This window comes from Emys orbicularis, chromosome 13, assembly GCF_028017835.1.
Source record: "Emys orbicularis isolate rEmyOrb1 chromosome 13, rEmyOrb1.hap1, whole genome shotgun sequence".
Taxonomy (NCBI): domain Eukaryota; kingdom Metazoa; phylum Chordata; order Testudines; family Emydidae; genus Emys; species Emys orbicularis.
The window spans coordinates 35,815,337-35,887,425 of NC_088695.1; the positions used below are offsets into that span (position 1 = coordinate 35,815,337).

Sequence of the window (72,089 nt, forward strand, 5' to 3'; positions counted from 1 at the left end):
CTTGGACGCTACATGGTTGAACCCAGAGGGAAGCGAGGTTTGGGTGCAGGAGACTGCCGTGATCCTACGAAAGGAGGTCTGGGCGACCGGGTAGCAATCAGAGGCCAGCTACTGCCAGGTCCAGCAGCGTGCTGAACCAATGTTGGCGTGGCCACGCTGGGACGATCATGACGACTCGCGTTCTCTCTCTTGACCTTTGACAAGACCCTGCTGATCAGAGGAATCGTCGGGAATGCGTACATCAGATCCCCCGACTAGGACAGGAGAAAGGTGTCAGAGAGGGTGCCCTTGCCGAGACCCTGCAGGGAGCAGAACTGATGACACTTCCTGTTCCATCTGGTGGCGAACAAGTCCACTCGGGGAGTTCCCCACCTCTGGAAGAGCATCTGGACCATCCCTGGATGGAGCGACCACTCATGGTGAGAGAAAAAGGACTTGCTGAGGTGATCCGCCAGTGTATTCCTCACGCGGGGGAGGTGGGCAGCCTCCAGGTGGACCGAATGATGGATGCAGAAGTCCCACAGATGGAGCACTTCTTGACAGAGCCGACGAGCATGCTCCCCCTTGCCTGTTGATGTAGAACATCGAGGCCGTGTTGTTCACCAGCACCCGCACCACTCTGCCAGTCAGATGTGGCAGGAAGACTAATCAGACTGCCCTGAGCTCCTTGACATTTATGTGCAACCCCAGCTCCTCTGGGGACCACGTCCCTTGGGTCTGCATCTTGCCGAGGTGCTCCCCGCAGCCCAGGTCGGAGGCATCCAAAATCAGAGGCTGAGGGGCAGGGATTGTCGAGCGTTACTCTAAGACTGACCTCGGGTCAGTCCACCACTGCAGAGAGGCAAGTACCCTTGGTGGAATCGTGATGACTGTGTTCAGGTGATCTCTGGACAGGGAAATCAACTGTCCCTAGCCACTGTTGGAGAGGCTGCAGCCTGAGCCTCATGTGGTAGACGACCTAAGTACACACTGCCATGTGGCCTAGCAGCCGAAGGCAGACCCGGGCTGTGGTGAGAGGGAATGCGGAGAGTCCGGCAATGAGATCCACCATCTTCTGGAATCTGTCTTGTGGCAGGAAGGCTCTGGCACAGGTGGAGTTGTGCACAGCTCTGATGAACTCTATACTCTGCAACAGAACTAACGTTGATTTTTCCTCGTTTATCAACAGGCCCAAGGTGTGGCATGCGGCTTGGAGTACTGCAACATCACACTGGACCTGGGACCTGGAGTGGCCCTTGACCAGCCAGTTGCCAAGGTATGGATAAATCTGAATACACCTCTACCCAGATATAACACGACCTGAATTCAGATATAACACGGTAAAGCAGTGCTCTGGGGGGGGGTTGGGCTGCGCACTCCAGCGGATCAAAGCAAGTTCGATATAATGCAGTTTCACCTATAACGCAGTAAGATTTTTTGGCTCCCGAGGACAGCGTTATATTGGGGTAGAGATGTACCGTGACACCTGAGGTAAGCTGCTACTACTGACATGCACTTGGTAAACACCCTCAGTGCTATTGCCAGCCCAAACTGGAGCACCGCAAACTGGTAGCCCACCATGGAACGGAGAAAGCATCTGCGTCCATGAAATATCGCTATGTGGAAATATACGTCCTTCAAGTCAAGGGCGGCATACCAGTCTCCCGGGTCCAGGGACAGAATGATGGAGGCCAGGGAGACCATGCGAAACTTCAACTTCTTGAGATATTTGTTTAGGCCTCACAGGTCCAGGATGGGTCTTAGACCCTGTGACGAAGTGGGAATGTTCTTAATGTTTTCTCTGAATACGGTGTGGGTGTTGCAGTTTCCCCTATGCATTTCTTAGGTATCTAGGTGGGGGGATCAGGGTGTGAGATTGTTGCAGAGCCCAAGATGGCCCCTGTGATACTGTCTGCACAGAGAATGGCCAACACTCGGTCTCCTAGCAACTAATGGCCTGGGCCCCTCCTCTACAAAGGTGCCAACTGAATGTGTTGGAGAACAAAGATCAGGTGACTCCTGGCTCGGGAAAGGGACAAAGGCAGAGGAGGGGCTGGAGAGTTTCAGTTTGGAGCTGGCTGGGAAAATGGAGGGGAGGCCAGACAGACCACCTGGCCTCGCAAGATGGACCTGACTGAGGGGGTCCTGTTGTCTGTACCTGCAAGACCTGTCTTGGACTGTGTTCCTGTCATCTAAATAAACCTTATTTTACTGGCTGGCTGAGAGTCATGGTGAATTGCAGGAAGCCAGGGGTGCAGGGCCTTGTCTCCCCCAACTCCGTGACAGACCCCCTTTGGGATCAGAAAGTAACGGGAGTAAAACCCCTAGCCCCTGTGGTGTAGAGGGACTTCCTCCACGGCTCCCGCCTGCAGAAGGCCCTGCACCTGCTGCCAAAACAGGATCTTGTGAGGGGGTCCCTGAAGAGGGACGGGGAGGGAGGAAGCAGAAAAACTGGAGGATATAATCCTGAGCCACAGTACTGAGGATCCATTGGTCTGCAGTTATAGAGGTCCAGGCAGGGAGGAAAGAGGACAAGTGGTCCAACTAGCTAACACACTAAGGGAACTAGCTAATAACTTTAATAACTATTTACAGGAGAAAAGTTCACAACGAACAGTTCTGGACAGGGAGGTTTGCCAAAGCAAAGGACGTTCCAGCACATTCACTGTTGGTAAGAAGGAACTGAGGGTGGGGGGAGCCGGCAGTGCCCCTTATAATGTGGCATACACACACCACTCCAGAGGGTGCCAGAGGTGGTCCTCTACAGATACCACTGAGGAAAAAACTTCCGGCACTGGTGCATGTGGCGGGCACACAAACCTAACGTGAATGGACATGAGCAAGCACTTGAAAAAGCTGAGTTACTGCTTCAAACACAGGTGCTATGCAGCCCCCAGTACCAGGAAGTCTAAACAAGTCCAACTTCTTCTTCATAAGTCTTTTGAGTAGATTTGGAACAGTAGATCAACACATTCACCTCTTCCTTACCAACATCCATCCTCCAACAGAAGTGGAGTGGGGAAGAGATTAACGGCCTAGTAATGAAAACAAGAGATCAATTTTAGCTTGATAACACATGATTTGGGATGGAGAGGGAGGGAAAGATTTCTTACAAAAGGGTTTCTCCTACTCAAAGCTTCTCCACAAGGCTCACAGCTGGTTGGATGTACTGTACAGCCTCCCCTCTCCCGCCCCGTGCCCAAGCTAGTTTTCAGTACCAGCACAGGAGAGTCCCCAGGATTTTCTAATTATGTTATGAATTACTATGGGATAGAGTTAGAAGTGCTTCTAGATCAGATTTCTAGGGGTGGAGGATTTCTGTGGGTGAAGGAGGCAAGTGTGAAGGTGAAGGCTAACAGCTCCTCCCTCTAAGCAGACACATGCACTGATTAGAATTGGTTCGTCAGCAACACTGGCCTTTCATGTCAGTTTCTGAGCAGATGCTGGTGAGAGTCCCAACCCCCTGCTTTTGTCGAAGTGACAGATACTGGAGCAGACCATGACCACAAGGGTAATTGAGGGTTTTCATTTATTTCACAAAGAGCAACGTAGTGTTGAGAGACAAATCAAGTTCGATTAAATTTCCTCCAATCTGAACAGCTACAAAAATAGATTCTACCCAAATCCGTAAAACCAGTTAACAGTACCGTCAAACAAAACCTAACCAGAATGCCTCATTCAAATACCAGTTACAGCAGCCACAGGGATCTAAAATGACAGATATATTATTTCATTTGCTTTGTTTTTTAAAAAAAAGTACATTATTAAAATACGGTTCCATTAAAACAAACACCCATACGATTTAAAAAATTGTACAAAAAATAATCTTAAACCACTCAGCGGTAACAGTGTGTTTATTAAAACTCTGCACCCAGGGCAGTAACATTTATAATTTAAAACCCAGCCCAGTAGAAAAGAGATAATTGTGCAAACATTAAAAATAGTTACAAAGACGTACACAGAGGCTTGTGGTGCATCAGAGCAGGCAGTCTGCTTCTGGCCTCCGTGCAAGGCAGACTCCAGGAGGAGGAGGTGGTTTCTGGTGAGGCACGAGGGGGAGAGGAAGAGGAGAGGCTGAGTCGCAGCTTTATCTCCTGCTGTGCAGGGAGAAGTAGAGGCCTCCTCTCCATGGGACGGCTTTCCCAGTCAGTAGTGTTATGGCACTCAATCCAATGCCAGGAAGTCACAGCGGCTTTGCTGAGGTCTGATCATTCCGCTTAGGGAAAGAATATGCAGCACCATATTAGGATCATTCTGGACAGATAACTCCCCCTCACCACCAACCCCGTCCCGATTCAAGAACATATTGGGTATAAGGTTTCATGCCAGTCTGATCTTTAATCTGGGGTTCACATCAATGCTCACAAGATCAACTCACATCCCTATGCAAATCCCAATAACAGGCCTTATGCCCTGGCTGGCAGACACTCCCTTAGAGAAGACAGGCAGCCTGCACATCCACGTCAGACAAGTTGGTTTATCCCTCTGGCTATCATACATACCCTGTAAGGGTTTTTCCCCCCCATGGCCGTGCTGAATGCAGCACAAGCAGCGATGCTGCAGTGTTGGCCTGCCATAGCTTAGCCTGCTCATGGTTTCTTGCAAAGAGATGGAGAGGGTAGTGGCATGCAAAGGAGTTCTACATGCCCCAATGCTCCCAGCTAGAGAGCCCCTCTCTACCAGCAGGTCTCCCCAAAAGAGCCCACAGCAAATTTCAACAGCTTAAAATGCAAGACAGGGTTTTAGGAGGAACTTGTGTCACTCCATCCAGGACTGGGGCAGCACTTGTTTGTTCAGGTGGCACCCAGGCTGCTCAAACACTGACAGACATATCAGGCAGCCACCAGGCTCCCATCCAGTCAGATGAGGTGATCTGTAGAGCAGTGGCTCTCAACCTTTCCAGACTACTGTACCCCTTTCAGGAGTCTGATTTGTCACGTGTACCCCAAGTTTCACCTCACTTTATTTGCTTACAAAATCAGACAAATATACAAAAAAGTGTCACAGCACAATGCTATTGAAAAATGGCTGACTTTCTCATTGCTACCATAGAATTATAAAATAAATCAACTGGAATATAAATCTTGGACTTACATTTCAGTGTATAGTATACAGAGCAGTACAAACAAGTCAGTGTCTGTATGAAGTTTTAGTTTGTACTGACTTTGCTAAGTGCTTTTTATGTACCGGTTATAAACTAGGCCAATATCTAGAGGAGCTGATGTACTCCCTGTAAGATCTCTGCATACCCCCGGGTACACATACTCCTGGTTGAGAACCACTGCTGTAGAGCGCCGCACTCCGGAGTGCCATGTAAACGTAAAGCACCAGATTGTTAGGAATGCCGACCCTTTGCTTCTTGCCTCATGTTGCTGCACCAGAGCCTGGAAATACCCTTGGCTTCACTTACCTCCTCCATTACTTAGTCCATGTCCTACGTGAATTCTTCTTGAATTTCTCTCTCCATAGCTCCTGCAATGACAAGGGAGCGAAGTCCATCAGTGCAATGCAATCACCCTATCTGGATAGCTACATGCAGGTGTGTCAGGCAGTCACTCATCCTCTCCGCAGATCGTTGGAAACCCTGGGTTTCCTACCCCACCAAGCGCTAAAGTATTTTGCATCAATTATAATGCCAGTCATTCATCTGCACTTCTGTAGCCCGTCACCTGAACAGCTCAAAGTGTTCTGTGGACAGGAGTTAAAGCCCAGCACCCATGAGGTAACTTATTGCCTATGTGTAGAGATAGGGAATTGGAGCAGAGAGATACATGTCCAAGTTACAGTCAATGCAGAGCCAGGATTAGATCCCTAGAGTTCCTGTCCCAAGTCCCATCTTCAGCCACCTAAGCCCATGTGGCCTGCCCATAGAGTAATGTGGGTTGATTTGAACCTGTATGCGAGTACTCAGAGTCCTGCTCCTTTGGGATATGGAAATGTGATCGCTTCTGTTTCTCCAAGAGAAAGAGACAAAGGATTATTCATAAAAACCTCAAGGGAGTTGTTCTTGTGTAGAACAAGTTTCTCTTTGGACTAGTTTGCGACACACACATATGAGCAGTTGCTAGTGCTTCACTGCAACAATATCTGCCATCGTGCTGGATATTCTCCCCGTTTTCCCACCTTTACCAGCTCACCAGGGAGAAAGGAAGGTTGGTCACAGGGTACTCACCTTCTCTCCCCCTCCAGGGTACTTTGGATCTCCTTCAGAACTTCTGGAAAGCAAACAGTTAAAGAGCAGTGAGAAGTGGGAGCAGATGTGCAAGGTCCTCTGCTTGAATCAGTAAACATTTACAGTGAGGTGGTTTTAAGAGCTTGATTGCACATGCTACTTCTACTGCACCTCATTTCAGAATGGCCTTTAAAATCGGTCTTCCTGCCTCCTCCATGACTGTCAGACCTTTAAATATCACTGCCTCTTCTGCAGTACTAGTCTCGGACATAACAAAACTCTGAATAAGGGGCTGGCACACAGAAGTGAGGCAGTGTCTCCAGAAGAAATGCTGCCAGCACCAGCATGCTAGCAGTCCAGGAAGCTAGCCAGTTCCAGCTGGCCCTTCATTCTTGGAACTTCACTTTCCAGCAGTACCCTTGTGTATATTAGGGCTAGGCAACAATGGAAGCAGGTAGGCAGCGATGTGGAGCTCTCTTATCTCTTTTCCTTAGGACCCTCCCATCCTCACCAATCCATGAAATAAAGCGGATATGGATCTTTGGGGAGAGGGACTATCTTTCTGCTGTGCTTGTCCAGCACCTAGCCCAATGGGGTCCTGGGCCATTATTGGGGCTCCTAGGGGCTACAGTAATGCAAATAAATAATTCTATTCTGGCATTATGTACTTTCTGGAGCTGTAACAGTCTATTGTAACCAGGAGGATGAACAGTCCATGCCTCCACCAGAGACAGCTACACGTCACCCCCACCAACCAATGCAGCTGCCCCTCCAGCAGCTCCAATTTTGTCTCACTCACTTTCATCATTGAGTAAGGCATGTTCCATCAACCTCCCAGATTTCCTCTCTGAAAGGCAGAAAACAAGGTGACGTCCAGCAACTTTTCATGGGGGATAAAGGCAATATGCACTTAGAACACTACAGTGATAGGCACTATGGGAAACACCACAAATACAAACAAAGAGGTGGAAACTTATTAAGCCCAGCTTGGCTTGTTCTAGAGACAGCATCACAGCAAAGTGCTCGTTAAATGGGAAAAGACTCCACACTCACACCCACAATCCCTTCTTCATAGCACGACTGGGCTTCCCTTTCTAAAAACAATCCAAGATCGGCCTGCTGTAGAACCTGACACGTCCAGGTCACCTGAAGGTTCTGAGATGACTACTTCTCATGAAGAGAGAACAATCTCAAATTTATCTTCATATCTCCCTCTTCCCAACACTACAGCTCCTCACCCCTTTTCTTTGAAGAAAATATGACCACCAATCGCAAAGGCTTAAAAAAAAAAAGTTTATACATGTCACTAAGTTAAATAAATACATTTGTTGCCTGCTTACCATCATCTTCTCCGGGGTCACCAGAACTCCTGCCAGATTCCCTGGGGAAGAAGGTTTAAAAAAAAAAAAAAAAAAAAAAAAAAAAAAAAGTGTATCAGAGAGGCAAGTAGATTCTTGTACATACCTGGCAGATCAGACAAGGAAAGATTCCTCTGGGTCAGTCAGAGCATGCATGCTAATGCAGAGGGGTGTCCTGAGCAAGCAGCTGAGAGAAGCATTAGGATGGCTGGTGACAGGGAAGTTCCCCAGTGGCTAGAACTCCTCAATTTTTCTTAAACACCCCTCCTAGGGGACTTGCATCAAAACACACCACCTCTAGGGAAGATCTGCTTCCACAAGGAAGAACATCAGGGTTTAAACTACAAAGCAACAGTCCAGTCTGCTACATAATAGACTGCAAACAAGTAATATGACAAAGTGCAAATGGGTGGAGAGGTGGGAAGTTGCATGCAATGTCCTCAAAAGATGTCACTCATAGAAAGTTGGTAGTGGGAAATGTAAGACAGCTGGTAGGGAAAGGACCAGGGAGAAAGTTACATTGCCTTATGGTAGAGCCCTGCAGCGGGACTGGAATCCTCCGAGTCCTGCAGGACCTGCTGCCATAATAGCGGAGCAGGATTGAAGAATAGCCCCGCACAGGGCTCTACCTCATGGCAATCAGTTTGGAGTGATGTTAACGGTCTTCAAAGGAAGCCCTGTCCAGTCCTTTTTGGAAAGAAAGGGTTCTCTGGCTCCACAAGATAATAATATATGGAGATATCCTATCTCCTAGAACTGGAAGGAACCCCGAAAGGTCATCGAGTCCAGCCCCCTGCCTTCACTAGCAGGACCAAGTACTGATTTTGCCCCAGATCCCTAAGTGGCCCCCTGAAGGATTGAACTCACAACCCTGGCTTTAGCACGCCAATGCTCAAACCACTGAGCTATCCCTCCCTCATGTATCACAGTGAGCTTGGAGCGGGAGAAGGGCAGACGACAAGAACATTTAGAACTCACAGTAGCATGGTCCTGTCTGGATCAAGCCAGGGAGACTAGATTTAGAAGTAGACCACCCTTCAAACACAAGCCATAATGGAAAAGCTAACGAGAGGTAAGGTGCTCCTACAGAGAGTTTTTTAGCTAGTCCTACCTGGATTTCCTTGTAGCCTTCTCCATGCCAGATCTGTTGTGCAAGTAGTTGTTGCCTGTAATTTCTGGTGTATCCACAACACACCGGGGCTCAACCAACCATTTGGTGGACAGGGAGAACCTCTCAAACTCTGATGGTGAAATCAGATAAAAACCTAGAGGGGAAAATGTAAAGGGCATTTGCTTCATGAGAACGCATGCTCAGGAGCCAGAATCCAGAATCCCAGTCTAAAAGGAAATGAGATCTATATGTACTCTACTCTCCACAGAAAAGGCATCTTGTTTATATTTCCTCCAAACCAGTGCACTGGGGCTTTGGAGAAGCGCATTGCACCTGCCTCATTAAGGGGTCAAGCCAGCAATTGACCAACTGAGGATTGCTTTGTGCTCTTTTTAAAGCTGTGTGCCACGTGTCCGAGACCCTGCAGTTTGAGAGTTCTTTCAGCTACAACCCCCAGGACAAGAGCCTGAGCAGCACCCACTCTTCCCACAGTTACACTATGGGTTTGTTCCCTGCCTTTTAGAGATGTGAAAGGGGAAAGCGAGTGGCCTGGGAGGAGCTCTTCCACAGATGCCAATTTGAAATGACAGTGTTGTGGAGCAGTAACTCAGGAAGAGCTATCCAGCAGCCCAGGAAGATGCCAAAATACAGACGTCTTATTTTGGGGCCTGACAAGAAATATGGAACACAACGGACACCACCCTCTACTGCGAGGTGAGTTAGCACCTGATGTCTGTTGGATCTGAATGGCTACAAAGAGGATTCAACATGCTCATTATGGAAGCAAAACCAATGCTAAGTTTAAAGAACAGTGAAACAAGGGTTCCAAAAATATGGCAGAGGCGAGTGATCTAGGGGAGCTTACGCTGTTTGTGCCATTACCTTGGCCATATTTGGTGAAGACACAGGAAGCAATGCCACTCACGTCTTCCTTACGGATACAGGGGTAGCGGATCTGCAACTTGAGGAAGGGCAGAGAGATGATCTGAATGTCTCCCAGGTTAGTGAGGATGGCCAGGTCATTTTCACTATAATCATCAGTCTTGCAGCTGCCAAAGTTAGCGACTGTCACCTTTCGTACCCTACAGCCTTCCAGAGCTGTCAGCTTGAGCTTCAGTTTGGAGCTAACCTTGGGCAGCGTGAATACCTGCCAGGAGGAAAAAAGCCACATAATACACCTCCATGCTGTACACTGCCAACAACCCCTGCTCAGGAATGGTGCTGCTCCCTCCTGCTTAAACAAAGCCTTGATTCATAGGGAACCTTTGCCCAACAGCATGCACAGAAATGAAGGTCTGAATCTGCCTTCCTGCTTAAAATGAGGCCTGGATATCATGGGATACTGAACAGGCATAAGTGTAGCCAGCCGTGGTCTCAACTTCAGGGCCTATTCCTGCTCTCACTCAAGTCAATGGGATCTTTGCCACTGACTTCACTGGGAGAAAATGTAAGGCTGCAAATCGCAGACCCTCATTACGACTTATCTCCTGTCCTCTCAAACCCTTTCCCCTCCAGCCACAAAGTATATCCACAGGGAAAAACTGAGATTAACCCAACAGCCCACTCTACCACATTAAAATGACAAGGAGATCCCTGATAAATTATTCCTAGAGACTCCTTCCTTAAACTAACCAATTACTGGTTACATAGCTATTCTGCAAAAACAGTGAGAACAATTTTTGAACACTTGCCAATTCTCAGTGTCCTTTTTAAAGAGTCATGTCCCCTAAACTCTAATCTGCAGAATCTAAAGCTTCTCCCAATGGCCAATTACTGCAGCTGTCAAAGAGTTTTAAATAAATCTACAAACATTCCTATATTCTCCATCTGCATTATGCTAAACTCGCACTTCCACTTGTCCATTTCATGCACTAGTTCTGCCCTGAAACCAAGTCTATGTTCTGTGGGGCAGGGAGTGTCTTCATTTGTCTGTATGGTGCCAAGCACAAGGGGGCCTAATCCTACGCTGCAGTTCCTAGGAGCTACTGTAATCCATCCCTAGGAGTACAGATCAATACCTTAAAAAAGGGAATTTATATCAGATGAGATGCACATGGACTGTATTTACCTTAAACTGCTCTTCAGACACCACAAGAAGTTGATGGCTGCCTTGCATATCAGGACTTTTAGAAAGGTCATGTGCTACTTCTAGCGGCTCTGGGAGGGGAGTGCCGTGCCCATCCAAGACAAGTATCCCCACAACAGGAGCCCTGTGCATCAGCTGAATTTCCTTGGCTAGACAGACGAGATGTGGAGAAGGGTGAGGGAAAAAAAGACAGGTATGATACCAGCTGAGAGGATGTGACAAGCATACAGTGTTAGAACTCACACACATCCTCTTGAAATGAGACAATGGTGCATTTCTACACCCAATTAGAGTCTTCCATCTAGCAATTTTTTTTATTATTAATTATTATTAAAGGAGAGACCTATGTGGCTCTCTGTGTTTGCTTCCTTTGCTTATGCACCAGCACCTGTATCTGTAGAAAATGTTAGTTAACTGCTTGCCCTAAAGCCATGATTCTAGAAATGACACTTTACCAAGAGTAGTTTCTAAAGCATTTTGATCAGTCATGTTAAAGCCATCCTAGGCTAGAACGTGCATCTAATAATTCAACTCCTTTCATGCTGCGAGGTCAAACAGCTTTAGAACCCAGTTTAACTAGAATGGGCATTTAAACTGAATTCAAACATTGTTTCCAAATTCCAACTGACAAGGGTTTAAGAAATGCATAAACGGATTAAGCTGTTATTGGAGGTTTCCCCAAAAGTGCCCATTAACATGTCGTCTGAGACTACTACTGATACGCACCGTCCAAGCAAGTGTCGTTGCAAAAACTGGTATTTGAAGCAGGAATAATTAAATGATGATGGTCACCTAATGTACTTTTGCTCTGAACTAACACCTCCTGGATTAGCGTCACAGGCAAAAGCACACAATGGTGATACAGTCGTTTTCAAAACAGTCACATTTAGGCCTGGTCTACACTGGAAGGGGGGGAGGGGAGGGAAAGAGAGATTGATCTAAGATACGCAACTTCAGCTACGAGAATAGTGTAGCTGAAGTCGACGTATCTTAGATCGACTTAGAATTACTTACTTTGTGTCCTCGCAGCGCGGGATCAACGGCTGCGGCTCCCCCGTCGACTTTGCTTCCGCCTCTCGCTGAGCTGGAGTTCAGCAGTCGACGGGAGAGCGATCAGGGATCTACACTACACGCGATAAATCGATCCCCGATAGATAGATTGCTACCCACCGATCCGGTGGGTAGTGTAGACGTACCCTTAGTGTATGGAGGTTTATATGGAGATATATACCTCTCTCATAGAACTGGAAGGGACCTTGAAAGGTCATCGAGTCCAGTCCCCTGCCTTCACTAGCAGGACCAATTTTTTGCCCCAGATCCCTAAATGGCCCCCTCAAGGATTGAACTCACAACCCTGGGTTTAGCGGGCCAATGCTCAAACCACTGAGCTATCCCTCCCCACAAAGAGTCACCTTTTAATGATAATTTTAGGCAAGGTCCATGGACTCCACTGGCTCATAAATTAGAGCCTTTGCCTCCTAACTAAGTGCACAAGGTCAAATGAGTTTTAAACGAGCAAGACAGCAGATTCCCACTTTTACCATGTTTGATAGAACTGGCTCATTTTAACCTATACACACGTACTATTAACGGTGGAATGAAAGGATATAATGGGGCCCCCCAGCAGAATGAGAAACTAGAAAGTGCGGGACGGAGGTGGGAAAATGTCTTGTTGGGAGAGTTCAATGGCTGAGTATAGGGGTAGTGCCTTCAGCAGCAGCCTAATTGGAATTAAAACTAAAGCGGTTCAGGGGATAGTAGAACCGATTTACAGTAGAACCTCAGAGTTATGAACACCAGAGTTATGAACTGATCAGTCAACCACACACCTCATTTGGAATCAGAAGTACACAATCAGGCAGAAGAGACCAAAATATAAAAAAAGCAAATACAGTACAGTACTGTGTTAAATGTAAACTACTAAAATAAAGGGAAAGCAGCATTTCTCTTCTGCATTGTAAAGTTTCAAAGTTGTATTAAGTCAATGTTCAGTTGTAAACTTTTGAATGAACCACCATAATGTTTTGGTCAGTGTTACAAACAACCTCCATTCCCCAAGTGTTCGTAACCCTGAGGTACTACTGTATAAGCAAAAGCTGAACTCCGAGCTACTATTGCTCAAAACTGCTCTCTCCTCCTGGCCAACCATCATGTTTCCAAGTCATCTTGCTCTTCATTTATAACTAACAGCTTTGCACCTTTCTAGCAGTACATAGCAGCCCCTCTGATCCCATTAGAACCATTTCACATGTTCCCACTACTGAGTGATACTCACCCTGCTCTGCTCTGACAGGCTCATCCATCCTTCTCTCCGCTGGCGGAACACGCAAACAGAATGCATAGACTGTGCCTCCATTGGTGCCTGCCCACAAGGAGGGGCAGTGGCGAGAACCTGGAGCAGGGATAAAGCCCATGAGCAGGATGTCTCTCCAGGAACTTTTAAACGTGATGGAGTGGTTCTACTGTCTGTATGCAAATGTGTATGCTCACACTAACCCAAGCGCATACGTGATTAGAGGGAAATTCAGATGTAGTATCAGTTTGGTATCTGATGCATCCCCAGCAGGATTAAGGGGAACCACATCCTCTCCTTGTCAGGGGATTGTCTTTTGGCAGTCAGAGGTGAAGAGACTATGAATGGCATTTAAGACCAAAGAAGCTTCATCCTATTTGAAAGCCACATACTTCAAATTCTCCCCCAAGGTGAACTCATTTAGTCATGGGTCAATCAGCAGCTGGCAGTGATCATACAGAGCAGCTCTGCTCTCACTCATTTACTTTGGCTTTAGACTGAATAGTTTCAGTGCTGCAGGGAGTACAACAAGGGAGGTGCTGGGTCTATGATCTAGTGCTTTCTTTTCACTTAGTGCAGAGTGTGGCCGGGGGGAAAGCTCATTCTACTCACTGTCTCTCAAAAAGGTGTCTGCGAAGTACAAGGTGCGCACAAAGCCAGTGAAGGAATCTTCTGCGGACCGCGCTTCGATCTTCCTCTGGATTGGAGCCAGTTCCATCTCCTGTAATGCATCATGGTCAAACTTGGAATTCGCCTCTTGCACCTTCACATGAAGAACAGAGGGGAAGTGAGGTAAGTTCGCTCAGACATAACATTTCTCTTTCCTCCTCCTCCTCAACAATCCCTTCTAGCACTGGAGAGGCAGCACGTAGGGATTAACAGATGCTGGTAAATTAAGGTTACTTGTAACCCAGGTTCTTCAAAATGGACTCTGCATCTTCACACTAGCAGGATGTTCCAGCCCAGGCCTGTGCATCCCATAAGAGTGAATGTGCAGAAGCTATTCAGTTTACCTGAATAGGAACAGGGCTATTCAGTTTGTCTGAATCCTACAGAAAGATGAGAATTAGATTTTCATTTCCTTAACTTCCTCCTGCATATTGCAAGAAAACTGCATTTCTCCAACACTGGCCACTTTTGCTAGTGCAATAGGCTGAACTGAGGGAGCACTGGACTCAAAGACATCTTCCATTTTTGCTTGTGTTGTTGTAGCCGTATTGGTCCCAGGATACGAAAGAAACAAGCTGGGGGAGGTAATATCTCATTAGATCAACTTCCATTGGTGAACTTTTATTGGGCCAACCTCTGTTGAGAAGACAGCTATACAGCCCCTGAAATCCAACCAACAAATAGTGACCAAGCCAGCAGACAAAAGGGGGTGACATAGTTCTCAACCATGACGACTACATAAACAAGGCCAACTGACAACCCTGACACCACTTCCCATAAAGAACTCAAAGACAACCCCATATCACAATTCACATAGGAATTTAAGGATTTCATCAAATCCTTCCACAGACAACTCCAAGAGAAACTCTACCATCTCATCCCCCATGAACACACACCAGGGATCTTCTACATGCCTCCCAAGAAAACACAAACAAGGGAACACAGGCAGACCCAACATATCTGGCCATGGCGCTCTTACTCAGGAAATATCAGGACTCTCAGAAACCATCCTCAAACCACTCACCACACAAAGGGCCAGCTTCCTCCAGAACATAACCTACTTCCTCCACAAACACCACAAAACCAACAAACTCTCTCAGAACACCATATTGGCCAATGGATCTCACTTCTCTATACACCAACAACCCTCATGATGACGGCATCACTGTCTGCCTCAAATATCTACAAGAAAATGGACAACACTCAGATATCCACCCCAAACACATTCCCAAATTCATCCTCACCCATAACAACTTTATATTCAACAACAAACAATTTGTCCAAACCATGGAAACAGCCATGGGTACTAAGATGTTTCCCCAATATGCCAACCTCTTCATAGGCCACCTTGAGGAAGAATTTCTGGACCATGCTCCACAAAACCAATGACATACTTGAGATACATCAATTATATTTTCATTTGCTGGACAGATGACCTAAACTCCCTCAGATTTCCACCACAACTTGAACTACCACCACCCATCCATCAAACACTCTACAATGCTCCTGCACCACCATCAAGTTCCCGAACACCACAATCAGCTTCAACAATAGAACCCTCTCACAGATCCAGCAACCAATCCAGATAAGCCAAGAAATCAGTTATCTACAGCCAGGCACTCAGATACCACAGAATATGCTCTGAGGAGAAAATCCAGGATATACATGTGTAACACACTTAAAATGACCTTCACCAAACTTCTCCATCAGAGAAGTAGACCGCACCATAGAACAGGGTACCCTAATTCCCTGAGAGCACCTGCTTCAAGTCAGAAAAAAAAGCGCCACTGACCGCACATCCCTAGTTATCACATACCACCCCAAACTGGAACTCATATGGGGTATCAAATAATTGCAACTCATACTTGATGGGGACCACATCCTGAAAAATCTTTCCCAAATCCCCTTTTCTGGCCTTCAAACAACTCATCAGAAGCAAGCTCCCCACAGACCAGGATACACCGACTCAAACCAGTACCAGACACTGCCCTAACAGATGCAAAACCTGCAGTCTCATCTTCGCTGCTATAATGATCAATACCCCACAACACATACCTTTCAAGATCCACGGCGCCTACACATGGCTATCACACGTGGTGCACCTTATCTGGTGAATCAAATGCCCCAACAACTATGAGGGTGAAACAAGATAATCACTATGCTCTCGAATGAAGTCAGAGAAAAAGGATAAAAGACAGAAATCAACATAATCACCTGGGGGGTGAATACTTTTCACAAAATGAACACTCCATATCTGATTTCGCAGTCCAATTTGTCAAAGGAAACCTGCACAACACCTTAAAAGACAAGCCTGGGAGTTTAAATTCATAACTCTGCTGGACACCAAAAATCATGGACTCAGTAGCAACACTGGCTTTCTATCTCATTAGAGCAATCTGTAACCCACTAACTCTCCTTTGTCCTAGGACTGCAGAAGTATAAATTGTACACTTCATTTTGAATGGTTTCTTGCAACATTAACTCCTTATGCTTAACAATCTGTTCCATCTTGTGTTAGCTGTGACACTGATGATCTTTCCCAGACCTGAAGAAGAGCTCTGTGGAGCTTGAAAGCTTGTCCCTCTCACCAACAGAAACTGGTCCAATAAAGGCTATTACCTCAGTTACCTTGTCTCTCAAAGACATCAAGTAGTTACCTTTATAGAGAGTCTTCCTCTCTAGAGGGGAATTTAACTTTGGATATAAAACCTCCCTCAATCTTCCCTGGAACCTCTTTATAGTGTAGGGGAGGAGAAGGGTATTTTCCTTCACTTGCTTGCCATTGCCTAACTTTGGTCCTTGACGAATTTCTGCATTTTATTAATATTTTTATTTCACCCCATAGGTTCAACTCCGGACAGCGGGTTTTGCCAGAGAAAGACCTGTATTGTTACAGACATACTTTCTGACCGGTATTTTGAAATAAATGAGCAAAAATAACCAAAACTGGTTTGATTATATTGTGTTATTTTGACAAAATATGCAGAATTTGAAAATATTGTGTGCAGAATTTTTAATTTTTTGGCACAGAATTCCCCTAGGAGTAAATAGTTACCAATGTTAGGAGTGACAAGTCTGAGGCCTGGTACATTACAGAGTTAGCTTACATCGACCTAACTATGTAAGGGTTTACACTAAAATTTAGCTCCCACCGATGTAACTGCCCTGCTATGCCAACTTATCTTCACCTTCATGAGAGGCATAGAGTCAATGCCGATGTAGTTAGGGTGACTCAGTATCAGTATAGACACTGCGTTGATTACATAGACTGTTACCAGCTTTCAACAGCTATCCCACAATACCCAGCAGTGACAGTACAATTGATACAAGCACTCCTGTTGAGGATGCACACTGCCGACACAAGGAACAAAGTGTAGAATGCACAATTACTGTGGCGGCTATATGCTGACCTAAGTTAGGTCAACTTAATTCTGTAGGCATGCCCTGAGTGCAGGCCATTATGCCAAGCTGCAATTGGTACAGTAAAGGCAAGTCTACACTACAAAATTAAATTGACCTAAGTTACGTTGAGGTACAGCCACCGCAGTAATTGAATTGGTTTTACACATCCACACTATGCTCCTTCTGATCATAGTGCATGTCCTCACCAGGAGCGAGTGCGTCAATTTAACTGCCAATGTGGGACATTGTGAGATGGTATCTGAAAGGCAGCAACAGTCGACGTAAGCAACGCAGTGTCTACACTGACACTGTCGACCTAACTACATTGACTTAAGCACTACGCCTCTCACGGAGATGGAGTTAAGTTGGTATAGTGGGGGGAGTTACATCGATGAGAGATGCATTTTAGTGTAGTCGCTTACAGAGTTATGTCAGAATAAGCAGTCTTACATTGACTTAACTCTGTAGTATAGGCCAGGCCTAAGATTGAAGATTAAGAACATCCGCATTATCCTGCTCCTTCCACCGTGTGGTCCAAGTAGGACTTACAGGGCTCAGGCTTAGGGCTTGTCTACACGGGGAAGTTAGTGCACTTTAAATTCACACTCTAGCTTACTGCACACTGTCTCCCCCACAAGTGCACACACTTACTGTGCACAAAGGGTGCCCTGAGGCAGTTTAGCTTAATATGACTCCAAAGTGTATTAAGTAAACACATACAAAGGCATGTCAACGTGCAGCAAGAGTGTCTACATGGAGTTAATGCAGAATAGCTAGTGTGCACCAGCTACTGTGAGCTTACCCACCACATAGACAAGCCCTTAGGGCAGGTCTACACTTACTTCCTGGTCCGGCTGTAAGCAATCGATCTTCTGGGATCGATTTATTGAGTCTTGTCTAGACGCGATAAATCGATCCCGGAAGTGCTCGCCGTCGACGCCGGTACTCCAGCTCGGCGAGAGGAGTACGCGGCATCGACAGGGGAGCCTGCCTGCCGCATCTGGACCCGCGGTAAGTTCGAACTAAGGTACTTCGATTTCAGCTACGTTATTAACGTAGCTGAATTTGCGTACCTTAGTTTGAAGTGGGGGGTTAGTGTGGACCAGGCCTTAGAGACAGGCTGACTCACCTCCGCAGTGATCCCACCACCAGCTCGCCGCTTCCTGCTAGACACCCTGCTTCTCCGGATCCGCCTGAACGACTGCCGGAGGGATTTCTTCAAGGACTTCACCCGAGACAAAGGGCCTTCCAAGGCCAGTTGGTCACTGGGATGCAACGTACATCTAAGACAAAAAAGAGTTGGCAGGCGTGCTCAGTTGCTTTTCTGAACAGCTGGCAGTCACTATGGGAGCAACTGGTAGCTAGGCACGTGAACTCTTACTAAGCAGCACAGGAGAGACACTCACCCCAGCAGGAGAAGACTTTTCTCTATACCCATTGCTCTCCATAAACCAAGAAATACCAACTCTTACTAGGACTACCTGGAAGTGCTAGCCAGCCAGCTCCCATACCTAGGGAAGTACCCATATCATGCCAGAAAGGAAGAGACTTACTTGACAAAGACCAGTCGTTTCTGCTGGTGATCAAAGAGCCCAAAGCCATGGCTGGTACCAAAGGCCACGAGCTTCCATTCAGAGTGAAGGGCCAGTGATGTGACCACAGCAGGTGGTTGACACTGAACCAGGACAAATGGTTGGAAGCCAGGTTCAAATCGGACAGGCTCATCTCGGGCCTTTAGCCTCTCGTGACCTTTCCACTTATAGCCTTCTTGGTCCTGTAGTAAGTCTGCTTCAGCATGGTCCACAACATGCTCTGACTCTTCATCATTCAGTTCCATCACCAGTATCTGAGGAAACAGGAATAAGCTCAGAGGCCTCGTGCGATCCTCAGAGCTTTTAGACTCCACCTGATCTCTCTATGGCTTCAACATGCATACTCGTTTCCAACATGACCAGATGCCTCCCCCCGACAAAGTTTCCGTGAGAACTTTTGCCTCCCATTTTTAAATTTCTTCATTTGATTAATTACGTTGGCAGCATGAAGTTCTAGCTACCAAATTTGGTTACTCCAAGTCAGACCATCCTAACTCATTCAGTGCTCCCTAAAGAGAGGAGAGGGCTTGGGGGACAAAGCAAAGCACAGATGCTCATGGTCAGTTTACATGAGAGGAGACCTCTTATGTCTTCACGGAAGGAGGATTGTAGCACAGGCTGACGGACACATTATACAGACCCCGAAATGGGGTCTTCTATCAAAGCAATAACACAGGCTCTTGCAAGGGACAGAAACAAGGGAGACAGCAGAGGTAGTTTCACCTTTTTGGGCTGAAATACATAAGGATCAAGTGTGCCAGTCACAGAAAAGGGTTATAGCATCAAGCTCTGAGAACAGGGAGGGCAAAGAACCATCAGCCCCCCTGCTGCAGCCCCCTCACTAGATAGCGAGAAAGCCTCAGGCTGGTTGCCTCCCCAGAGGCGCCTTGCGGCATGTGCTTGGATAGCAATCAGCAGCACAGCAATACCTCCTCCTGTCAGCAGGACTGCGAACTGACCCAGCCACTTTAAATTGCCTCCAAGCTTCTCCATTATATGAATGTTGCAAGGTGGTGCCACTTACTGATTAGGCACTGGCAACACCAGGATCCAATTGGCTAGCTAGCAGGCAGCATGCCTGCACAAAATGCAAATAGCGGAGGTGTACAGACAAGAGGCAGAGAAAATCAGGGGAAAGTTTTAAAAAGCTGACGCATAAAAACCCAGGCAGCTGGCAACTACCTCAGGACTGATCGGTCAAATCAGACAGAAGGGGCAGAATACAGTATAGACTAGAAGGAGCTGACAGGTAGGGGGACCCTTCCACAGAATGGCTCTGTTTACAGAGTGAAGAAAACTCACCCCCAGAGGGGAATCAATTTTGTACTCCATTTCCTATGCTAGGCAAGAAGCACTCTGAAAAGCAGACCACCAAAAAAATCAGTTTTGCGGTTTCAGTACCTGCCCTGCCGTACCAGCTACGGTCAGGTAGCCGCTGTATTTACACAGGTAAATCTTCTGGATCCCGAGCCTGGGGTCATCACTGTAAGGGTCAAAGGAACCAACCTGGTGGATGTAATGTAAAGAGGTCACATCAACACAAGCTGGCCTTAGCACTGCAGCTGCAAAGTGGACAGGCAACAACAGCAGGAACGCAAACTCTCCAGCTGCAGAAAGTTTACCTGAGTGATTGCCATCTCACCTTCCGCAGCGGAGGCCATTCATCCTCACCCAGCGGATTCATGTTCTCATTGGGATCTGCGTCTGTGAGGAAGACCCTCACAGTGCTCAGCTTATAAAGGAGGCGCAAGCAAACACCTGAAGCATCCCAAAACCGCACGGTGCCATCTTCATGCCTGATGGAGAGGAGTCAGAAACAAGTCATGCACAGTCACTAGTAGCTGTGACAGCACGGGGAGAGAGCAGGAGGGAAAGAGGCAGAAAGAAAAAGCAGAATCCGCCATTCTAAGAGACCAGCTATTTTAAGACAGAAGGCACAACCTGAGACATACATGCTAAGGTGTGAAAGTAGTCCTTTTACACATCCCTGAATCCTAGGGAGAATTTTAGTTTGCACTCTGTGACAGCGTACCCCATAAGGCTTTATGGGGGGGTGTTTATAAATGTATGTATGATATAACTGAAATATGTTTTGTGCTGCCTGTGCCATGTAACATATCTCCGTAAAGGTTATGGTCTACTATATCTATTCATCCTTTGTACTTATATACCATTTTCTACTTGAGGTTAAGAATATGGGCTGTATGCTTGCTTGATTTCTAAGTAAGCTTGGTGAGGCATTTGGTCAGCTTCTTTAGGAAGAAGAAGAAGTGGGTTGTAGCCCACGAAAGCTTATGCTCTAATAAATTTGTTAGTCTCTAAGGTGCCACAAGTACTCCTGTCACTTCTTTAGGAAGGAATTTGCCAGGTTAAGTACCTGATCGGGAAACACTTGGGGAACAATGCATCTTAGAATGCTCCAATCCACATAAGAAGTCTTCCTGGAGACATGCAAGATACCATGTGGACAATGGCGACGGCCTGTAAAGACTGAGTCATGCAGGGGCATGTGACTTGCCCAGGTGTCTCCAAAACTCCATCTTGGAGCTGGACTTTGCATAGGAGGGAGGAGGGGGGTCTCCTCCCACAAGAGAAAGCCTATTTATACCTGGGGGAGACCCCTCCATTTTGTCTTCAGCTGGCTAAAGAAGGAGCCTCTCCACCCCCCCAGGATACTTGAAAGAAACTGAAAAAAAAGACAGTGACTACAGGGGTTGTGAGAGATTGCTGGACCCAGGCTAAAGGAGGATTAGCCTGTAAAAGGGAGCATTCTGGAACTGGTGAGGAACTTATCTGTATTTAGTTTGATTAGGCATAGATTTGCGCATTTTATTTTATTTTGCTTGTGACTTACTTTGTTCTGTCTGTTACTACTTTGAACCACTTAAATCCTACTGTCTGTATTTAATAAAATCACTTTTTATTTAGTAATTTACTCAGAGTGTGTATTAATACCTGAGGGAGCAAACAACTGTGCATATCTCTCTATCAGTGTTATAGAGGGCGAACAATTTATGAGTTTGCCCTGCATAAGCTTTATGCAGGGTAAAACGGATTTATCTGGGTTTAGACCCCATTGGGAGTTGGGCATCTGAGTGCTAAAGACAAGCACACTCCTGTGAGCTGTTTTTGGGTAAACTTGCAGCTTTGGGACAAGTGATTCAGACCCTGAGTCTTTGTTAGAGCAGACTGGAGTGTCTGGCTCAGCAAGACAGGGTGCTGGAATCCTGAGCTGGCAGGGAAAACAGAAGCAGGGGTAGTCTTTGCACATCGGGTGGCAGCTCCCAAGGGGGTTTCTGTGATCCAACCCGTCACACACTCCTATTGGGTTTTATGAAGCTGATGTTGTAAAATAGAGGCTTTAAGAACACTGATAGAGCCAGACACAGGAAAGGAATATTACCTTCAGTTCACCTCCACCCCCCTACTCCTAGCCTGTAGCTACTACGACATTCTGAGCCATGGATAACTGCTCTGCTGATGCAACTTTGATCTTTCCTGCAGCACCCCTGCACCTCTAGGAAGAGCTAGTTGTGTCAAGAATCTTGACACTGAAAATCCTATAGAACTACCTGGCAGGGATATTTGAAAAGGGCTATAAATTCCAGATGAAAAGCAGTAGAGGGGCAGACTTCTTGTACAATATGGACAGGGAAATTTTCATTCTAGCACCCAGTGTAACACCAGAAACTGAAATGTCTAGACCTTACGGGTCTGAGTGTGCTCATTTGCATCAATTATGTAAAACTGCTGTAACTCCAATGGAGTTATTCTTGATTTATACTGGTGAGGGTGAGAGACAGCCCTGCAGATATATTGTTCCCTCTGAACTGGCATCACTTGTCTTGACTGTTAGTCTAAATTTCAACACTGGAATTAGTCAATCTTGGGAAAGGTCAATAGTTTTTTCAGGATGATCAAAGACAGGATGATTTCCTCTCACACAAGTTATGGCTTAACTGCTCTGACATCATGTTATAGGTCACTAGCTTTAAATGTCAGCAGTCCAGCTTCAAGAAATGGTGACCACCTCTCTGCAGAAAAGAACTCAGGAGTCAAGTCTATTCATGTGACACCCTTATAACAGGAACACATGCAGTTCAAAAATGGGTAAATACTGGGCAGGAATCCTTGATTTTTATCAGTTAAAGCACCTACCCTGTAAGAAGCAGGTCCCTCTGGGGAGGATCTGGAGCCAGGTTGGTGCCACCATCAATCGGCCATGGCTAAAAAGAAAACACTCTTGAAGACCACACCATGACTTTCTGTGAAATGAGTGTGCAACAGAGCATGCCATAGAGGGGGAGGAGAACAGGAAAGCATGAGCTACAAGGAAAGTGCATCTCTGTGTGTACTCTGTTAGCCTTTGTTTGGATTAAGATTAGATGTACTAGTTCTGATCTCATCAGCTGTACTTTCTTGGTTAGGAGTTGTTATATTCAAGTTTCCTCTTTAAGAAGCCGCTGTGGCTGAGAGCTTCTGGTTTAGAAGCAGCTTTGCTTGCTAGCACTGACTGCTGGAAACAATCTGAGCTGGAGCTCACTTTTACTAAGAACTGATGAAAGCTGGAGAACTAAGTACAGTATTTTGAATTCCAAATAGTTGTCTTCACTAAGTCAATGGTGTTTTGGGAGCAGGACTTCTCAGTACTACCACTAACCACAACAGTGCGCCACTTGGCACTCTGCAGCCAACCGGGCAGAAAAGATACCTACTGAGTACATTATAATGTTATGTGCATGTGAATGGGTGCATGCTTACAACTGCCATACCATATCTGAGTAATGAGAGTTCTGCTTGCTCCCAGCGCTGATCACCCTCTCCCACAGTTTCAGTGGGATATTGGAGACGTGGTGTGAACAGGTGATGGCTGAGCAGTGGAGAGATGCCAGGTACGGAGGATGGACTGCTGGCCAGCCTGCACTCTTCAGGTCTATTACCACCAGCTCTTCTTCGGCTAGCACCACCATAGCAGAGGGGTCATCAAACTCTGTGCAAAGAAAATTCATTGAAACTATTCAACTGGCTTATTCATTGGCTTTTGATAGTGCACCTAGTGCTTTAATCACAAAATTGGCTACATATGCTCTAAAAGTAGAAATAAGCTTCCTATAGAATAGGTATGAAAATATATTCCCATGACGTTTCTCCCCACAAACATGATTGTGAACAGCAGTAAATAAATACTCCTCTACCCTTTTTGGGCTAACCTGCATATTTAGCCAGAAACTCGAAACAACAGTTCTCAACAAGTTTGACAAAACCTTAGCAGCATTAATAGAAAGTCCTGCAGAGGGTCGGCCACAGCAGGAGTCAGATTTGGTCAACAACGTCATTTGGGTATGTCTAGACTGCAATAAAAGACCTGTGGCTGTACGTGGGTCAGCTGACTCAGGCCCATGGGGCTCGGGCTGCGGGGCTAAAATTTCAGCGTAGACATTAGGGCTCTGGCTCTGAGACCCTCCCCCCTTGCAAGGCGTCAGAGTCTATGCTCCATCCCCAGCCTGAACGTCTACACTGCTATCTTTAGCCCCACAGCCTGTGAGCCCAAGTCAACTGACCCAGGCTCTGAGACTCAGTGGTGTGGATTTTTTATTGCAGTGTAGATGTACCCAAAGAGGCCTTTGACCTACAGTTAGCTAATAACGCCTGGGATGGATGGGTATGTATTCACCCCGGCAAGGACTGTTTCAGTGCTATGTTAATACCTCAGTCCCTCAAGGGTAAGCTGCTTAAAAGCAGTAATGCAGCAGATTCTGGGAAATGCTGTGCTACTTGTAATTGACAAATGTTTACATTTCAGCTCTCAGACATCTGAAGCTTCCCTGCCTCTGGTGTGCTGTGCCATCTGCACTGCTTGAAAAGAGCATTTCTATACTGGTAACAGCACTACAATTATCAACTACATACAAAAAGCCGTTAATGCAACCACAGAGCTGAGACTGCTAGCATTCTGTATTACTGTACATGACATTAACACTCAGGAGGCACAACCAGAATTTTGCTAAGGAGGGGGCTCAGATTACTAGCTGCCCCAAATGTGAGTAGCAATGCGATCCTGCACACCAGGACCACAACACCACTTACTCGACTTTGGCCTGGACAGCCCTTCATCAGCACAGGGGGCTGGCTGGGTGCACAGGGTCACAATGCCACTCATGTAAGTAGGGCCCAGACAGCACTCTGTCAGATGGTCATGGGCCCTCTGGGCTCCTCTCCCTTCACTGCACCCTGATATTCATGCTTTTACATATGTTACAAGGTGGCCACATTACAACCGACGAGAAACCAAAGTTGGGCTCTACCCATAATCGAAATTATTTATTAATGTAGGTTTTTCAGCTCTTTAAAAAGCATCATATAAAAACTACATAAGTACACTTTATTTCAGTGTGAAATCTAATGAAATGAACACATCAACGCATGGTAACCATGCCCACTTATCATACCCTAAACAGCTCCCCTTGGCCATATCTCTGCTCACAACTCTATTTGGGTTAGTTTTCCACCCTTAAATTCACCTCTTGCTCACTTGTCTGACCATCTGAAGTATAAGACTCACCAGTAACAAAATCTACTAAACAAACCCTACAAGACACTCAGTATATTAATATTTGCTTCAAGTGAATTATTTCTCTACCTCACACTGGGTTGGGAGTCAGGTGATCTGGGTTGTACTTCTGGCTCTGGCCTGCTGAACAACCTTAGGCTAATTACTTCTGTGACTCAGTTTCTCCATATATATATAAAGTGGGGGGGAGAGGGGGAGAAATACGATATAGCTAAAAGAGCTAAGTGTTTTGTTATTTTGCTCCTCAGTCTGCTGTCCTTCACTGTGCCTAATTCAGACAAACTCTGCAGGGCAGCGACCCAGTCTCTTGTACATCCATAGAGTACCATGCACCTATAAGCACTATATAAATATAGTGAGCACTGCACCTTGGTACAGCATTAACAATATGGGCAGAACACTGTACATGCACAGTCTAACAGTACAGGCAATAGAGTGTTATGCATGTATCTCTCATACATCCACTCACCAACAGCTGAAAACAAACAGGAACAGCCAATCTGCATGTTTATTTTTTTTTAAAGTATTCTCAGTCTGAAGATGGGGGGAAGGGGAAGAACTGCCTTCTAGAATCACGCTGCTATACACAAGCTTTACACTCATTAATTTAAGTGGCTTTGGGATATAACCATCCCTCTCTACTTCCATCATGAAGAACACCCTAAGGGGAGCGTGACGTGAGCTGGGCAGATCCACTCGTATTAGGCACTCAGCCACAAGGAAGCTTGCTGACCACAGACATGACATTTAATTTTAAATAACTTCCTGGTCTGAAGTGCTGCAGCTACAGCTTCCTCTAACAGCTCCTGGGTGCACACATTAGAAACACATGCAAACTGGATGGCTCAATTCTTGGGCAGTATAAGTTTGGTAGCTTGTAGTTATTTTAGGCTAAAGGCTCTTAATTCACATCTAGGAATTGTGTTTAGTGTCAAGTGTGACACTAGAACTCTGGTTATTCCAACTTTAAATATATTCTCGTCAGCATCTCAGAGCAGACACCTGCAAGGTTAAAAAAATTGGCTCATGTGCTTCTATACGATGTATAAAGGAGGACTGAAAGGTTGTCTTTTAAAATAAGAAATTCAGGTCTTGTCTATCCTGGAAGACACTGTAGCCTTATCTATAATAGGCAGTCTAGTGTCAACAAGGTTATAGTGACAAACATCTTTCCTGCTTTCATCATACATCATAAAGAAGCAATTAAAGTCCATCTTAAATAATCCTTTAAAGCCATTTGTAGGAAAACATGGAAACAACTACAGTGTTTAAGTTTCCAAACTAGATGTCTGCTTCTCCAAAACATCCATCTATTAAAACCGGAAGTCTTCTCTGCATTACAGACCACCATAAACTGAAAAACCTAGCAAGGCTAAGTAGCACATGTCAGGAGAGAGTTGCCCACAAAACCCCTCGAGGCACTTAATTCACTCAACCATCCTTTTTTACTGTATATTTCTGTAACTTAAAGTAACTAAGCTGTCATCTGTTTTGAAGGTGAGATCAGTAGCAATAGTGAAATGGGCAGGAGAAGCAGAAAGGTTTTGGGGGAAGAGTCAGGTTGGGGTGGGATCACGGACACATTCAGATTTGATGACTAAAGAGAGGAAGTGATTCCAGGTACTGCAAACTTAGGCAGCAAAGGTCCACATTGCTAGCAGGAATAGGAGAAGCTATGCGACATGCTGATTGGGAGAAGGTGGAACAAATACGATTGAGTCATTTCTAAGCTGTATAAAAAATGTAAACATTTGTGTTGGCCAGCAGAGAATTAATAAAATGCTTTGTTTACTGACCCTTAGTTGTAACCTTACCCTTTGTTCATATGCTACATGCAGCCTCATGTCATAAACCCAGACAGTAATTAAGAAAGCCACTCACTCCCAGTCTGAGATTGTTTTTTTTAATTACAGTCCCCTTTGATGAGCTGTCTCTTAATTGCAATATTCAGAACTGGATCTCGTATCTTAATCATGCCCCATGTCCAACCTTGCTCTGTTTTCATGAGCTGAAAAGGGCATGAACAACAATATAACAAGTGGTTTTAGTGGGTGCTTATGAAGTTTGTAGCTGACCCATCACTGCTGTCAGTATTTCACACTTCACTTATAAATGGCATCTTTAGACATTTACAATGATACAAAACAACTCAACACAAGCAAATCAATGCTTTGCATCTAAACTGCTACTTGTCATACCCAGAATCTCCACCCACAGAGCAACTCCAGACTACCCCTTACTCTTCAGAAGAGAAGGGGCACCTTCTCAACACATACCTGCAGCACGATCTGCATTGCAGATGACAAAGAAGTCTATCACCCGAGATGTAAAGTCAAAGGCAATCTGCTGGCTGCCATGGACGACTGAGATACTGTGCCGGTCACCATAGCTAGCCCGGGGCATCCCTCCTTGGAATATAATGTAAGGTAGCCTTAAAAACAAAGACACACGTTTGTGCTCTCTTTAGAGTCCATCTATTTCACCGGAAACTTATTAACTGAGAAAGTCTAAAGCCCCAACGTTTGACAAAGGCTCCCTACAGTGTTACTCAAAAGGGGCTACATGTGTGAGACAAGTGTAGTCAGCAATGGATTACAAGAAAACTTGTGCTCCCCCCACACAATCCTATTATTTTAAGCATCTCTTGTGAACAGTAAGTGGGAGGGAGATGAATAACCAAGAACCTACCCATTCTTTGTCGTCTGCCAATAAATCTTGGAAATGGCCTTGCAAGGGAAAGGACCTAGGATGACAGATTTACAAAGTTACCACAATTGTAAGATGCATCTTACATTAGGTGGAGTTCATATTTCTTGCGAGGGGAAGCAGAGTGGAAATGAAGGCCCTTTTTAATTATTCTGCTTTATATTGACGAAAGTGCCAAATGCATGGTAGGGCCACATGAGCTGAAAAGTATGTGGAGCAGTGGCACCTCACTGTGCTGAACTCAGAGAAGCAGTACTTTCTCTAGGAGATCCCATTTCTAGTAGTATTATTCAGAGCAAAGGCGGCTAAGGCCAAAGGGTAGCTGACTTGTATCACTGACAGAAGTATCATGTGCTGTACCTGGCTGGCAAGGGCTAGGAGCACTGCACTACAAGCCAGCTGTCCCCCAGAAGTGCCTCAATTTCCAGCACTCTCTTCTGGTTAATGCAGGGGTGATAGTAAGCTCTAAAGGCCAGGTCAGGCCAATATGGAGGCCTCCATATGGCAGAAGGAAGAAGTCATCCTCTTTTGAGGAGTTTCAGCCAACAAGAGGCATCACTTCCTCTTTAGCACTCAAGCAACAGACAGGAAAATAAATCCACTTGGCTCTTGCTAAAGAAGAACTGGACACCTGACTCAGAACAAAGAATAAAACTGAATCCCTAGGCTCCTTTCCTGATAATCTGAGCTATGCTTCTGTACACAGATTTTTACCTCCAGCTCATCTATGCTCAGTACAGACATCAAGTTAGGCATCCTTACTTCAGCAGAGTTCAAAGGCAACGCAAACTGGATTTAAGAGACCCCTTTGAGTTCAGATGTTTAAGGCCCATTGGGGCAACAGCTCTGCATTGCGCTGCCATGACTACACACCAGGGGAGAGCTTGACTCTGAGATCCCACAGGGGCTTGAAGTGAGTTTGAATTTAAGAGCAGTTCAACAAAAACAGTTTAAGCCTCAGCACAGAAGCAGTTGGTTTCTATCACACATATACTGACCATAAGGCACTTTGCTTTCCAGGGGCTCAGGCTGCCTGTTATCATTGGATACTGGCCACTGGGCATAACTTCCATCATAATGGCAGCTAATGATTTGGTGGCCATCCTTCTGCCAAAAGAGGTTCTCCAGTTGCTAGGGAGGAAGAGAGACAGAATGATTGATATCCAGAGAATCATTAACCCTGCCAGAACCAGAATATACATTCATAGGAGGGAAAAAACTAAGTTGGTTCTCCCTGCACCTCCTGGGTCTGTATTTCTTCAGAGAACCCCGGAGAGAGGGGGGCTCAACTTCCCCATGCCCAATGATTTCAGCCATCATTAATACCTGACTGCCCAGGAAGTGGTGTGACACTCTTTTGTTATGCAGGTCCCAGAGGACAATGAGGCCCCTGCTGTATCCAATCAGAATCTGGCCAGGGTTCCTGGGATGCTCCCGTAAAGCTTCCACCAATTCAAACGACCGCCTGTTACGATAGTCTTCTGGCACCCTGGGCAAAATGCGGAGAAAAATTAATCCACGTGCACCTGAATATGACAGCCACATTGACAGTGTAAGTATGGGAGAGAAACATGTTGGGAATGACAGGGAAGGTGAAACTCTTAGAAGGGTGAGAACAAGCAAGGTATCTTTTCAAACACAGCCAAGATCCTTACGATTTGCAGGACATTAAGCAAGGAAGCTACTGTGGAGCCGCTAAATGAGAGGACCTCCTTGCCCAGTCCCACCATCAGAAGGGGAAATCAGATGCCTATGATGAAATCTACAGCAGGAAGCCCACAAAGTGGGGTGTAGAAAGGATGTGAGCTACCTCCCTCTCCAGTCCCACTGACAGAGGCAGGGAAGGAGTGGAAAGGAGAGCCACAGGCAATGGGATGAAGCTGACACAAGCCTGTTGCCAACTGTTTGTGCTTACGGCCAGCACCGGGAGCAACACATTCCAAAAATGTGTTTTTTGGAGAGACTCCCACCTCAAAAGGTTACAGGTACATAAGGAATCAGGGCAACATTTTCAAAAGCATCCAAAGTGCCGTAGGAACCTTGGGCACTTTTGAAAACGTTTGCCCATGTCTACAGAAACTCAGGGTAAGTTGCTACCTCTTTCCTATCGCCCATACAAAAAATTAAATGCCTTGTTAAGCCTTCAAATGAATTTAATATTTGTTTGCGAGACCGGGATACATAATCAGGAGTACGGCTACGGTTATGTCACTGAGGTTGCAGAAGTCACAGAATCCATGACTTCCAGAGACCTCCATGACATTGGAGCACTGCAGCAGCAGCTGGGGAACCCCGGAGGGATGTTTTTAGTAAAAGTCATGGACAGGTCACAGCTTCTGTGAATTTTTGTTTATTGCCCATGACCGGTCCATGACTTTTACTAAAAATACCCATGACAAAATCGTAGCCTTAATCATGAGACAGGCACAGCATTTGCAGACCTACTAAATGCTTCCCCTACATAGTTCTGCAATGTTCTACAGCACCTCTGCTATGAATGTCTTGGGTTATTCCTGACCAGAAAATACCATCTGTATAATGCAGACAAACTAGGGCCCAGAGTAAGGATGTGTCCCTCCAACACCATCCAACATTTGCAGCCTGTAACAGTTAATGTAAGTCAGGCTCCAGTGTACAAGCTGGAATAAAAAATTGGTTAAGTGCAACACTCTCAAACTTTCCCCTTCTGACTGTCATGCTTATACACAACAAATCCCATTGGTCAACATGTCCATTTGCTCACCGCTGCAGCACTGCCTCAGAGGTGATGGTCCTATCCTCTAACAGTCTGAAGGATGGGAGCTCTACCACAAAGACATTGCCACTCTCAGTGCCAAGGTACAGAACTTCCCGCGATGAATGTGGAAGGACAACGGTTATCTGGGTGGCACTTGGAGGAGATCTGTGGATGCAAAAAGAAACCAGTTAACTGCCTGTGAAGGAGATCAGTTCTAGAGAGAAGCAGCTATGGTATACATTTAAACAGCTCCATAGAGCCTCAAATGAAAGCTGACCCCCTGCTTTACCCATAAGCCATTTGCAAGAGATCCAGTAGGCATTTTGCTTTGAGCCAGGATCTTGGGGTTTTTTTGGAAACAGAACACCAGCTTTAAAACAAACCTAAAAATAATCCAGAAATGCATTGATAGAGAGCTGTGTGTGTTAGATGAGTTTCCCCCTAATAGTGACTAACTACCCAAAGAAGCAGAAAGAAAAGTTGTCCAGAGACTGGAAAAAATTTAACTAGAAATATTGGGATATTTTAAACTGTGGTTTAAATGATTTAGTTAAATCCATGGACACACTTATTGATGTAAGACTAGTTACAGGGGTAAGCTCAACAGATATGTCAGGTTTAAATTGATTTGAGAAAGTGCACAGATTTAACTAAATGTATTTTAAAAGTAAACCTTTAAATTGGTACACCTTTGTATTCAGATGAGGCCTCATTCAAATCCTGTTGGCATCAATGGAAACACCCCTATTGACTTAAGTAGAAAGTGGATTGGGCCCTAAGTCAGGGCACTGTGAACTAAGCCATGTCAGAGTGCATTTCATAAGCTCCTGTGTGGGTGGCACAGGAAGGAGAGAGAGAGCAATATTAGAGCACATTACCCAGGAGGCCCTCGTAGTGTGAAGCGTTGTTCCTCCTGCAGCTCAGATGCCCCACTACGCTGCTTCAGGCTCCAGAGATGCAAGCTGTTATCATCCAGCAGTGTCACCAGCTGGCACTAAAATCAAGAGACATGATCATAAAGAAAGCAACCTATTTAAAAGCAGTACAAGCAATAAACCACTGCTGTTCAGTGATTATCTCAGTTAATGCAGGATTCAGGACCCAGTCTCACAGAGTGCCAGGCTTATACAGTTGTATTCAGGAGAATTCTGCTGACTCAGGCAGTAAAGGACTTAGGGACTACACAGAATGGCCTGCAGGCTTAAAAGCATTTATTGCCTGCTTCTGTATCCAATATACCAGCAGGGAGGGATGAGGGCTTGATCCTTGAAGGATGCAATATTAGCTGCACTTTCATCAATTGGGAAGTCCCACACTCTGCTACCTATTTCAGAGAGCTATGTTGTAGCTAGCACACAGTATTTACATCCTTCATGGTTTGCTGAAGTGGGCACACACCCCTCCACACCCCTGCTTTGGGAGTTGCTGGTGTATTCCACTTCACAACTCATCTTGCATTCTCTGCGTCCAACTTCCTTCTCAAGGGTGGTGCCACAGAGTCCTTTTATGAGCCCAACCCTGCCAGTTGTACATTCAAATGAAACATTTTGCCTGCTGAAGCCACACCTGGTACAACCATGTAATACTCCCCATGGGAGTTTCAGTTTATACCATTAAGTTTTGAGTGGTTTACTATCTAGAGAATTCACACCCTCTCATAATACAACACTGCTCTCCCCAAATGGGTGAGTCAGACAGTAAAGAGGCTGGTCTGCTAGTTAGTCAGGTTGGGGGGGGGGGGGGGGGGAAGAGGAGGAGGAGGAGGGCAGTTAGAAAGCCAACAGGCATCTGGGGAATTTTATCTTCCCATTTTTAGTTAGTGGTGAAGCCACACTATGCTATGCAAAAGCAAAGGAAGGAAGCTTAAAAGTAGCTAGGTTAGCCAAAGCACGTCAGGCCAAAGAATGATGAAACCTGCTACTGTTTCATCTGGCGAGCACTGCACAGCACAGAGGAAAATGGGTATGATCCCACTACAGAAATGCAGGTTGCAATACAAAAGGAAGCCCTTGCAGACAGCCTCTTGCAACAGCAACTATCCTAATCCTGTTGCCACTATCACCAGGTGCTTTCTGAGCTCAATTAAAAGGTGCTGCTCTCTCTATTTTTAGGACTAACATCTTCATGACAATGGGTGCTATTTACAGCACAATGAACAACACTGGGGAGGCCTGTCACAGACCCAGCATTTCTAGAACACAGACATTACACAGCCCAAAGGGATTCTAGAACTCAGGGCCTGGAGGTGAGTACACACACACACACACACACACACACACACACACACTAACTGAGGTATATGAATTCCACTCACCTGGCCCGGAATAAAGTGTATCTGCATGACGGTATTGTTCTCTTCATGTAAACCCATAAACTCCACCCCAGGAGCTCCATATCTGAAACGTTTGTTGAGGATCAACAGAATTAAAGATCACCTACAGCTACAATCACTTGAGGAGTAGTTGCTAGAAAATGAGATGAGATTTAGTTAGGCTTTGTCTTCACTACCCGCCGATCCGGCGGGTAGCAATCGGTTTTTCGGGGATCGACTTACCGCGTCTAGTGAAGCCGCGGTAAAAATCGATCCCTGATCGCTCTGCCGTCGACTCCGAAATCCACCTCGGCAAGAGGCGGCAGCGGAGTCGGCGGCAGCGGTCGACTTTCCCGCGTCCTCACCGCCAGGTAAGCTGACCTAAAATATGCAACTTCAGCTACGGTATTCACCTAGCTGAAGTTGCGTATCTTAGGTCGGACCCCCGCTGCAGTGTAGACCTAGCCTTAGAAACCAAGTGGAGTCAGTGGTGATCATAGACTCCTTTGAATCCATACATGCCTAGTTCGAGTTTAGTGTGCACACAACAATGGAAAACATGTACAGGAGTTTTTACTTGGTAGTTTGGGGGAGATGCAGAACGGGTGGCTGGACCCTGCTTTCTCCAAAGGTTATTAGTGGTTTCCCACACACTTCAATCCCTGCTTAACCAATCTGTAACCAGGAGACAGATGGCTAACGCCTTCCTGCAGAGCTCAGCCTCTCTGAACACAAACAGTGCTGGAAATGATTAAGCAAGCATAGACAGCTCTAACTTTTCCTTTCTGGGTTGGAGTGACACGCCTCTTTCATCCCAAACTCAGCTGGCCTTGTGTCATGGGAACCACCTCTCAATGCCTTTGTGTATACACAATACACGCTATCCTGGGACTGGACAAACAACCGCCTTCAAATGTTTTACTTCTGGCCCAATATTGGGGAACTTTAGGGTCCTGGATGAAGACTAATCCAGGAAGCAGAATGTCTTCATGGCTTAAACTTCAACCTTTGAGATGGTATTGAATAAAATATAATCTCCCTCCCCCACTTTACAGTATTAAGATAGCCTTGGCGTTTATAATAAGGGACAATTAGCTTTTAAGGCCAGAAAGCATCATTATGCTCATCTATTCTGATCCTCCACATACGATCTTACTTGGTAAAGGAATTTGTTGTACGCAGTGTTATTGTAGCCATGTTGGTCTCAGGATATTAGAGAGGCAAGGTGGGCGAGGTAATATCTTTTATTGGGCCAACTTCTGTTGGTGAGAGAGAGAAACTTTTGAACTTACACAGAGTTTGTCTTCAGGTCTGACCTGAAGACGAACTCTGTATAAGCTCAAAAGCTTGTCTCTCTCGCCAACAGAAGTTGGTCCAATAAAATATATTACCTCACCCATCTTGTCTCTCTAAAAGGAATTGGCTCACTTCACCCCCTTTTACTGCTTCCATATAATGCATACAAATGTTAAATGCATTATATGAACAAAACTACATATAAAACTGGATAAGGGAAGACAAGATTCATTAGGCGTGTTCCATGTACTTTGATTGTTTTTGAAGATCATATATTCCACTACAGACTAGAAATAAGGTGCAAAATTAAGCAAGAATAATTAACCATCTCTCTAAAAGTAGTGCTAGAGCTCAAACAGAAGGTTACTGGGTGAAGTTCTTTCCTTTGTCGGATAAAGCTCCAGACAATCTAAGAATCCAACCTGACACTGCAAGTTGTGAATCACACATGTAGAAAGGATACAGTTTGATGGCTCCTGATCTGGTCCCAATAGCCATAAGATGGAGAGAGGGGCTATATCCCAATGCACTGGGCTGGTGGGGAAATCCATGTTCTACAGTCTGGTGAAAACAAAAAACACCTCAAGGACATGTAGTTTCATGGGCATTGTGCATCATACACGGGCAGAAGCCAGAAATTAAATATGGTTTAGTTGTTTCAAATATAGCATGTTCAAGGATAATGTTTTAAGTCAAAAGATGCTCCAACAGAAGAAGTTTGGTTGTCTCGGTCAATAATCATCAAATCTGCTTACCAAGATGTGCTTGTTATTCAGTACAGATGCATAAACACTGAAATACTGCAACTTTCACTACCACAGAAATGGCAAAGGAATATTCCACAACAAGGAACCAGTTGGACTCCTGATGTTTTGTCAGGGTTATAATCTTAGAAATTCACCTGAGCACAACCTACAAGACTCACTACAATGCACCCAGTCAATCCTCTTATAACTCCACTTCATGCAAGTCTACTTTGTTAAATCATGATTCAAGCTCTGGACATCTCCAGAGTTCATTCCTGAAACTGACTGATAAGTACTGCTTGAGTTTTAGTCAAGTTAGGCTTCCAATAAGTCAGCCTGTATAACATCCTCTTATGCATGGGTGCCAGGTTTGTATAATTTTTGGTGGTGCCCAGAACGGGTCTAAGCAAAGCGGTCCCGTCCCTCGGACAGACTGGGGCAACCGACCCAGACCCTGCGCTTCAGGGGGTCGTGGGGTCCAGGGCAGCCTGGGGGATAGTGGGGGGGCCTGACGCCAGCAGCAGCGAGCGACCCAGCCCCAGCCTGGCCGGTTCCTGGTGTCGTTCGGGGGCAGAAACCGGAAAGAGGCGGGGTGTGGGTTTGGGGGAAGGGGTGGAATGGGGGAGGGGAGGGGACTCAGCAGGGCCGGGAAGAGGCGGGGCGTGGGCGGAGCAGGGCCAGGTCGCTCGCTGCTGCCAGCGCCAGGGCCCTGCAATCCCCCTAGGCCGCCCTGGACCCCGCATCCCCCTGAAGTGCGGGGCCCCCCAAAGTATGGGGCTCAGGGTAGTTGCCCTGGTCCATTCTATGGACAGGATGGCTCTGAAAATATAAGCCCAAACATTGGTGGAGCCGGGCCCACATTCCTGAATATTGGTGGAGAACAGGCACCACGGGCTCATAACTCACCACCTATGCTCTTATGTATAGCTTGTATATCAATTCCTGCTAGCAGCCTTATGGCAAGTGCCCAGAATGGACTCAACGTACTAGCCAAGAAGGCAACGTCCCACAGGGCAGTTGGGAAAACTGGTGAATATGGTATCCAATTCCCAAACATAGCAGGGGACACTGGGTTTTATTCATAGTATCTAGAGGCCTATCAAGCCATATCAAACTAGCTCAGAGAGGCTCTATTACTGATTATTAAGAGATGTTCATGACTCTAGCAGATAAGAGCACAAAAAGCAGCTTGATTGGTTTTAGTGACTGCCATATAATACATGCTTAGACCAAGACACACAATTTGGAGTGGATATGTACTACCTACCTAGGTAGGTAAGAAGTTTACTGAATACAAACACCTATGTAAAGTGTTTACAGAGTAAACAGTGTCTTAAGAGTGCAGTCAACAACTATGGCACTACTGCGATTTGGAAACAGCTCAGATTCTAGTCTTCAGAAGTGCCAGTGTACAGTTGGCCCAAACCCTGGATATCTGAACATTATGTGGTCTTAAGATAGTAACTACAATTAGATCTGAAGAGAGTTGTAGGTTGTGCGCTTCCAGAGGGGAAGTCATTTCTAAACAGACCACAGGACAAGTCAGAGAACAAATGGAGTGCCCATTTACTTAGTTCCACATTTAGAAATTGTGCCAGCATAGCTACGTCAGTTAGGAATGTGGGGGGAGGGGAATCCCACCCCCAACAGATATAGCTGCTCTGGTAAAAGATCTAGTGAACATGCAATCATACTGGCAAAAAGGTCCTTTCTGAGGTAAGGGAACTGGCATAAGCTATACCAGCAAAAATGGTATAAGCTGCATTTTCTTTAACATTCTTGCTGGTATAGTATACACACAAACCCTTTCTAGTAGATGGGGCCTTAGTGTTAGAAGCACCATCTCAAACTGAAGAGCTCTCCCATTCGTTTATTCTGTGTACAGTCAGTTTCCTCTGTTTGTGAGGTGATCAAGAGTTCAAAAAAGGTACCATGAGCCATAGGAAAGGGCGAAACATTTCAAGTGGGTTTTTTTCTTCTTTTTTAAATGTACTGAAGATTAGGTAGCAAATGGCCTGGAATCCAAACATGTCCTTCGGAGAGGAATGTGGGCAACAGCACAGGAGCACAAGGAGCAAGTTTGGCAGCAAAGGCCTTAGCGGCGCCTGATACAGGACTAGCTTCATAGAGTAACCATGGGGAATAAATCTGGAATAAAGAACCACTGATATGAGTCCTTGCAACACTTTCTACCAACCCTCAATTACCTGATTTGGTTAATCCAATACCAGTAGGAAAGAAAGGAAGCATTGCTCCATCCTAAAATGGATTGATTCTGTACATAAAGTACTGTACAGTACAATGAGCTACACAGGTGCTCAGTATTATCTGAGGACAAATACTCCTTTCTGCTTAAGATAGTTTGAATTCTTATCACTTGAAATGTGGCATCTCGGGGCTGTAATATTTCTTAAGTTTTCATTTAAATCTATACCTTGAAACAATATACAATATTCTCCCATTTCCCCCAATTACTGAGGCCTTGTCTACACGAACCAGGGTTCGACACGCAGTGATCAATGCATTGGCAGTCGCTTTAGCGGGTCTAGTGAAGACCTGCTAAATCCACTGCATATCGCTCTCGTTGACTCCTGTACTCCACCTGAACGAGAAGCGCAAGGCGAGTCGACGGGAGAGCGTCTCCAGTCCACATCGCATAGTGTGGACCTCACGGTAAGTAGATCTAAGTATGTCAACTTCAGCTACATTATTCATATAGCTAAAGTTACGTAACTTAGATCGATCTCCCCCCATAGTGTATACAAGGCCTTAGTTTACTGATTCTGTTCAGTAATGGGACTGTGTGAGTTTTATTTTTAAATAAGGTTTGCTCACGTGTGATTCAAGAGAGACAGTTATTCCATTTAATACCACCTACGGTGAAGGTGTCTTCAGTGGAAACCTTGAGTGCAGTAACATTCAACCACAACTCTAAGCTAATAACATTTATGGTACAACTGATATAAATCACATCTGAACCCACATTTATGGAGGTAGAAGGCAAGCTGATTCATCTCAGTGGTATTCTACCATATTAAAACAGCACTAGGTACCACAAATGCATTATCCCTGGATTTCTGTAACTTTAGGATAAGTATAATCTGACATCAGACACAGAAATGATTCCAACTGTTGGTAAAACTGATATCTACATCTTGTCTAGAATGACAATTTATCACATGGGTTCATTTCAACCTCGCAATAAAAGTAAAAGATACAGCTATGCTGTTCTGGATTCCATGACCTCTAAAATCAATTCACCTCTTTTCCATCTGTGCTACATACAACACAAGTAATTTTTGTGCTGTAAAAGAGGTTGTAAAGAAGACCATTTAGATGCTGTTCATTTAAACAGCAGTGACAAGCTTTGTTGTCTTTGTTCCCAAATTTTCCTGATCCAAGAAATAAAACGATGAGGATTCTACCAGCACATTCTTCCTGTTCGGTTTCTAAATATGGTCCACTTAATAGAGCTCAAGGCCCAAGGGCAAAGAAATGGATGGAAGATAGACACTTGCTTGCCACTGATCATAAAAAGTGGAAATGCAGTTCATGTGTCTTCCCCTCCCCCAGCTGCATATATAAAAATCCTAATGCACATCAAGGATATGGGAATATCCTGCCCACAAGTGCAAAACAGTTAGCTGCTGTTTAATGGGTTTATTTTTACAGCACTGCAGGTGTGCCTGTTGCTTTACAAACGCAAGATAAGGCACCTGCAATTTAAATGTGACAATGTACAGACAAAGGAGGGGAAAATAGATAAAATGAAGTTATTTGAATATGCATCATTGATGACTGGTGTGGGGTGTGCATTTCCAGGTTTGTTTGTTGTTTCTAGTGTAGGCAAGACAGCAGGAAGTACATTGTGGCAGGTTTGTTGCTGTGTTCAGCTTTGGAACTGGGGTGTGACTTTGCATACAGATTTCTCTCCATTGATTAATCAAGATCTCTCTGCGGATTTCTTTCTCCTTGCAAATAGTACAGTGAAGTCAGAACTAAGGCAGCAGCTGTTTGGCTGTCCCTGTTTTCCCTCATTCATATCTGGCTGATGAAAGCAGCAGCCTGTACTTTAACCTGTTCAGCAGGTGAACCTCTAGTGGGGGAAGGGAGGATGAGAGAACAATAGAGCCTTTTACTGGTGCATATAAAGTACTGGTGTAACAGCAACGCCATCTCCTTCTCAAAAAGGGACCTTTTTGTTTCTTTTAGGTGAGCTAGGAGGTTTCATTTTCATTTTCCTAAAACTGCAAAAAACAGTTTCAAGTTCAGGGCAAAAGAAAGCCTGGTGTCAGCAGCATTCCTGAACAGAGGTGTTTCACATTAGCTATATTTGCTGCAAGAAAGAAATGGGCAAACAGCTCATTCAATCCAAACTGAAGCTGACTGAACTGGGTCCATAGCTGTTCCTCCTCCTTTCCCTCCCCTGCAATCCTATTTAGACATTTTATGACAATGCAAAATAAAGGAACTGCATCTTTGTTAAATATTCCCTTTGAAGACAACAATGAGGCCGGTGAGTGTTAAATCTGTTTGACATAGTTCCTTATTCAGTGAGTTAAAAATCAACCATCCATCACACCACTTAGCAAGAGGTGGGAAGAGAAGGAAAAATGCAGCGCACATCTCTGCCATAAATTAAATGGAATGCTTCCAATGTGGTAAGAAAAGGTGGGTGAGGTAATCTCTTTTCTACTATAACCCAGTTTGCAACTCAGCTGCAGGACAGGCTGGTTCACCTATGTGTTACCTATCACCTAATCAGACAGTGCCAGTCTGAACATGTTTTGTCTTGCAGGATTTGGACTGAGCCAAATGTATCAGATATTATGCTAAAAGCAGGATGAACTTTTTTTTAAAAAGCAGATTGTCAAGTACACAAACCTTTCACTCTGTGCTACCTATTGAGCTAAAAACAGATTATTGCAACAGGTATATACAAGTACAGGTAGTTCTTGGTCATACATAGAGAGGTATGCAAAGCCAAGTCATCCACTCAGAATGTGAGAAGGCAATTATTTAAAGAGCACATGTTGTTACAAGAGTTTAATAGGAGAGAGGCTGGAAAGCTAGCCTGGCTGCACAGGTCAGTCCTTCAAAATTATCTGGGTTGTTCAATTTCTGACAACAGGTAAACTCTGGAGTGCAGACAGAAGAGGGAGGAGGTGAGAGAACCATGCTGGGAGACAGAAGCCTTTAAAATGCTTAAAATCCCAGTTGAACAATTACATCATGTCCTTAAAGTAGCCCCATTCATTGCTGGCATAAACAGATGCAACTCCACTGATTTCAATGGGATTACACCCTCATAGCCAATTCATTACTTGAGTATGTCGGTATAGTGATTTACTGCTAATTACCAACATCAGAACTACGGAATTTTACATCCAATATTGAACAAAGAGCAAGAAGCAGCCAGGTCCATGTGTGATGCAGTTAGATACAGGTCTAAAATGAGAAAAATCCCTCAATAGGGAGATATAGCTAAACTGGGATGGAGAAGGAGACAAAGCTAATGTTTAAAAAAAAAAATTCTCCATAGCTGTAATCATTCATATTGACCAGTACACAAAGCCACAGTCCAATAATCCCACCAAATGAAATAGGGCTCTCTCGAAGCAGTCTAGCTGGGAGGATTCAAAGGATGACTGGGCTACACCAGACAAATTTTAAGGGAAGAAAAAGCATCCCAGAATATATAGCGCTATTTTAATTGGAGGACCACAACACTGTAGGTGTGGAGATCACTTTTCCTCAAATAATTCTTCCTTTCCAGTGCTTATGGGAAGATCATACTTTCTGGGACCACGTCTATTTGCCTGGTTTCTGCATCAGAGGATACTGGGACAGCTCAACAATTAAATGCTGTACAAGGAAACATCCCAGAAATTTGTTCTCTCCCATCAAAAATTTAGGGTTTCCAGTTGATATACTAATGTCAGCAAAATAGGAACAGACAGTGCCCCAGGTTATATGGGCATTATATTTTTGTCACCAAAATATACTGTCTACTGCTCTCTCAATTTTTTCCCTTACACTAATCAGTCAGTAGTTACACTACTCAACTTTTGATGTACTGCACATACATCCCCTCATGGAGAGAAGTTAGACAAACTGAGGACTAACTTGTGCCCATACTGATAGAATGACAAGCTCTGTATCGGGGAAGGAGGAGGATACATCTCAGCCCCAAGAGAAGAAATTGTTCTCTTTTTATTCACTGGAGTGCTCCTGTTTATTTTTGTAGTACAAATCTGTTAGAGCAGCCAGGTCTACACAGCAGCTGGGGAGGGTGCTTCCCAGCACTGATAAGCAGACATGCACGGGCAGGATTGTACTCAGGCAGCTAGCCCATGCCACCAAAGTGACACTACTATTTTTAGCATGTTAGTTGAGGCAGAGCTAGTGAAGGTCTGTCTACCTGCACCGGGAAGCACCCTCCCAGCTGCTGTGTAGACATAGCCTTACTTATAGTTACTGCATCAGCATATCCCACTAATATAAGTAGCACTATGAATTTAGATGTACAAAATCGATTCATGTTTAACCTTTATACAAGAATGCGCAATAAGAGAACTATCATGGGAATAGCTGGTGTCCTGTAACCAGATTTTGTGTTATACACTATTAGCCCTCACAAGCAACACGTGTAGTATTTAAATATGATTAACAGACATAAGACATACAACCTGACTGCATTGATTAGATACTATAGACTCCCAACTGAAATTAGATAAAGAATCTGAGCTGTTACTAGTCCCTTCCCAGACCAGTTCTTATCCAGCATTATATTTGAGGACTTTTGAAGAATAAATTCATGAAAGTGCTAACGAACAGGAATTTAAGTGTTCATGAAGCTCCACCTTCATGTTGCACATTTAACAAGGACCATTCCCTAGCAACAGAAAACATTCTTAACCTCTTGGCTCCTGACATGCCAAAACATAAGGCCTTGGCTACACTGGCGGTGTACAGCGCTGCAACTTGCTGCGCTCAGGGGTGTGAAAAAACACCCCCCTGAGCGCAGCGAGTACAGCGCTGTAAAGCGCCAGTGAAATCAGAGCCTGCAGCGCTGCACGCTCGCTCGCAGCGCTGCAAGCTATTCCCCTCAGAGAGGTGGAGTACATACAGTGCTGCGAAAGCTCTCTCGCAGCGCTGGCGGCGCGACTACACTCGCGCTTCACAGCGCTGCCGCGGAAGCACTGTGAAGCGCGAGTGTAGCCAAGGCCTTAGTCTGACTTTTTAGGACCCGCCAGTCTTATGGCAGTCTCCATTATATCTAAAGTTTGCTTCTCTGAAACCCTTTCTATTATCACTCTACAGGTAATAATGGAAGAAGACAAGATTTAGAGCCATATCTTTGCTGGAGAAAAAAGTGTAAAAAAATGACAAAGGATTCCTTGCTAGAAAAGCAAACTGTAGATTCTCCTAGCAATAAGTGTTTCCAATCAATCCCTTGCTAACAAAGAAGAGTGTATAAGGGGTGATTTTTGCTTAAATACTGTGACTAATTACAAAGAATAAATTACTAAAAAGTAGTGTCTTAGACAGAAAGTCACCATCTTGTTAATATCACATTTTCCTTTGTAGAACTGAATCAAATACCACCATTAAAGTCAGAAAACATCACATAAAGCAGAGAAAGATATAGCAGTGAAGGTATGCTAGGCATTTTACAAACAGGCAAAAAGACAATGTTCCCTAACTAAACAGAACTCTCCAAGTGCTGGGTGGATACCAGTGCTCAGACACAGCTGTTCCCTGTTTGCAGAGAATGGAACCTTCACAAAAACCCGGATGTATGAATTCAGAACTGACAGGACAACAGCACAATCACATTTGCCACAAGAGCTGCCTTTGTAGCCTCCCCCATTTGAATCCCATGTACTCACTTCTGCATTAACCAACTGAAGTATGGCCTGAGAACAGGACTCCTAAAATCTAATCGTGGCTCTGACAGACACTCTCAGTGGCTTCAGCCAAGTCACAGCTTCTCTGTCTCAGTCCTTTCCCAGGCCACACCATTGGTACAACGGGAATAATATTTACTTTCTTCATAGAGGTGTTGGGAGAACATGTGTAGCACTTTAAAGACACAAAACACTGTGAAAGTCCTATGTATTAGTCACAGCAGGACTATAGTCACATTGAGGGAGTGAGGAGATTATTTCAAAGAGAAAATGTTCGTAATCTGTTTTCTCGTGAACCACAGACCTAAAACCAAGAATGTGGTATCTCAAAGCCCAGGAATGGCCTGTGAGCTTAAGACACAAACATGTTTGTACGTGTGCATATCAGAGGGACTGCAAAAAAAACCCAGCTTTGATTTACCAAATACGAGGGCAATCCACCTCTGTTGTAGCTAGCTTTTCCATACATACCTGAATGAACCTTCCCTCCTCTCTCTTCAGTGACTATGGACAGATTTTCTCTTTCATGCTGGTTTCCCTTAAAGCTCATTTGAAGAGCCCACCATACCTTGTTAAACTGGAAAAGGTCACGCTTGAGCCTCTCTCTTACGGGATCATGTCCGTGTCTCAAAAACCTTCTCATTTTCCCTCTTTAACCACCTGGCACCAGAAACCTAGTAAAAAAAGCAAAACCATGTTTAAACAAGTGGGATTTTAGAGTGAAAAAAATTAATCTGAATTGGGTCCTTTATTTTGTTTCAGCAAGTAACACGGAATTCAGCAGGCCAGGACGAGACAGCACAGCTATATGGGGAGTTAACAGGGACTAAAACTCAACACCACTGCAGCACATTATCCCAGATAGTAGGATTTGGTTTGCATAGTCCCTTTTTCATGCTGCTCAATTCTAGAATCCCTGTGGCTTTTAAAAAACAAACAATGCAGTTTACATTTTGCTACTTTTTTTTTTTTAAATCTCTTCACCTGACCTTGTCCAAGAAAGATGACAAGTGACAGAACGCAAAAGGATACTACTGCAGTCAGATAAATGTTTAACGAAACCAGCTCAAAAAGCCACCCAACTTCCAGAGTTGATGGCAGCATAGACTAGTATCAGTTTTTACCCCAGATAACCCTATGGCTACTGAGCTGAGGAGGGGAAAGTAAACATTTTAGGCTGGCATTATGGGTATATCATAAGGAGCTGGTGTTGCCTGGAATGTAGTTATGTTAATTATTAGCCTGTTTTTGTAAAACATCAAGCTTAATCCTCTACTAAGGGGGAAGGGGGAAAGAGAATAGTGCACCTGTCCCTCAGTGCAGTGCTACAAGAGAGTATAGTTCTCTGTACCTTGTAATTCTACCACTTCACCAAAACTTTATGATCCACTCATAGCACTCAATGCAGAAATAAAAAGCCCTGCCCTAGCACACCAGCAATAACACTTGGGACAGCAGGATATGGATTTCTAGTATTCAGCCAGTGCAGCAAAAGTAGCACCTTATGTCACTCTCCAGGACAGAAAGGAGTACGGCGAATGGGTAGAACTTGAAGATTCAGACCTAGGGTGTGGACTTTTCCCAAGGAAGGGGTGTGTACATATGTGGAGCAAGGTGGGAATTTATAGTGCGATAGTTTCCAGAACGTTTAAAATGAGTGTCAGAACTTGCCAGGAAGAAGAGTTATTTTTTATATCTCTGCCCCAGACTACATGGGGCCTGGGACATTTGACTCAAATATGGACAGGTAATTGAAAGCACTATCCACCCACAATGAGCTCTGAGAAGGAGCAGAAAAACTTTGCAGCCTCTTGGTGCTTCTATTATCCCACTTCTATACAAACAAGTGGGAATCCATCTCTGCATTCTTGTCAATAATGAGGTCATCAACCAAAGGCCATAAATCAGCCAGTCATTCCTGCAGGGTTTTTATTATACCTCCCAGCAAGGCCAGCAGAAGTGTAAATTTAAACAGCAAACTAAAAGTACAAAACTGACAAAATCAGCAAGTTCTGGTGAGCGAACAGCTCTGTCTTTTCTGCACGTCAGATATCAAGGTGTAATCCCAATGTACAGTCCTGGGTTTGCGCCTACACTTGCCACTAGGGGCTAGGATACTTCAGTGTTGCTAGCATGTGGAAGGTTGGTTTGGGTGGAGCACCATTTTGACTGGTTAAGGAAGGAGGGAGCAAAGGGATGGATCAGGCAGATGTATCAGTAAGATTCTGACAGGAGCTTAGAGCAGGCTGAGATAGTCCATGAATAACTCAGAGCATCATTACTATTACAGCAATATCTGGTCTGATTTTCAGAGATGCCAAGCACCTGCACCTCCTTTCTACTGACTTCAGTGGAGTTATGGGTGCTCAGCACTTCTGAAAGTCAGGGTTATAGCAATTAGCCCCAGAACAATCCCAGAGCTTAGCCTGCAACATCTCTAACCAAGCACACAGTACATTTTCAGGTGCACAAACAAAAAGAAAGGAACCCACCATGATCTCCTCGCTCCCCCAGTATCTAGAGATACCAGCAGGTACCACCTAATCATCAGCTTTCCTTGAATGGTCCCTTACAATATGAGCTAACTACTTATGCAAAACAATCTGTTCTACCTTGCATTTTGCTGTGACACTGGGAGCACCTTTCTCAGACCTGAAGAAGAGCTCTGTGTGGCTCGAAAGCTCGTCTCTCACCCCAACAGGAAGTTGATCCAATAAAAGATATTACCTCACACATCTTGTCTCTAACATCCTGTGACCAACACAGCTACAACTACACAGCATACAGCTTTCCAATTGTCATTCCTGCATGCTTTCTTCCCTATCCATTCCCCACTGACAGAGAAGGGAGAGTAAACCTGAGCTGCTTGGTATATTTGCATGATTTGGGTGGAAATGAAAGCCATCAGAACACTAGCAGGTGTGAAGAAATGGTGCCTAGCTGTCTGACACAGAAACCTTGACAGCAGGGAATATCAAAATAAAAGGGGAGAGGAGCGTAGCCAAAAAACAGGAACACATTTAAAAAACAAAGTCTCTGCAAGGTGATCTGAAAACCTACACCAAATAAATCTAAGGTTAGAGCCCATGTAACAAATCCTTTCATCAGGTTTGCATGATACAATTCTCAGAGAAGAGTCAAACATCTCAGTACATGGCTCTCTCCATGGATCAGCGTTCACCTTACACTCCTTTTCAGTACCCAAGACAGAGAAGCTAATGATCCAAACATCGGCCCAAATTCGGTGATGAATCCTGGTCACATGCCACCTGAGGCACATTGTGCATATACTAAGAAGAAGTGAGAAGCTGCTGTAGAAGTGACAACCTGTTGTGCTATGCAAGGAAAGAGTATCACACCCATATGCAGTAACTTTGGCCTTAGCCTGACAGGGAAAGTAAAAATGGGAAAGGGTGTGTCTTTGGCAATCAATATCCTGGGCCTATGAAACCAGGAAAACCCACACAGAAACTTCAAGTAACTAGTTCAAAGTAACTGGTTTTACAAGTATGGGGAAAGGAGACTTCCATGTGCCAACAAGGCAGCACAGACAAATACTCACAGTAAACAAAGGCAAGAAGGCAAAGGAAAGAGGGGGCTCTTTTGAAAGGATAGATAAATACAGCTGCCCATGTCCTGTAACAAAGTTTAGGAATGATTAATTGCATCTAACACATGCTGCTTATACATGCTTATGCCAAGAGAGGTAGCATTCAAAATCCAGCCCACACTGACCTGTTAAACCAACTAAGGAACCTTAATAGTTGGCATCAAGGAATCTAATAGCAACTGGCACCAAGCTACATCACCATGTAAACTGATGCACACTGCAGTCAAAGGAGATTTGCCAAAAAGAATGACGATTCCACCTAATCTGTATCATCTTGTCTCACAGGTGCACATTTCCTTTTTGCCAGCCCGATTTCTCTCGCAAATGCCCTTCTCTGATGTCTTACAAAAAACTGCAGCCCAATGTGCTCTGCAATTATAGAACATAGACACAAATACCCTTCACTGCAGACAGCATGAGGTAGTAGCAGTGGCCACTAGTAGCCAGGGTGGAGCCTCTGAAGCCATGGCTGCTTTGTGTGGAGTTGATGCTGTTGTATTTTGCAGGGCATTAAAGCCTACAAGAAAATGCAAGATCAGCCTCTTACCAGAAGCTACGTGCTCATTAGCAGCACTACATCTTCTCTGGGTAAAGTCTGCCTCTCAGCTGAAGAGAATCTGAGATCAGTCCATCTGCAGGTAAACAATACCCCAGATTCCAGTCCATCTTGACTGGGAACAAGTTGAAACATAACATGTGACAGACAAACCACCTTGCAGCCAGGCTCATAATGGGCCACTTAAAGCTAGCTCCTTTAGCGTCCCTGGCTCTATGCTCAGACAAATATTATGAGATGCCCTCCTCCGCTGCGTTCAATTAGACTCAGCCACAAGCCTATTACTCTTCATTGTTCACACAGTATGGCAGGGCGAGTCCAAGCTGTGAGAGGATCCTGTTTCCACTCAATACAGACACTCAGACAGCTATTAGCATCAAACACAGACTTTTAGATGCCAAAAATTCACAACAGGCACATATGCCACATGGTTCAAAACAGGCTGATACTTAAGCGAAGAAGCCAGAATGTTCATATGCAACTTACATGCGTGTTTACTCAGAGCACACAGGATGGGGTGTAGAACAGGGGAGAGAGAGTACTCTTCCCAAACAGCCTTTGTCCAGGTTAAGTCGCCCTTCCAACTTCTCCCCTTGACAACAGTTCAAAGCTTGGCAAATAATTCAAAGATGCTCTAGGGCATAACAAGACCATTTAGAGTTTTCAAGGCTTCATGTCTCCTGCTTGTTGTTCTCTCCCCTCTCTTCCCCTTCCCCAAAAGGGATCCTCCCATGTGAGATTTCTATCTATGCATCTAACAGTAAGGCATTGTTCCTGTTAAAAAGGATAAGCAACAGCAAGCCCTTCTTCTCCCCAGCCAAGCTTTGTTTACACCACAAGGATTTACTACTCTTATTGCAGCAACTGCCAACAAGGCCTCATCTGTACTAGACTTTCTCTACACTACGGAAAGTTTCCCAGTATTCCTAGGACCAATACAGCTCTGCCAGTGGTAGCAATAGTGGGAATGCTACAGTAGACTCTCTCTCAGCAAGGTTAGATGACAACAGCCAGTCTACACTAGCAATTCTGCCATTGTTCACAATTGTGGTAGAAGTGCTGGGATGTTTAGGAAGAAAGGCTAACGTAAACATGCCCCACCTATGCCACTGCATGAACAGGAACAACGGTGTAAGAGTTAGGGTAGATATGCCTGAGACCAGGTTTTCATGATCGCCACTGTAATAAAGGTGCTGATTTCTTCTAGAAGTTCCAGCATCTAATGACAGTTCTATGCATCTCAAAATTCCAGAGAATCAGATGGTGTGTGTAGCCCCCTTTAAAAAAGAGTTTAAACCTGGTTGAATGACTCCTGAGATAGACTCTAGTGGGTGGTTTATTGGGAGGGGAAATTCAAAGAGAAGATAGACCATTGTAGGTAATATTCTCCTAGAGAGAGAGCATGCCCAGAAGAAAAGAGAACCAAACTGCAAGTTAGGAGGTGTAAATTCTATTCCCAATTCTGCCATTGACTTGATGTGACCTTGGGCAAGTCACTTCACCTTTCTGTCTGTCAGGCCTTGGCTACACTCGGGATGGCAGCGCTGTGAAGCGCGAGTGTAGTCGCGCCGCCAGCGCTGCGAAAGCGTATGTACTCCACCTCTTCGAGCGGAGTAGCTTGCAGCGCTGCGAGTGAGCGTGCAGCGCTGCAGGCTCTGATCACACTGGCGCTTTACAGCACTGCACTCGCTGCGCTCGGGGGGGGGGCGTTTTCACACCCTTGAGCGCAGCAAGTTGCAGCGCTGTACAGCGCCAGTGTAGTCAAGGCCTTAGTTTCTCTACAACACTTACCCACTTAATTCACATGCTGTTGTGAGCATCCATTCTGTCTTTACGGAGCTTTGGACTACTGGTATATGAATGCCAAGTCAGCACACCAAATGTCATGGAAAGCTACTCTTTATCTCTAAAAGAATCTCTTAACATTAGAGGGCAAGAGAGCTGCACTCAGCTACTAATGTTTAAGGTTACTGTGTTTAAGGGAGCGCAACTCTCCAGGCACAGATAATAAAATCTGCTAGAGGTGGTCAAGTGCGAAATGGTAACTGAGTTTAAGCATACCATTTCCCACTTTTTAGCATGGAAAAAGAATCAATATAATTTGATGATACAAGCCCTTGCTGTATTCTAAAACTCAAATTGTCATCACTGGCACTGTTACCGTCTAAGTTCAGGGTGGACTCATTTAAATCAAAGCAATTTAAATAACAAATTTTAATAATGAATTAAATCAGTAAGCAGGAAACCTTGATCATTGATTTTAATTGTGTTTTGCATTTGTACTTCTTGTCCTAAAGAATAGTTATCAATTAATGAGAATCAACCATAAAAACATGATGGAATTGCAACTAAATATAGCCTTTACACTAAATGTGGGGCTTCTTATTGCAAACCAGGAAGATATATTGTATGTCTACCCATTTATTTAAGCAATCATATAGCTTAATTTACATTTATTCAGATTCTTAATTTTTACATTTTATGATGTTAGAAAATGGTGAATAATGCATTTTTTATTTACTAGATGATTAATTTTTTTTACCTGTGCCTTGTGTCAAGCTCTATTTGGATGGGAATTCAAATCCAATTAAAAATGCCAGAAACCCCACAGCATTTCAAAGTTGGTTAATTAAGTAAATAAATCTACTTTAAATGTGCTGAATACATAAAAGTTTATCAAAACATGTTTTGCATTTAAAGCTGATTTATTAAACAACGGAAGCATTACCTGTAGTTAGTGAAATGAACTGATGGTGACGAGAAACAATGTCCTTCAAGATTTTAGAACTAGTAGATCATAGATTAGAATAAATTTAGGCCTTAACATACATTGTCATAGTTTCAAATAGATTTATTTTTGAAAATAAATCTATTTAATTTACATAAAAAAATCCAATTTAAATAACAAAATATTTTTTTTTTAAAAAAACCATCTATTTTTATCCTCTCTGCTATAATTTATCCAAGCTGCTACAGCAACAACTGGTTGCCAAGTGAGATACTGCCCACTCTTCTGCAGTATTACAAAGCAGCAGAGAGGTCTGAATAAAGGAACAGTTGCAGAATGTAAAGAGCTTGGAGATCTCAGAGATGCCACTCTAGCCTACAAGTCTTTGACACAAGGCAGGGATTTTCCAGACCACCTTCCAAGAATGAGATATTTAATCCAGTAGTGGTTAGTGAATGTCTACACTACCTGCCGGATTGGCGGGCAGCAATCGATCCAACAGGGGCCGATTTATCGTGTCTTCGACCCCCAAGCGCTCTCCCATCGACTCCTGTACTCCACCCCGCAAGAGGCACAGGCGGAGTCAACGGGGGAGCGGCAGCAGATGACTCACCACAGTGAAGACATTGTGGTGAGTAGGTCTAAGTACATCGACTTCAGCTACATTATTCACGTAGCTGAAGTTGCGTAACTTAGATCGATTCCCCACCCCCCCCAGTGTAGACCAGGCCTAAGTCAAAGGAGGGACAGTTTAGGCTGAATATCAGGAAAACTTTACTGGAAGTGAAATCTATTAGACTGCAAGGAAAACTCAAGTGGTGGAGACCCATCACTTGGGAGGTTTTTTGTTTGTTTTTTTAACAACTGGACAACACGCTAAGAAGTGTCTTGTAAAGAACAATTCTGCACTAGCAAGGAGAAGGACTGAAGGATTCGACAGGTTCTCCCATCCAAGTCTACTTTAACTTCTATGATTCTGCAGAAGTTAAACAGTCAAAAGTATAACCTACCAATCAGTCATTAAATGCAACAGCAGGCAGTGCTCTATCCTCTATCCTCCCACCACACACACACACACACCACTAGGTTTGAAGCTTCCAAGATGGGTTCCCCAGACAATCTTGAAATGTAAAGGAAAAATGTTCAAGTCAATCATGCAAGTTCATACACTACCACAGCACAGTGCTAAAAATTACTAAAAACCGCCAAATCCTTCTGAGTCCAGAAATTCTGTCCAAACTTCTTGTATTAAGGTTTCTTTGTACCCTCTATGTTATGGTAACACTGGAATACATGAGGTTTCAAAATGCTCTAGCACAGAAAAGCATTTTCATTCGAAAAGTATGTTATGAAGAGAAATTTATTGGACGTGATGCAGAGCTCTTGGTACACTCTCCCAATAAAATGGGTGACTCGAGGAAAGGAAGGAAGGTATAGTATCTTGAGAGTCATGTTGCAATAATGTTTTTAGGCCAGAAATATGGTGGGTCTATTGAGAAGGACATCACAAAGGCTCCTTACTACCACAGCAGCACCAAAAGGAAAGATGTAGAAGAAAATTCTAACTACTTGCTGATGACTTAAATCCTCATACATATATATACACACACACACCCTACCGTGCAATCCATACAGGGTATCATCAAACAATTACATCCCATACTCAATGGGGACAAAACCCTGAAAGAAATCTTTCCTGATCCCACTCATCTGCCTTCAAACACCTCCCAAACCTCTCCAAGCTCATCATCAGAAGCAAGCTCCCCACGGACCAAGACACACAAACTAAAAGCAACACCAGATCCTGCCAGAACAAATGCAAAACCTCTAGACATATCTCCAATGCTACAATGGTCAGCACCCCCCACACCACATTTTTCATGATCCATGGGTCCTACACATGCCTATCACAACATATGGCATACCTCATCCAATTCACTAAATGCTCTAACAACAACATGGATGAAACCAAACAATCATCATGCTCTCAAATGAACTCAAAGAAAATTAATAAAAGACAAAAACACCAAATCACTTTTCACAAAGCGATCACTCTATATCTGACCTCACAGTCCTCATCCTTAAAGAAAACCCGCACAACACTTTCAAAAGATGAACCCAGGAGCTTACATTCATAGCTTTGGCTAGATACTAAAAATCATGGACAGACCAGACACTGGATTTATGGTTTATTACCAAAATCTGTAACCCATTTCGTGCCCCCCCCCCTTTTCTCTTCCCCATTTTCCCCCTATGGCTGGAAAGATGTTAACAGGCCATTTCACTTTGAATGGTCTCTTGAAATGTGTGTTAACTACTTATGCCAAACAATCTGTTCCATCTTGCATTTATCTGTGACACCCACAGAGAAGATTTCTCAGACTCGAATAAGAGCTCTGTAAGCTCCAAAGCTTGTCTCTCAACAAGAGAAGTTGGGCCAATAAAAGTTACTGCCTCACCCATCTTGTCTCTCTAATCTCCTTGGACCAACATGGCTACAACACTGCATATAACATGGCTGAAGGAATCTTGTAAATATTCTGAAGATCAAGTACATCATTCTATCTAGGTATGTCTAAAAAGCCTATCACCATAATATCTGGGCAATCTGCAAAGATTGAGAAAAAAAATCACTGTATATATATGGACCATCTTTGCTCCTTCTTTGGCAAGATTGTGTTTCTAGGAATCATGCCGTGTAAGATGTAGGAAGGTGGGAGACATCACCTGTAGTCTTTTGTAGGGAGAGGGAAAAGCTGATCTATAAAGGGGTCAACCTTACATTGGAAAGTAAAAGGTGAGATGTGCATATCCTGATCTCCAGAAGCAAGAAGTTCAACAGCCCAGGGCATTTCACCAAACATCCTGCCTCTGGCACCTAGCCTCATCCTGGGCTCCATCAGTCATAGCATTCCTATTGGCTGAAGTGTTCTCAGTTGGCTACACAGAGAGTAAGGTTATCAGTGGCTGGGTCACAATTCAAGGGGTTTTAGTTATTGGTATTTCACTCATTCTCCCCTCGCCACACATGCTACCTTTCATATGAGCATAAAGCTTTTTGTACTGTTATCTACTTCAGAAATCTAATCTAAGAAATTTACTTTAAGGGCTCTACTCTAGTAACACTAGTACACACACACACACACACACACACACAGCTTCAGAGAATCTCTAACTGCTTTACAAACATTATGGCCATGTCTACACTATGATGCTACAGCCACGTATCTATGGCACTGTAGTTAGGCCGCTGTAACCTCATAATATAGACGCAGACTACAGCAACAGAAGGGTTTTTCACGTCATTGTAGGAAAGATAGCAAGGTTGATGGGAGCTTTCTTCCCTTTACCTAACTGTGGGTATGTCTACACTGCCCACGTTACAGTGCGGCCGTGACAGCGCTGTGACAGGGGCAGTGTAGTCACGCTTTATCACCGGGGGAGAGCTCTCCCGTCGATAAAAAATAACCACCCCGAATGAGGGATGGTAGTTTTATCACCAGGAGTGTGGCTCCCGGCGATAAAGCACTGTCTATACTGGCGCTTTTCAGCACTAAAACTTTTGTCGCTCAGGGGTGTGTGTTTTCACACCCCTGAACGACTAAAGTTTTAGTCCTGAAAGTGGCAGTGTAGACACAGCCTGTGTCTACACAAGGGGCTAGGTCAGCATAGCTATGGCGCTCCGGGTGTGGATTTTTCACACCGCTGAGCGCTGTATCAGTGTCGACTACCTAAGTTTTAAATACAGACCAGGCCTAAGCCACATCAAACAGAAGTGAAGTATTATTAACCCAATTACAGATAGGGAACTGGAAGCAGAGTGGTTACAGGACTTGTTCAATCTCACACAGGAAGTCAGTAGCACAGTATGAAACAGCACTCAGGAATATAGATTCCCATTGTGCTACCTAATGGCTGTGGCAGGGCACCTGCCCTATACCATGTGAAATGCATTCCAAAAGCTGTCACAAATCTTACTGCAAGTTTGGGGGGAAAATTAAATTGAACACACTCCGTACTTAGTCATTAACACACAAATACACTAACCGAGCATGCCAAAGGATAAAGAACAGGTAGTTATTTACCATTTCTATTTAGTCTAAGCTTAGAGCCTAGGTAACAAGGATGAAAACCTACAAAGCAAAATTACTAGCAACAATGACACTTTAGAATGTCAGAGGGCAAGCAGCTTGTTCAATTTAATGTATTACACTATTACCTGTGCCTAAGGACACAATGCTATATGCTCCCCCAATCTACTGCCAGGTAGCCCCTGGAAGGAAAAACTAAGTGGGCAGATGACTGTACTTGACCTACTCCCACACACAAAACCAATATTTATATTTATGCCTCAGGGAAATACAAACCCTGAATCACTCTGTAATCAATCAACAATTAAACTAGGGAAGCTACAGCAAAACGCTGAGGTTTCTCATAGGTGCAAGGGAGAAACTCCATTGGGAGAGAAGCTTACAGTCATTGCTTACATGTCTATTGACAGGTTTCAGAGTAGCAGCCGTGTTAGTCTGTGTCCGCAAAAAGAACAGGAGTACTTGTGGCACCTTAGAGACTAACAAATTTATTAGAGCATAAGCTTTTGTGGGCTACAACCCACTTCTTCGGATGCATATAGAGTGAAACATATATTGAGGAGATGTATATACACACACATACAGAGAGCATGAACAGAGTTGGTAAGACAACTCCCACCTGTTCATGCTCTCTGTATGTGTGTATATATATCTCCTCAATATATGTTTCACTCTATATGCATCCGAAGAAGCGGGTTGTAGCCCACGAAAGCTTATGCTCTAATAAATTTGTTAGTCTCTAAGGTGCCACAAGTACTCCTGTTCTTTTTACATGTCTATTGAAGAATAAATGCAGTAAATTAAGCCTGTTGGGAGCAAAAATCTAAAGCTTGAAATCTTAACAGAAGTTGGAGGAAGCTGATGTCCAATACTCTGAAATGCATCCAGCCTCAAGCATTATCCAGAGGGAGCTTCAGACATAGGCTGGATAGGCAACCACCTACAGTATCAATTCTGAGAGCATTTCTACCACAAGCAGCCACATGGCCAGAAGTTACCAGTGCTTTCAAACTATCCCAAGAACACAGGCTGTGGCAATGCAGGGCCAGCCAGAAGACTCTGTCCTTCAGGACTCCACCTCCAGGAGCACCAGGCTGCAGGAAGAAGCTAGCAACCTAGAGGCATGTCTACACTGCAATTAAAAACTCACAGCTGGCCTATGCCAGCTGACTTGGGTTAAGGGGCTGTTAATTGCAGTGTAGACATTTGGGCTGGAGCCGGAGCCCAGGCTCTAGCACTCCGTGTGGTGGGAAAGTGCCAGAGGACTGGCTGAATGTCTACACGGCAATTAAGTATCAGGGGGTAGCCGTGTTAGTCTGTATCTACAAAAACAACAAGGAGTCTGGTGGCACCTTAAAGACTAACAGATTTATTTGGGCATAAGCTTTCGTGGGTAAAAACCTCACTTCTTCAGATGCATAGAGTCAATACTCGGCAATTAAACAGCCCTTTAGCCCAAACCCAAGTCAGCTGGCATGGGCCAGCCGTGGATGTCTAATTGCAGTGTAGACATACCCTACAGGAGATAAGCTCCTCACTCCAACATGGGAGTGAGACAAGAGAAGAGACAGGGGATGGACGCAGGGATGTCATGTGACAGACCTCTTGTCTTTGGGAAAGGGACACCAAAAATAATTATTTGCCTAGTTCATTAACACATCACTAGCTGGACTATTACACCATTGGCTGGAATATATGCCTGCCAAAAGGCCACTGATGAGTAAGATACACGGCGACGGCAGAATGTACTCAGACATCAAAATATTCAGGTTTTCACTCAAACAAATCTGCTTGTGGATTGAAGTTCTACCCTGATCTGGCAGCTATGCCTTCCCTCAGACATGATATACTTACAATTTATCTTAGTCTTGACAATAAATGAGCCTATTTGATTTGGGTCTTGCCTGCCTTTGAAGCCATTTCGTTCCCTAAACACCATTCTCTGTGGCTGTGTCAACCCAGATTTGCACTATGGGGGAGGGGAGGGAGGTAGGGTATTCTATGGGGTAAAGTCCCAGGGCTCTGGAATCTGCTTCTGTTGTTGGTTGGTCAGAGGACACATTCGTTCACCTGTAAGGCATGCTACAAGACCTTTTGTTGTGCAGATGATGCAAGTGAGCCCAGCCCTTTTTGGGAGCGTGGGTTATTGTGGCAATTCGTTTCTGTCAGGTATTCTGAAGTAGTGTAAACGGGTACAGAGATCAGTGCCAGGAGCACAGATTTATAAGTCAAACACATCCACGCAGTTTAGATAGAGAACCAATTGCAGCCCACCTCCAGAGGGGATTTCCGCCCCAAAGGACCAGCAAGCGCCTACCTGCTGGGGCAACTTCCCATCACCTCTCACCCGGCCTCCCTCAGAGGAGCGGCAGGCCCCGGGGAGAGTTCCCCGGCCCCATCGCAGGGGAGCCAGGGTTTCTCCCCACAGTTGCACGAAGCTCAGCGCGCCCCTGGCTGACCCCAGGGGCGGCCTCAAGCCCGCCCCCGGCCCAGGGTCCACTCCGCGGGGCCAGCCCCATTCGCCACGATCCCGCCCGCAGCCCGGCGGAGCCCGAAGCCCCGTGCTCACAGGCCCAGGGCGGGGCCGCGGGCTGGCAGGCAGGTGAGGGCCCCGCAGGACCGTGGCGGCCCAGCACCGTGACCCCCCCGGCCTCCCACCCACTGACCGGGGGGGGGGGTCGGTCCTTCGTGCCGCCCCCCCGGCTCGGCCCCATATTCACCTGAGGGGCGCTGGCTGGACCGGCCGGGCCCGGAGGAGGCCGCAGGCTGTAGTGTCCCCTGCAACCGGCTCTTGGGCCACGGGCTCCTCCGCTAGCGCCGCCGCCTCTCCTTCCCGGATACCTCCGGGAGGGGGCGGGGCTCACCGGATATTCAAATAAAGGGGCGTGGGCACGCCGCTCCTTGAGCCCCGTCCGCCCCATGTGCTCATGAATAATTCACACGGCCACCTCCCTCTCCGAGCCAATCAGGAGGCAGCAAGCCCGGCTCATGAATACCGCCTCAGGGCAGCCGCCCTGTTCAAATGGAGTTGACTGTTAATACATCAGTGAATATTAACAAGCTAATTGATATTGATACAGGGGTGAATGCTAATAAGCTCATAAATACTAATGAGACGTGGCCCCGCCCACCCCGCTGTACTTTGGCTTACCTGCCCGCCGCAGCACGCCGCCAGCCTCGCCCCGTTTCCATCCGCGCCCACGGAAGCAAATAGCCACTAGGCTACACCCCGTCCAGCACGAGCACGGACAGGGAAAAGCCCAGCACCCAGGGCCGGACCCTGGTCCCTGAGCCCGAGGGTGACCACATAGCTAGTGTGAAAAATCAGGACAGGGTGGGGAGTAATAGGCATCTATATAAGGCAGAACCCCAAATATCAGGACTGTCCCTATAGAATTGGGACATCTGTCACCTTAACGGGCTCCCTCCAGTCTCACACCAGTATAACTGCCCTAGTGTAACTCCTAATTCACACAGGTTTGAGATCAGAGCCAGGCCCTAAAGCAGGGGGTTACATGGCACAGGACAACTCAGCCCTAACTGCATGGTGCTACACACGTCTGCTAGGGTAAGGAAAGGTGCCAGGCAGAGTGTGGTCAACTTGGCATCTAACTAGTCTCCAAAAAGGAGGTAAAGGTAATTTCTGGTAATACACCAGCCCCTTCGCTCCCACCAGCCTTACTGCTTTCCCAGGCACATCTTTCTATTTAAAAAAAAAAAAATCTTTTACCCTCATCTTACCCGCACCAACCACAAGGGAAATTAACTATACCGAGTAGATTGTGAGAAGGGGATGTACGCAAAAGGGGCTATCAAATGCAGCCAGCAAACTGCAACATCTCTTTGTAACAGTGATCTCAGGTGTTACTTTTGGATGGAGCACATCAGACAAAAGGGATTTTTAACAATGTCCCTTCCCATCCACAAGGACAGTCAATTTATGGGGCACACGGTTGCACATCCCCACTTCACAATAAGGCATATGTTTAGGCTGACCAGATAGCAAGTGTGAAAAATCTGGACAGGGAGTGGAGGGGTAATAGGTGCCTATGTGAGAAAAAGACCCCAAAATTGGGACTGTCCCTATAAAATCGGGACATCTGGTCACCCTACATATGTTCAAATCTATCCCTGCATAAAAGATTCTTGCATTGTCCATAGGTGGACAAAGCTGATTGGCTGATGATTAAGTAATGATTTATAATTATGCCTGTGATGAGTCAGAGACTTGGAGGTAGCTAGGCCACAGAGGAGACCTGAAGGAGGCAAAAGAAATAAAAGGGATTGAGAAATTTAGTTTCCACAGAATGATGGAGCTGAATGCACCTTTCCTCTATGGGATTCTGTCCTTTTCATCTTGTTTTTTTACAGACAGCTCCAGTAGTATGAGGACTGATGTGTTAGCATGAAGAGTGAAGCTAGACACAGGAAATGACCCTGCCTATCATTCACTTTTTTTTTGTTTTGTTTTTGTAAACCTTTAGAGAAAGTTGGACACACTCTAGTCAGCACCCTTGGAAAGATCACATGGCTAGAAGCACCAGGATTGCTAGAAACATCAAGGTATGTGGCTTCATCACAATTTTGCTGAAGAGAACCCATGTCCTAATGTGAGGGGACATTAACTGGTCCAAAATACATGCTATCATGCCACAATGCTGCAGAATGGCAGTCCAATGCCCAATGCCCTTTTTAGGTTGCTATGGTATGATGCTGCAACAGGCATTGACCCTATGGGACAAATTCCACAAAGTGGCCACTTTCCAGCTGTATTTCAAAAGAGATTATAATTAATATGCCCCTTTCTAGCCCCCTGCTGCAATGTCAGATTGTTCAGTGGCAGGGGCAGGAAGAGAGTCTGGATATCCATCTGCTTTGTGCTCCAATTCTCATACAGGCATCCAAAGCAGCTGAGCAATACAGCTAGTTTCTCAATCCTCCCCAAAGTGGTTATTAGATTGTAATTGTTTTGTGCTGAGTCAGAGAGTCTTGGCTACCCCAGCGAAACTCATCCCATAGCTCTTGTGGAGTCCATCAAATTTTGCCTTGGAAAGGAAAAGTAAGAAAGTGCAACTTTGAAGTCAATGGGAGTTGGGTCTGCTTAACTCCAGGGATAAATTTGGAGCTGTTTTTTGCTCTATCTGAGAACAGGCAGATCACAGAAGCTCTCCCGACACTGCCTGAAACATGCAAGAATGCTGAATGAGCAGAATAGAGCTGCCACCGACCTTGTCCAGCCCTTCACATCCCCCAAGCAGGCAGAGGCACCCTTATTTCCTTCTAGTGGCTAGGAAGGTGCATGGGGGGTACAGGAGAGAAAGAGGGTAAATATTAGTTCAGAACCCCAGCTGGAGCAAATCAGCATCTTCTCTACTGAAGTCAGTGCAGCTATGTCCACTTACACCAGCTGATGATTTGGGCCAACTTGTCAAACTAATCACAGAGATACACAAAGCAATCAGGGCAAGAGCCTCTGCCATCGCACTGTGGCACGTTTGGCACTACACAAGGAAGAGGTGCCACGCTTACAGCAGCACAGCATTAGGATTCCATGCCCCAAGGACCGTGCATGGCCTCACAGGGACTCTGGCTCTGTATGACTGCATTCAGTGACAGCGCAGTTCCACAGGCTGCCCTCTCCCAGGACAAGGCACTACTGATCCATTTTCTCAGAAACACTAATAAATAAATACCCACACTCAGGGGCTTGCATTGTTGGGAAAGGCTTTTTTATTGCTTTAGCCTTCAACCCCCAAAAAACCCCACCCAAACATTCTGTATCAAATAAAATGCATCTAAAACATTTGCTGTAACACTTCTTAAGAAAGCTGCACCCTGAGCACAATAGTGTTAGGAGTCCCTTTTAGCCACAGACCAAGACTTTCTGGCACTAGTCACATTGGCATTTTTGCACAGAAGTTAAAGAAAGTTTGGTATCAGGAGATTCAGGGGGAGGGTTCCCATGCTGACGACAGTTGGAAGGCAATTGGGTGATACTGTCAATGGTATAGGACAGTGATCCCCAACCTGGCGCACTAGACCCACAGAACTACCAGGCTCAGCTCATGGGGAATTTGCAGGTTTAATCAGAGCTCCTCTCACTTGCAAGAGAGAGTAAGAAACATGTACCTGCATCCAGGAGAAAGGGCGTCAAATGGAAACAGGGGGTCACATTATTGCGATGGTGAGATGTCTTGACGCTGTGTGCTGTAGTTTTAATAGGGGATGACGCCATGTTGCAATGACACATCTCAACACAAACACCATAATACAATGTTAGCATGTTCCTCTGCAGTGACTTCATGGCTCTCTGTGACTCCACTGGCTTACAAAGCAGCTCTATAAGGTTGAGGATCACTGGCAAGGAGCATTCGCCCAGGACTACGATCTCCTGCTGGCATACAAATACCAAGGCAAAGCCAGCATCATCATTTCTGTAGCAGAGTTCTGTTGCCTTGCCTTTATTTCTATCACACCAATTTCCTTGCTAAGGATTTTATTAGATGGGTGCTGGTGCAGTAGAGTAACAGAGGCTTGCTATACCATTGCCTGACCTGGTTAGCTTATGAGTCTGATTGATCGACAGCAGTGGTTCTTAAACCATTCATATGTTGTATTCAGACTGGCCTAGCCCAGTGGTTCTCAGAATACCATGTGTGAATCTCCAGTGAAGTTTGTTCTAAAGGCCCACAAGGACTGAGAAAATGTCATGGGGAAGTGGTCCATAGGACGATAAGAGCTGGAGAACCAGTGGCTTAAAGAACAAAGCAGTGCGCGCTCCAGCTAGGAGGTGCCCAGCTAAAGCATAGAACATCATGCTTGTTTGTTTGAAGTGTATCTTGCTTTTACGAATGAGCTAGTTCCTAGCTGGCTGAGGCCTGGAGCAGTGGATAAGATGGTTATCCCTCCTGCATGCAGACTGGTTATCAGAGATTCTATTTGATATAATAGTCCATGAATCAGGAAATTAAGTCTTGAGTAAAGTCCCTCACCCTTTGCCCCAAAGCCATTTCTCCAAGGGATGGTAACTTCAGTTATAAATATCAACAGGCAGCTTGAACTCCTTGAAAGAGTAAAAAGCAATGTCTCCATTGTCCACCAGTGCAAAGACCACTGGGACATCCTCACTCTGATAGGCAAGCTGCTTCACTGCCCGCAGGGATGGGATCTGCTCGTCAAATCTGCAAAAGGAAGAAAGCCGGTCTTTCTCAAACCATAGGAATATTTACAAGGCCAGCCACCCTGGTGAGCGTTGCTTATCAGAGACACCCCCAGAGCAGCGAAAATACACTCCAAGGCTCGGAAAAGGGCTTCCCTCATATTTAATATGAACATAAGAACAGCCATACTGGGTCAGATCAATGGTTCATCTAGCCCAGTATCCTGTTTTCAAACAGTGGCAATGCCAGATGCTTCAGAGGGAGTGAACAGAACAGGGCAATTTATCAAGTGATCCATTCCTTGTTGTCGTTCCAGCTACTGATAGTCAGAAGTTTAGGGAAGCACATAATGTGGGGTTGCGTCCATGACCATCTTGGCTATTAGCCATTAATGGACCTATCCTCCATGAATTTATTTAATTCCTTTTTGAACCCAGTTATCCTTTGGCCATCCGTTGGCACTGAGTTCCACAGGTTGACTATGCGTTACCTGAAGAAGTACTTATATTGTTTTAAACCTGCTGCCTATTAATTTCATTGCGTGACCCCTAGTTCTTGTTACGTGAAGGGGAAATAACACTTCCTTATTCACTTTCTCAACACCATTCATGATTTTATAGACCTCCATCATATCCCCCCCTCCCTTAGTTGTCGCTTTTCTAACCTGGATAGTCCCAGATTTTTTAATCTCTCCTCAGATGGAAGTTGTTCTATACACCTAATCATTTTTGTTACCCTTCTCTGTACTTTTTCCCATTCTACTATATCTTTTTGGAGATGGAACAACTAGAACTGCATGCAGTATTCAAGGTGTGGGAGTACGATGGATTTATATTGTGGCATTACGATATTTTCTGTCTTATTATCTATCCCTTTCCTAATGGTTCTTAACATTCTGTTAGCTTTTTTGACTGCTGCTGCACACTGAGCAGATGTTTTCAGAGAACTATTCATGATGACTCTAAGATCTTTTTCTTGAGCAGCAACAGCTAATTTAGACCCCACCATTTAGTACGTATAGTTAGGATTATGTTTGGAAATGTGGAATACTCTGCGTTTATCAATATTGAATTATCTGCCATTTTGTTGCCCGGTCAACCTTTACAATCTTGAATAATTGTATCATCTGCAAACTTTGCCACCTCACTGTTTACCTCTTTTTCCAGATCATTTATGACTGTGTTGAACAGCGCCTTGGGGACCCTGCTATTTACCTCTCTCCACTGTGAAAAACTGATCATTTATTCTACTAGGGCTGTCAATTAATCACAGTTAACTCACGCGATTAACTCAAAAAAATTAATCACGATTAATCACAGTTTTAATTGCACTGTTAAACAATAGAATACGAATTGAAATTTATTAAATATTTTTGATGTTTTTCTACATTTTCATATGTATTGTATTCTGTGTTGTAATTGAAATCAAACGGTATATTATTTTTGATTATCATTTTTACAGTGCAAATATTTGTAAACAAAAGAAATAGTATTTTTCAATTCACCTCAAACAAGTACTAGTGCAATCTCTTTGTCGTGAAAGTGCAACTTACAAATGTATATATTTTTTGTTACGTAACTGCACTCAAAAACAAATCAATATAAAACGTCAGAGCCTACAAGTCCACTCAGTCCTACTTCTTGTTCAGTCAATCGCTAAGATAAACAAGTTTGTTTACATTTACGGGCGATAATGCTGCCCTCTTCTTATTTACAATGTCACCAGAAAGTGAGAACAGGCATTTGCATGGCACTTTTGTAGCCAGCATTGCAAGGTATTTACATGCCAGATATGCTAAACATTCGTATGCCTCTTCATACTTTGGCCATCATTCTAGAGGACATGCTTCCATGCTGATGATGCTCATTAAAAAAAATAATGCGTTATTTAAATTTGTGACTGAACTCCTTGGGGGAGAATTGCATGTCCCCTGTTCTGTTTTACCCGCATTTTGCCATATATTTCATGTTATAGCAGTCTCGGATGATGACCCAGCACATATTGTTCATTTTAAGAACACTTTCACTGTAGATTTCACAAAATGCAAAGAAGGTACCAATGTGAGATTTCTAAAGATAGCTACAGCACTTGACCCAAGGTTTAAGAATCTGAAGTGCCTTCCAAAATCTGAGAGGGACGAGGTGTAGGGCATGCTTTCAGAAGTCTTAAGAGAGCAACACAGAAACTACAGAACCCGAACCACCAAAAAAGAAAATCAGCCTTGTGCTGGTGGCATCTGACTCAGATAATGAAAATGAACATGTGTCGGTCCACACTACTTTGGATTCTTATTGAGTAGAACCCGTCATCAGCATGGACGCGTGTCCTCTGGAATGGTGGTTGAAGCATGAAGGGACATATGAATCTTTAATGAATCTGGCACATAAATATCTTGCGATTCCGGCTACACCAGTGCCATGAGAACACCTGTTCTCATTGTCAGGTGACATTGTAAACAAGAACCGTGTAGTATTATCTCCTGCAAAATGTAAACAAACTTGTTTATCTGAGCGATTGCCTTAACAAGAAGTAGGACTGAGTGGACTTGCAGGCTCTAAAATTTTACATTGTTTTATTTTTGAACGCAGGGGTGGTTTTTTTTGTTTTTGTTTTTTAACATAATTCTACATTTGTAAGTTCAACTTTCATGATAAAGAGATTGTACTTGTATTAGGTGAATTGAAAAATACTATTTTTTGTTGTTTTTTTACAGTGCAAATACTTGTAACCAAAAATAAATATAAAGTGAGCACTGTACACTTTGTATTCTGTGTTGTAATTGAAATCAGTATATTTGAAAATGTAGAAAACATCCAAAAATATTTAAATAAAATGGTATGCGATTAATCGCACAATTAATTTTTTTAATCGCTTGACAGCCCTAATTCCTACCCTTTGATTCCTCTCTTTTAACCACTTGCTGATGCATGACAGGACCTTCCCTCTTATCCTAGAACTGCCTACTTTGCTTAAGAGCCTTTGGTGAGGGATCTTGTCAAAGGCTTTCTGAAAGCCCAAGTACATTATACCCACTGGATCATCCTTGTCCACGTTTGTTGACCCCTTCAAAGAATACAATACGGGGAGACATGATTTCCCTTCACAAAAGCCATGTTAACTCTTCTCCAACATGTCGTGTTCATCTATGTGTCTAATAATTCTGTTCTTTATTACAGTTTCAACCAATCTGCATGGTATGATCCCGCAATAAGTTTTAGGCAGGTGCAGCCCTATACCCATATGGAGCCCTTGGAGATTTGCACAGGCTGAGGGATCTGCTGCACAGGGCTCATTGCAGGACCAGAGCCAAAGGGTTAATATTCTGGTCCTTCTATTCCAGCTGCTACTTGCTTTGGGAGGGCAGTTACCAACAGCCTCTGTGAACCAGGACATGGTACCTCAGTTAAATAACTATATACTATTTCTTGTTTCTACTTAAATAGTGAGCTCTTTGGGGCACAGACTGTCTTTTTGTTCTATGTTTGTACAGTGCTTGGCACAATGAGGTCTTGGGCCATGTCCGGGACTCTTTAAGTGCTATCGTAATAAAAATACTAAATAATAATACCAGCACCATTTAGCTGCAATATGATGACAACCCAAAGTAGGATCAGGGTCGGAGGCTGGAGTGGAGGGGGACCAGGCAACAGATTCCAACAAGGTGGGTGAGAAAATAGTGGGAAAACCTTGGCAGGGCCATTTTAAATGAAGACTGCCGGATAATCCAGCAAATACACAAGATCCTGCAGTTAATAACTTTGTACTAGGGTTTAAATTTCCAAAGCAGCAATACAGGGCACTTCAAATAATTGCACACAGAAGCACTCATTAATTACAGCCAGGGTACATGGCTAGTACCTCCGCACACACATCCTGGCATACGGCTTCCCAGGGTTGTTCTTCTTGAAGTTGGCAACTGCATCTGCTTGATACACACTGAAGTCTATCTTCATGCCCTCTGTATCCTCCTGCAGCCTGTAGGATGAGATACACATACATGCTTGGAATGACACATTACGGGACTCTGACACCTCCCAGGCTGCAGATGCATCAGAGCAAGGAGCGAGACAAAGTCTTTAAGTTGGCCTACCTAAAACCCTAGGTCCTTTGCTTCCGAGGGACCATTTAGAATCTTCCTTCTTAGGCAAAACGGCCAGTCCTGAAGTTATTCTGGAAGGGTCTGATCCAAAATCTATTTAAGTTAATGCAGAGACTCCCACTGATGTCAGTGGGCTTTGCATAAGGCCCTAAGTGCTTCATCCTGAAAGATGATGAGCCCCCTTGGGATCAAGCCCCCATTACAGAGCAACTCCTTAACCAACTAGCACTATTTCCATGTGAAGTGGAGAACCACACACAGCTTCCCAATGCAATGCCTGTGCTCTAATGGGCCAGCTCCGGCACCCACACCTTGCATGCTACTCTCTCTCCATGGTACAGGCACCACAAGCAGAGGTGCACAGTCCAATAGATCCAAATACAAAGCAGGCTGCTTGGACACCCATCTGCATCATAGCACTAGTGCAAACTACTAGTGTGCGATGTTTGTGTACTACAGACCTGTGCACAACCATCACACAACTCGTCCCGGATAGGAGCAGAGCCAGAAGGTCGTGGGATTAGATTTTAAAATCTCATTCAACTCCAGAGCCTGCAGCTGGGATGGAAGAGCATCCCAGGGACAATACACACATTGATGGAGCACTGGAAGCCTATGAAATTAGTAGGCCTCAATGCAGAGAGGGAATGTAAGGGATGAAAGGTTCACTGCAGTATGATGGACTTTGCCCATGCAGTCTAATAAGAGCTTATACACCAGTGCTGTAATCTGCCTGGAACATAACTCATTTGCTGCTGGACTCTGCTGCAGCTCCTGCATGGTGACATGACATTGCATGTACATGTCAGCCCCTCAGTAAGGATGTACCCAGCCCACGAGAGGAGCACTGGGAAGTACCTTTTGCTCCCATGCGCCAGGTACATTAGGCAGTTCTAAAGCCATTGTGGAGAACACATCGCATGAGGAAGGACAATGTTTTGTTGAGTTAGACCCATCTTCCCTAGAATCTGCTGGCTCAATACTAACCGGGAGGCTCCATCCAGGATGTGGGAAGGCTGCAGCACACTGATCTGCTGGAGGACAGCAGCTGGTGGAAGAAACAGGAAAGGTTCAGACTCTTTAGTTCAGTCTGTGAGGTCTTCTCTACACTCACGCACAGCGCAGGTTAGACTTGGAGCGCTCCTGCACCTCCCCTCCTTCGACAAGGCAGCTACATCACCCTCCCCTCCTCTTGCTACTTCAATGATTTTTACTTCCCCTGTCTCCTCTCCTTAACTTGCCTGGGCAAATACACAGCCTCAGTGCCAGCAGGGACTGCCCTACTCCCCCCTAATTCCAGATGGAAAACAGCCTAATGGGTCACAGAAGGAGAGATGGAAAGTGCCGTCTAGTCTCTCCCCTGGCCAGTGCAGGGCCATTCCATACTCTGATCGTCCAGGCCGATGCCATGAGGCTTCCTCTGCTTCCCATAGGTAACTCTTCCCCCTCACAGTTAGGATGTTTGTTCTGATATTCAGCCTACATTTCCCTTCCTTCTGTTCCCTCCAATTGCTCCCTGGTGGCCCATGGTGAGCAATCCTTCCCCCCACATACTCACAAAGGGTCATGACACCCCCATGTGGGTCACTGATTGGCCAAGATGTGTTAAGTTCTTTTCTTCCAGGTCAGATACCTGCTGAGGCCACTTGATCCGACTTCACCAGCGGGGTGACAGGCTGGTCCCACAGATGCGAAGGCCGCCTCCCTGCCCTCCGCTGTCTCCTCTGCTTCAGAAGCTCCTTGTATTCCTGCCAGTTGGAGCAGCGCCTCACCTCCCTGTCCGCATTGACACTGCTCTTGTATCTGCTCTCCCTCTCCCGCTGCTCCCGCTCCTTCCGTGTCAACTTCTCACGCTTCTGGTTGACCAGCTTGCGCCAGCGGGTGGCGTCGGCCTCCCGCCCAGCTACGTTCTCTGGGAGCAGTCTTTCGTCAGGCTGTGGCAGGAAGGTGTGTGGGCAGTCAGAAGCCATGTTGGGGAAGGCGATTCTGGTGAAGTCCCAGCGGGGCAGGTGGGTGCCACTGCAGCTGTCCCCAGCTGCCTTCCCATAGTCTCCAGCCTGAGCTTGTGAGCGACTGGGGGGCTTGCTGAGTTGTACTGCATCAGTGGGAACTTGGTCTGACTCCCCCTCTCCACTGGCAGGATCGGACTCTTTTGACTTCTCTGACAAACAGCTCCCCCCAGAGGCTGGGTGACTGGGACCGCCACAGCTGCCACTGGCCTTTTCTGGAGTCCCTTCACCTTCTGGAGGATTCCCAGATGCCTTCGGTTTCTTGTCTTGTAACCTTAAAACAGAAAAAGGGGCTAAATTTAGAATTTTGCTCCCTCAAAGTCCTTTCAGCAAATTTTGCCCCCCTCCATGGGTAACAAAAACAGTGTGGTCCCTGAGCATGAGAAGGGGAGAAGGCTAGGATACTGGGAGCCCAGGAAAGGGCCTGCACACGCTCATTAACAGGCTCTTCCTTAGAACTAGGGTCTTTTTGCTTGTGTGAAGTATTCTGCAGCATTTTGGTGCTTCTCAGAGTGATGGATGGATAGTGCTGGCTAAAGACAAACACAGAAGCAGAAAATGCAATGCAAGTGTCCCACACAGCTCTGTAAACGCACCACAGTCCTGACCTAGGGCACCCCCTGCTATTCCCATCTTGGTTCCTCCTCACACAGTTCTGCCCATGCCCTCAAGCCTGTCCGGCAGCCCCCACCTCTGCTATTCCAGCCCTGAGCAGGCACTGACAAATGTACCAATGGAACGGAGTGGGTTTAAAACACAGATATAAAATTCTCCAGTTACTAGGCTGAAACTGTTACACAAGATTTGATCCCAGGTCTCCAGACCTGAAAGGCTAGTTCATAAGTCCACAGTTTTACCTCTAATGGCTTTCTGAAATTGCATCATAACCCCTACTGCACTGTGTTTGAAAGATACTTCCGCACCAGGAGTGACCTGGACTGATTATTCTGCCCTTCTCTGTTTCTAAGTCTGTGGTGCCACCTACTGCTAATTGTGTTAATAAATAATAATGTATTATTATTTGCATTATGGTAGCATCTCCAGGCTGCCATCATGGACGCCCTTGTTCTAGGCGCTGCACAAACACAGAACAAAAAACCTGGTCCCTGCCCTAAAGCATTTAACCATAGCGGAATTAACACTAGAAGGCTTCTTCTTCAGTGGCTGCTGATCAGTCCTTGTTCGGAGCTCCTTTAATGGTGCCTTATTTCTTTAGATGTGAAAAGGAGAGAGAGGAGTTTCCTGCAATTTGCTTCTAATACAGAGACCTCTCTCTTTCCATTCAAGGATCTCACAAACCGACCACCATCAGCAGATGGGACTAACCAGACAATCTTCCCCCAGCTCAGTTCAGCCCTTGTGAAGAGTGGATGTGATAAGGGGGATGCATTGCAAAGGGTCACTACGACCCCTGCAGTGTTTGGGTGGAAATGAAACAGCTGCTTTCAGGCAATTTACCTGGAGATGTTGTAGTGACATAGTTAGGTATGAGCCGGGCTCGAAGACAACACTGGAGGAAGAGAGGGCATGGGGAGGGGAAGAAAAGCCATGAATGCATCCATTGTAAAAGATGTGTTGTGAATTGATCGGGATCTGATCACTTGAATGCTGACATTCGGTCAGATTACTAAACTCAGCACCAGCACCCTAGACGGCTTGCAGGGACCAACAGGATGAGGATGGTGGGGATCTGTTTGTTTCTTGCCCTTAGATGGAATGGGCAGCGAGCAACATTTTTAGCTGTGGCCCAGAACATGGGGAATGAGTTAGTCCATGAAGGGCTTGCCACAATGTGTCTGTTTTCCTTTACCAGGGGCTGGAGCTCCTCTTCCTTTTGTGATGGCGTTTTCCAGAGCTCTTGCAAGAACTGTCCAGGTTCAGCTGCCTCTCGTATTGAGATGAGACAGCACTGTAATGAGGCAGAGAGACAAAGGGATTGAGGGAGAGAGAGATTGGCAGTGTTAGAAAAACTCTTCCAATTAAAGCCATAGGAAAATGTAATGGCAAAAGCTTCTCACTGGGTATGGAAACTGCTGCAAGGACTAAGCCACCAGAAAGAATCTCCCCACCCCGGAGTCACTTGTCCAGTCCCTTTACTCACATCCACCCACTTCCCAGCTGAACAATAAGAAAGTGTTGTATCATTTCTGGTGCATAATCCTTGAAGTGCCGGAATGCAAGGCACACTCAGAGGCTGCTCCACTTCATCTGAGCCAATGGGATGGGGGGATGCATGTCTCAAGGCTCAAATGTGGGATGCTTACATGGAATTAGAGCATCCAAGAGGTTAAAGGGAAAAAACCCTATAGGGTCCCGAGGGCTGAAGAGCCTCAATTCAACCAGTTGATTTATCTGTGATATCTCTATAATGGGAAGAAGGGGGGAGCCACCTGCAGGTCTCAGTGACTATTATTTATTATATGTATAGCAGGAGCAGCTAGGGGCACTAGTAGTTATGGATGAGGGCCCCATAGTGCTAGACAGTGTACAGACAGCAGACAAAAAGAGCCCCCAGACAGCTTACAAGGTAAGTGCTGCAGATCACAGTAATGCTACCTCATAATATACTTACTATTATTATTTGTATTATGGTAGTGCCTACAGGTCCCAAAGAAGATCAGGGCCCTATCATGCCAGGTGCTGTACAAACACAAATCAAGAGACAATCCCTGCTCCAAAGAGCTTTTAGTCTAACTAGACCAGACAAATGTCCAGAGGCACAGGAAGGTGAAGTGACTTGTCTAAGATCACAGCAGGTCAGTGGCAGAGCTGGGAATGGAATCCAGGTCTCCTGACTCCCAGTCCACCGCCCTGTCCATTGGACCAAGCAAATGAGAATACATTCCCTGAGGCTGAGGCGCCGTTGAATGTTTAAAGCCAAGGAACAGATAGTTTGAAGGGAGGAGGAGGACTGATCATGGCTTCCAGCATACAGGCGAATTACTGGCTCAGCTCAGGCTTCATCTGCCAACTAAGAATCACATCTAGAGATTCCCAGACCCCTACAAAGATTTCTAGGCTTCATGTACTGGAGCAGAGGATCTGAAGAAGCAAGCCCACTATAGCAAAGGGGAGCCTAGTAGAGCAGAGCACCTCCTCTTTGCCCTACATCCAGGGCATTCCAGCATGGCTTCTGAAAGACAGCAGCGGGAAGGGGTGAGGAAAGGAAAAGCCAGATACCTGGGGCAGAATCTCAGCACAATGTAACCCAGTCTCTTCAAGTGGCTGAACACCTTAAAAGAGCAAAGAAAACCAAGAATGTTAAATGATCACCTTAAAAAAAATCTCTTTGTTTCATATGGCAAGCTGATTTAGATACTATCAGAATGGCTGATTCAGACCGAAGACAGCGAAGCATAGAGTGTGCCTAGTGTCCAGCATTCTCCTCCACAAAAAGTACAAGAGAGATCATATGGGTAAAAATTCATTAGATGCCAAAGCACCACAACTCTGGCTGGGACTCTGCATGGCTTGAGAGCCAGCATAGCTGTGGGAGTGACCATCCACATGGAGAATCTGACTGTATAAATGCCCAGCTTGCTACAACACCCAAAAAGTGCCAAATGCCTCCTTGGCCTCCAGTGATACAGTGGTGGAATGTTCACTACCCATGAGACTGAAGGAAAGAGAAGGGACTTTGTATGGTTTGTACTTAGTGCAAACTTGAGTGATCAGGAGGAGTACTGGGATCACAGAGATCCTATGTTTGCCTCCAGCATCCTGCATTTCAGAAATCTGAAGATCTCTGTGCTGCTGCCATAGCTAGTGTTTTCCTAGCAATGGGCAAGAGCCAGCAGCAGAGGCAAAACAGGCATAATCCTTGCCAGCTTCACTCTGCTATTCTTTCTGGGCATAGAGGGGAGCTGGTCTTCTGAGGAAGGATTCAATCTTTGCCTTTGCTGCTGCTGCAGAATAAGAGATTGCTTTGCCTTGCCCTCTGTGCCCCTAGCAGATCACACCTCTTGGTTCCACAGCAGGAGCAGCACAGTGAACAAATGGCTATGATCAGGTTAATTTAGTTCTGATGCTGCTTCTGTGTATGCCACTGGGTAAAGCTCTGTGCAATCCTAGAATAGGAGAGATCCTAGGGGAAAGGAGAGAACCAGAGCCAGAGGATAACAAAGGAGACAACTGCTTAGCTGAAATGGGAAGACCAGTGGATGAAAGGGGTGTGAAATAAATTCCACCCCCTCCCTAAATTGTAGACTCCCACCACCATTTGAATGGGTGGGTTGTACCCACCCCTTACCCACTGTAATAATCACCACTGGTGTCAAATCCTTTGTGCATACCTGGTACTGCAGCAGGCTCACCGTCCCTTGGGACAGCAGGGTCTCATAGGCTTCTTGTACGGACAAGGGCAGGTCCCTGTAAAAGAGCTGAATAGAGCCCTGAAAAACAGAAGCTTGGGTTTAGGAACCACAGGTTGCAGGAAACCAGTACTGCAGGGTCCATGCCCATTCCTTCCTTGTGGTCTCAATAGCTGGTCCCAGCATCCAGCTGCTTTTGACTCAAACTCCAGCTTGGTGCTTCTTAAGTATCAAATTATTTTCATGGAACTTCTCTCTTACAAATCTGTGATGCCGACTTATTCTCAAGTGCACAGTGGCACGCTCCCTCTATAGTGGGTCTAATGGGGTGGAGTTAGCATTGGTCAGCACTGCAACAAAACTTACTAAGCTGGGCCTTCCCATGCAAGCACACACATTGCTGTAACAACAATGAGGAGTCCTTGTGGCACCTTGGAGATTAACAAATTTATTTGGGCATAAGCTGTGTATTCATTGTGTATACATTGCTATGTAATCAAAAAATAACTAGCAATAACCTGGGCTAGCTCTTGAGATATGCTGAGCACCCACAATCCCCAATCACCTCAGAGGTGGCTATGGGCACT

The 72,089-nt window shown here is 45.1% G+C and overlaps 2 protein-coding genes across 2 annotated transcripts in view; both read right to left on the bottom strand.

Annotated features, from left to right (window-relative positions):
* Positions 1-5,381: 5,381 nt before the first annotated feature.
* Positions 5,382-43,582, bottom strand: LLGL2 (LLGL scribble cell polarity complex component 2). The gene is made up of 24 exons (XM_065415575.1): positions 43,508-43,582; positions 34,747-34,844; positions 32,991-33,072; positions 31,555-31,670; positions 30,683-30,841; positions 29,266-29,428; positions 28,938-29,070; positions 27,922-27,976; positions 27,510-27,664; positions 23,435-23,652; positions 22,821-22,888; positions 20,305-20,458; positions 20,064-20,168; positions 18,624-18,916; positions 18,200-18,353; positions 13,612-13,762; positions 12,982-13,098; positions 10,689-10,855; positions 9,503-9,767; positions 8,621-8,774; positions 7,492-7,532; positions 6,951-6,998; positions 6,152-6,194; positions 5,382-5,451 (listed from the first exon to the last, which is right to left on the bottom strand). Exons 1-24 carry the CDS (start codon positions 43,580-43,582, stop codon positions 5,382-5,384), a joined length of 3,084 nt encoding a protein of 1,027 aa, XP_065271647.1.
* A 17,170-nt stretch (positions 43,583-60,752) lies between these two features.
* The window catches only part of TSEN54 (tRNA splicing endonuclease subunit 54), a 14,613-nt gene continuing 3,276 nt past the window's right edge, over positions 60,753-72,089 (bottom strand). The window contains exons 5-11 of the mRNA XM_065415816.1: positions 71,485-71,583; positions 70,373-70,425; positions 69,003-69,101; positions 66,817-67,466; positions 66,171-66,231; positions 64,943-65,059; positions 60,753-61,105 (exon numbers count right to left, since the gene is read on the bottom strand). Of these exons, the coding sequence (XP_065271888.1) occupies positions 60,955-61,105; positions 64,943-65,059; positions 66,171-66,231; positions 66,817-67,466; positions 69,003-69,101; positions 70,373-70,425; positions 71,485-71,583 (1,230 nt within the window). The 3' untranslated portion in view covers positions 60,753-60,954. The remainder of the gene's footprint in view (positions 61,106-64,942; positions 65,060-66,170; positions 66,232-66,816; positions 67,467-69,002; positions 69,102-70,372; positions 70,426-71,484; positions 71,584-72,089) is intronic.

Bases quoted from the DNA above. Each gene is read 5' to 3' on its own strand.
- LLGL2 (XM_065415575.1), bottom strand. From the start codon at position 43,582: ATGAGAAGGTTTTTGAGACACGGACATGATCCCGTAAGAGAGAGGCTC. The intron at 20,459-22,820 runs GTAGGTGCTTTA...CCTCTCCATCAG, and splicing joins AGGGACCTGCTTCTTACAGG to GCATGAAGATGGCACCGTGC. The intron at 5,452-6,151 runs GTGAGTACCCTG...TTGTCATTGCAG, and splicing joins ACCCTGGAGGGGGAGAGAAG to GAGCTATGGAGAGAGAAATT.